The following is a 70,568-nucleotide window of genomic DNA, read 5'->3' as shown; positions in this document are numbered from 1 at the left end:
CGACGAGCCTCGGGAACACGTTCGGGAGATCCGCGACGAGGCGGCGTCGGGTTTGAAACCGGGGAAGAACGACGGATGGTTAGGTCGATACTTGCTTCGCGCAGACACCACGGCGTTTTCATATTGTTACCGGTTTATATTTTTTACCAAATAGCTTCCCTTTATACCGCCAGTGTGCTAGAAATCTCAAATTTTTGGAAAAAAGATTGATTTATTACCGAATTGGGGATGCTTGATTTTATTATTTCGTTGGATGCCGAAAACGGGTGTTTCATTGCCTTCAGCGTACAGGAATAAAATATAAACGTGTTCCCTCTTTTAGCGAAGGAATATCGAGTCTGCGCGATACCTGCCATTAATCTAGCATTAACCCTTTGCTTAACTCGAGAGGCGACTCTCAGTCGCCATTTAATCCAATTCTAAAGATCGTTGTTAATTAATATATCGAATTTAAAATTGCCCAACGACGCGTGGAATATCCAGGTAAAATCATTCTACGTCTTGTAATTAATTTGCAGTGCTTATTTACCTTTGATTTACTATGCCTCTGTAACGAAAAGATCGCCGAGTGCGAAGGGTTAATCCTAAATTTTTGGTTTCTCGAGGAATCGCAGTAATTTGTTGTTAATATTATTGTTATTTATTATTTTCGGCAATTTAATTTTCGCAAGCCAAGAAATGGACTTGGTTCACAATTATCCGCGTTCTCTCGCATCTTTCCTTACCGTTTGTCTCTATTGTAACGTCTAATATTGTAACGTCTAAACGTTTGTACATTCTTTATCCATTGCTGCTTTTCTTCTCTCTACACCTTTCAGCCATTTTACTATCCCCTCGTTCTCTCCACCCTCCTCTATTTGTTCCAATTCGTAAGCACATCTTTCAACCTTTTCGCAATCGTCTCGTAGTAATTTGTTCTTGCGTTCGGAAATTAGTAAAACGTTCGTTATTCGTAGCTTAATACGTGTACTCACGATTCGAAAATGGTTGGCAGACATTGTTTCGAGTAATTCGTGATGGGAAGAAAGTGTGACGAGTTTTAAAGTACTCGAGAGGTTTGGCTAACCTTTTGGAATTTCGAATAATTTGCGATGGAACGTGGTTTTCCATAAAATTTTACTCAGTCGTACTGAGATGGAGCACAAGCGACGAAGGTCCCGGGTGCAAAATCAATTTTTCCCCAGATTGTTCGCAATAAGACTGAACTAGTCCGGATCGGTACATCGTCTGAATCGATTTATTCGTAGCGGCATGGAGGGAAAATCGCTTTGTTAATGCCCCGATAATACGAACTGCATACGTTCAACACCCGCCATATATACATCTACTTATGTTTTTGCGAATTATCAGTTTTCAGTCAACATCATTGAATTGATAATACGTTGCTGGCGTAAATCTGGACTCGTTAGTGCAGCCAGCTACCCGTATAACCCAATGAAACATTAATGAACGTAGAAATATTCGTTTCCACGAACAAAGAGAAATCTCGTAATTATTAGCGCGCGGTTTCGCTTTATCCGCCCCTTCTCCAATCAATCTTACCCTTCGCCATAGTTTAACGTCGCCTCGAAAACCCGCGCTCTCCCTCTGCCCAACCACTCTCTTTCCATCGACCGTGCATCGTCGATCCCGTGTATCCCGAATTAAAGTTAAAATTAATCTAACGAATTAATCTAATCCACGGCTAATGGACACGGCTAATTAATCGACGGTTGTTCACGATTGTTTCAGGATATTCGGGACCGGTGGTGCTTGCGCAGGCTGCGGCAACGCGATACCTGCCACCGAGCTAGTAATGAGGGCGGGTGGATCGGTATTTCACCAGAAATGCTTCACCTGCAGCAAATGCGGCAATCAACTCGTTTCCGGCGATAGGTAAGACCTCGATCGGACTAATAAACCCCCGCCGCGCGTGTACCACCAACACGTCGGAACATTGACAACGCTCGCGTGTTCCACGGTTCTTCGGGGGACTAAGATAGGACGGGATCGGTGGTGGGTTCAAAGGGATATCGGGAGAAATCGGGAGAAATCGGAAGAAATCGGGAGAAATCGGTCGAGAGGGTTAGCATTGAAGCCAACTCTGCTAGGGAGCATAGATACGACCCGATGAGGAAACGCGGCAATTAAAGGGTTGGAAAAGAGGCGTGTCACGCGGGACTGTCGGTTAATTGGTGGGGATCGGAACCGGGGATTTTGTAATAAAGGAGGAGGGACACAATTATCGCGGCCCGGTAATGAAGCAATCTTGTTTATGAGCATCGATTTCGTCGATACTCTGTGTGCATGCCGTGCTGCTCCGCTTGATTGCCAGACGTTCGTTTCGAAGCGTGGTTTTTGTTCGTGTGAAACGATTGTCGGTGTTTTCCGTGCCATCGAGATTTTCCCCGGGTGTCGGTATCTTGGAACGTGATCGTCCTTACAACGCGATACACCACGCCCGATACACTTTGCTCCGTGTCTCCGAATTAAAATAAAAACCTGCTCCCCGTGGAAGCGCATCAGCGCCTAACCGCTGCCATTTCTCTGCCCAGGTACTACCTGCTGTCGGGGTCACCGGTCTGCGAGACGGATTGGCACAAAATCGTGAAATCGTCGAGCGTGGCTGCCGCAGCGGCGGCAGCAGCGGCCGGAAACGGTGGCGCACCGGTAAGAAAAGGTAAGGTCGGTCGGCCTCGAAGAAGTCGCGAATGAGGTGGCAACCCGGTCGGTCGCCCGAAGAAGGTACAAGCCTCTCCACAGCCGACGCCCGCCGTCGTACCGACTCAGGTCGATGTCGTGGACGTCGCCGTCGGAGGGGATCCCTATTCGCCGCCTCCGCCGGGTCATCAGCAGTACCACCATCATCACCACCACCATCACCATCATCATCAGATGGGACTCGTACATCCTGGACTGGCGGTACAGCAAACGCACCTGCAGGGGTCCACCTATCAGGACTGGTCTCCGTGGGCACAGGACACCTGCGACTGAACTACTACCCCCGTTCAAGCACCCTCGGGGCCAGCCCGTCTCCTGGCTGAACGAATCCTCGCCCTGGCTTCAGCACCGCCGCCGCCGCCGCCGTCGGTCTTCCTCTGTGTTCCGTCGTTGGGAAAAATCCAAGTACCACGCGAAGAGAACCACCACCACCAAGAGTGCTCGCGATCCCTCGTCCGAGAAGCCTTCGCGACGAACCGTGAACTGAACCGGTCGGGGAGCCATCTTCTCTTGCCGATTGAACGACACGCGGGGGTGATGGACTGTGAAGGTGAACGCGCGAACCCTGTGCGAGCGCAAGAGGAGACGAAGGATGATCCGGGTGGACGAGGATCGAGCCTGGAACACGGTGAACGAGGTTCTCGTTCTGCTTGTGACCGAACCATATGTCGCTAGGAAGAACTCCGCAAAACAATGGAGAAAAATATGTTTCTTGTTCGTCTTTCGACGTGTCCCGACCGATCGAACACGTCTTCGATTCGGTCTTTCGCCGCGTGACAGTTTGTGTGTGTGCGCGCGCACGCGCGGTCAACCACGGTCGCCGATCTCGATCTCCGCTCGAGGAGGATCCAGGCGAAGCTTTTCCAGCCGTGTCCCGTTGGATCGCTCGGTGAATCGCGCGCTCGGCCACGTGCGAGAACGCTGCACGCATCTTCTCAACTGGTCTCCCCCCTAATCGATAATCTTTGCTCAATCACGGAGAATCGAGAATAATCGAAGCGTCTCGGTGCACGGGCCGCGTTCTATCGTCGCCGACAGCAGCGTAACGCCAGCCTTCTTCGCTCCCGTCCGATTCTTCGGTGCTCTCGTCCCAGCTTAATCGAATCGGTAATCCTGTTAATCGCGCGTCAGGCAACCGGCAATCACTTTCGCGCTCGTGTTTCGCAGCGTCTCCTCTGGTAGTAAAGCGTTTGTATCCGCGCTGGATACTCTCTGCTCGCGTTTGCTTCCTAATGGTCTCGTTCGGTTCGGATCTCGTAAGCGTTGAACGCGATCTCTGCGAGTTTGCTGAAATTTCCACCTTTTAATTCGAGAATACCGCGTGTGTAGCATCGACTCGATTGGATGTTTATCTCCGTTTGACAACTCATTTCGCCCCGACGTGCAAGAGAAGAAGCGCCATTGAGGAATAGTCCGTTCGTTTATCGAGATCTCCAACCGATCGAACCTTTCGAACACGTGGTTCGTATTCCTTCCATTGTAGTTCACGAGGATCGGAGGATCCGACGCGGAGACCTCGAGATCCAAAGCTCGTCACGTATGTAGGAAGAAAATTCCATCGACCGGTGCTCGGATAATTCGGCGATTGAGAACGTCAGGTCCCGGCCCTTAGAAAATTATTTTTCTTTCAAAATCACCGACGCCCCCCATCTCCGTCCCCGAGACACGGCCTCTCCCTGTAAACTCATTAAGCGTTCCTTGTTCTCGCGATCGTTAATCGAGTCTCTCCTGCCGTCGAATAAAAGGCCACACCGAGGTGAAACCGTCGAACGGGCGAAATTATCATTCGAATTTTCCTTGTCAACGCCGCAGCTCCCTCGCGGTCGGGGAACTGGTGCTTTCTCCCTTCGCGAAATTCCCCGATCCAGCTTGTGTAATCAGAACGAATAAAACGGTTCGCGAGGCGTTACGCGACATTTATCGAACAAGAACGCGGATTTTATTTATCCAATGGCATGTTCACGTTTGTTATCGGCGACGTTGCAAATTTATCGATACTACACAGTACAGTTTCCGTTTTCATACGCCAATAACGATCGTGAAGCAAGAGACACTCGATCGGGAAGATCGATGGATCGTGAACCCTATGAAAAATCGAAACTTTTCATCGAAGATGCGAAATAAACGATGCTTCGTCGATTATTTTTCTGTTTAACGAGAAGATTTCAGGGTGCACGATTACGAACGATCGAGTTCTCTCCCGCAAAGGGGAACGGGGGGCTGTGAGACACTGTCGGTCGACGAGAACGCGAGCACCGATGCCCGAGGACGCTCTTGGCGAAGGATTGAAGCGTGTAACAATACTTTTTCTAAGTGGCGGGGTTTCGACATCCGCAATAAACATTTACGTAAATGTATAATCGTGAACACGTTACGATGTATCTACTATCGCCCGTGCCCGTTGTCGGGTTCCCCGTTCGAGCCCCCCTCGCGAGAAGTTGTACAAAGTGTTTCCTTTTCCATCAAGACGCGCTGCTTCCGCCGCGGAGCACGCGGCGATAGGCGAGGGGAACCGGAAACGACACGGGCCCGGGCACGTTCGAAGCTCAATGCGAAACTAAAGACACATGTTTTGGGTGTAAATCACGCGGAAACGGCTGGCTCGGTTCGCTTTATGGCGGTCACATTTTCTTGTCGATTTCTCATCCTCGAAATACACTCCTGTCGCGCTTCGTTTCGTTCCGAATCGCTCGCGGGATACGTCGAACGAACCTCCGGCACCGGGAAAGGCTCGGGAAAATTCGTGCATCGCGTAGATTTAGCCGTTAAATAATAGACACGAGAGAAATCGTTGGCAAACGATCGGCAATTTTCACGATGGTAAAACCCACGGTCCCCCCTCCCCATTCGAACGTCGTTCATATTTTGTTTGCGAAATAAAATACACCCAGTCGATATTCTTTCCCCGTTTCCTCGACAGTCTCTTCCCTCTTTTATTTCATTGGCTTTATTTTCCAACCGATCGACAAGAGCCACGCTCGAAATTCTATAAAGCGACCGAACGACCGGCTCCGCGCCGTGCAACTGATCGTTACTCGTTTACCCGTCTCGTTCTTAGCGAAACTTTCGTCTCTCGGAACGCCGCCGCGCGCTTACGCGAGGATTCGTGGCGAGAATGATGGAGCTAAAGAGAGAGAGAAAGTGAGAGAAAGAAGGAAGAAAGGAAAAAAAGCGGACCGGCGACGTTTTTCGACGCCCGATCGCCGCGACGGTGCTCGACGAGAGGGATCCAAGGGAGTGCGTTCCGTTCCCTTGCCGATTTCGCGCCGATTCCTCTTCGACCTGGCGCGCGTTCGCCACTCCGTCGACCCTTCGATCGAACGGCGCGCGTGCAAACGCGGCCGAAAATCGGGACTGCTCATCTGCAATCGAAGATGCTCGATCGGACGAAGGGAGTCGTTCGCTGACGGATCGTGTAATTTAATCTTGTACATAGGGTACATTTTGTATATTGTTAAAAGTTTGTGTGATATAAATGGTTATGTATTTACTATTAAATGCGGCGACGGGGCTCCGCACGTCCTTTAAACGGGCGATCGCGCGTACGATGGCTCGACGGCCATCGCCACTGGATGCACGCGCCGATCTCGATTCGCCTAAGTTCGATTCGCTGCTTTCGTTGCTTGTTCGAGCGAAGTAATCGCTTTCGTCGGTCGCGAGCTCGGCCTGTTGAACCGATTCTCGCGTTAACGAGTAACTTTTCTTCCCTTTCTATGGTTAGCCGTAATTCCGGTTTTGTTCCGTCTTTGTATCGCTTCTGGTTCGCGTCGGGACGCCATGATGGCCAATCGGAAGCGTTCCGATTGCCCGCGTTCCAACGGTTCCGAGGGTGCCTCGGCTTCTAGAGGGTCTGTCCGCGCGTTTCGGGAACGAGCCGCGAGATGGCGCTTGGTGTCGCTCGCGGTTATGGAACGGTCGGAGAAAAATGGAGAGAAAGAGAGAGAGCGGTTATTTTCCCTGCGTGTGTGGCTGGCATCCAGTGGCGCTGGTTTCGTCGCGAAACGTCGTCCTCGGTTGAGCGTACACGCGGTTGGATCAGCTCACGATCTTTCGCGTTTAGTTAATTTTGTTATTTGATTTATCTCGATCTTCTTATCCGGGACCCGACATCTCTGAATGGTTTCGCGGCCTCTTGTAAAATACAAAAAAAAAAAAAGAAATACACACGGACACACACACACAACATACAAGACACGTTTATTAATTAAATAAAAATCACAAGTTTTTAGAACGTCGTTCGTTCATGCGAATCACATGTCTCTTTTCATCGTGCTGCACGTCAACTCGACACGCGTGTGTACGAATATCGCATCCGTCCCAGTTCTTCCGCAGAGCGTATATACGTACACACTCGCGATTATTTCCTTGGCAGTCTCCTCCGCGAACAGACGCAGACGGGGAGCCCGAACGACTTCGAGGTAAGCGAACGTTACTGTCCAATTTAAGAAATTGAATCTCGCGAGATACCGTAGCCAGCGTGGCGAGATTAATGAGCGAGCTTTCCAAACTTTTCATGCCTCCACCTTCGCCAACTTATTGGCCGCGTTTTCGGAGACAGGGGAAAAGTTTCCCCGGGACGCGGAAGTTGTTTTGTCATCGAACAGAGAAAGAGAGAGAGAGAGAGAGAGAGAGAGAGAGAGCACGCGATGGCAATGCCGTATCTCCCGGCAGAAAAAAGAAAACGCAAGAGGGTCGAGAGAGTACTTTCCAAGGTCACCGAACGAACGGGAGCATCGTGCTGCGAGATCCGTTAGAATTTCCGAAAATTTTCGCGAATTTCCCCCATGATTTTCCGCGATATTCACCGGCGCAAATCGTCGGAATTATCGTCGAATTTTCCTCTCTCCCCGGTAACTGTCATAATCAACGAAGATGATCGCCGTTTACCGGTCCGCGCCTCATTTCGCGCTGTCTACCCGCTCGTGCCTCGCATTTTCCCATAACGCGCGAGTAAAATAAACAAACGTTTATCGCGAACGAGCGAGCAACGCTGCGAGCGGACAACCGAAAAGCGGCTATTGAATATCGAATTTCACGGTCGTGATTCCACGCGGTTGGGCGCAGGAATTTTGATAAAAGGGAAAAAAGAAATGGTGGAACTCGTATATAGGGTGTCTTTGTCGTGGTACGAAGAACGCGAGGGCACCGTGTCCGCTGCATCCACGTATCATCTTCTCGAGCAAATCCATTTGCAGTAACCCGTCGGCCGGGGTAACCGATTCCCCTAGCGCGCTAGTGACTTACGGCCGAAACTCCCGATAGCCCTAGCTAGTGATTCCAGCGCTAATGAGAGCCGCGTTGTAAACGCTACGAATATGTTTTTCGCGCACCAACAGCCGGCACTGATTCCTCGAACGATGGTTCTATTCAACGAATAATACTCTCTGTTCTATCATTAGATGCTAATCGCTGTTTAATAATAAGGGGATTCCCATGTTCCCTTTATATAAACCATACGCATGCGTGCAGCGAAACGTAGACATTCGAAGAAAGCTGCGCGAAATTTTCCAGGAATGATTTCGATGATCGGAGAATTTTCCTGAACTCCTGGTTCGATATTGAGAAAATATAGCGCGGATGACGATGGTAAAGGGAATAACCAAAGGGTTTTATAAAAGGATCGAGGACCGATCGATTTAGGTACGCGACGGGCGCGACATCTGTGGCAGGCTTGGACATTACGCGTCGTATATGTAGGTCTCTGTAAAAGAGGAGAGGAACGTAATTTCGTTTGGAGACGTTTTTATTTATTTTCGACGATTCTTCTCGGCCTCCTCGTGGCCAGACGAACGTAAAAGCATGGTTAAGTTTCGTACTTAAGAGATATTGTTAAAAAGGTTCTCGGTCGGAGGTTATGGTATCAGCAGGTGACTACTTTACCGACGGAAATATCATCGGTGAGTAACGTCTCTAGGTCACTGTATATTCCACGCAGGCCTATCGGGAGAATTTATATATCAATAAATCGACGAATAAGGAGAACGAATATTTAAATACGTACTTTGTAAGTGATTTTATAATCGACGTTATGAAACGACAAGAATTTACGAAATACTTTGTTCGGAATTGCGATGTCACGTTAAAATATAACCTATATCTCCTATATTCTAGAAATGTCACGTATGTATGTGTGTATGTGTAACATGTACATACCTTGTAACGCACGTTCAATCCCAACTAACGTTTGGTAACGACGACACGATCGAATAAAACACTCGCGACGAATTATTCAAGGACTCAGATAATTTCTTACGCTTCCACGCAAATACGCGGCTACGGTTTAACCGGGGTGATCCAGGATCGATTATAGATCACGGGATGGGAACGTCCCCGCAGCAGAGAACTCTCGTATTAAAGTTCCGTGGCTTTGGGCGATCGATTTTTCGGAAAATTCTGCTGCCCGCACCACGGCTGCGAAACGGGGGAATCGGTAAACGAACGGGCGCAATCAATTTTTCGTGTAATCGGATTTTATTGGAAGGTTGCTAATAAAATACAATGGAATCGAGCATAGTTCGAACTACGGTACACCGCGCTGTATTGTTTCCTGGGCGCACGATAAACGAAACTATTGTGCGACAATAACGCAATTTAAATACACGCAGTGCATAAGCGCCGGGGCCACTCGTGCCCGATCGAATTATTATACACGCAGGCCGCGGTAATTGGCAGCCATTGGTGCCTGCAAATTGAATTTAGCCCCTGTAAATTAACTTCAAAGGAACAAACCAATTCCATCTTTGTAACGCAACGGGAACAGGAAAGGGAAAAGGGAATAAAGAAAAGCCGGGCGCCATCCCTTGCATACGGAACGCGAGAAAAAAATCAAATAGGAGGAAATGGAACGAGGTGGTGCGGTGGTCATCGCTCGGCCGGAAAGAACCGGGTAGAGTGAGACAGAGTGAGAGAAAGAGGGAGAGAGAGAGAGAGAGAGAGAGAATAAAAAAGAAAAGAGGGAAAAAGGGGGAAAAGGAAGGGAAAAAGAAGGAAAATAGAGGCATGTATTAATTAAGGAATCCTTAATAACCCTGCCGGTGTGCAGGGTGCATGAATCACTCGGTGGACAAGCGCGGTGGACAAGGTGGAGGATCGCAAGTATGTAAAAGAAGAACAATGCATGGGGTCCCGCGGGGACCGTGGGCCGAAATAAAAGTTTAATAATAGCGTAAAAAGTGCACGGTTTAATGGGCGAGCAGACGGCCGTAATACATTATTTTCGAGCCGACACTCTTCTTGCGACGGAATCCCTTTGAGGACGCGCAACTGCTCCAGCTATCCGCGCTTTGTTCCAAGAGGAGATCGTAAAAAGAGCAAGCACGAGGGCTGGGACGGGGTTGCACGGGGTGTGTGGGGGTTTCGTGGGATGGGATTGGCAAGGGGCGAGGCGGAGGAGGCGGCAGGGCAGGAGAAGAAACGAAAACAATCGATACTGTCGGAACAGGAAAGCAAGGCCAATCGGCCCGTGCTCTATTCGCGGAGTGGCCAATCAAAATGCCTACTACGTCGCCGGCAGGCCCGCTAATTAGACGCCACGTAAATCAGTCCTGAAACTCAACGTTAATTAACACGGGTTTCCGTTGGAGTTGCTTACCCACCTATTTATCGAACGACACAAATGCAATATGGTCGAACACGTGCACGTCCGTTAAATGCCTCCTCCTCGGAACGGAGAATGCCAGATACTCGGTGTGTGCCGTGGCACAACGAGCGTCCCCCTTAACCCCGACGTGCACCTATTATATCCATAAGTTTATGCCACTTTAAATAAAAGTTGCCGTTATAAATAGAAGGCCGTGCGTTTGTCCGTGCCCTCGCGAAAAGCCGCGCGACGCCGCAGCGTGTTCCGCTCGTTAGAAGTGGAACTCGTCGCCCACCCACCCCTGCCACAGCCGAACCAACCGATCCGCTTTGTCTCATTCCCCCTAATGATCGCGCGATTTCTAATAATAGAGGGCCGGGATTTTTCTTAATTGACTGTCGCTAACTCGTTACCGAACCGCTTTAATTGCCACGAATGTTTGGCGGACGCCCCCGGACGCCTCTAAATATAATCTGCGGCCAGCCGCGACGATCCACCCGCGACCAGCCGTTCGATCAAGAGGGCCGTTATTCCCTCTCATTTATCCCGCCGACGGACGTGTTTTAATTTAGAAATTCGAACGATGGACACTTGCCCCGAGCTGTTGGCCAAGCAGCTCGAGACCCCTGTGTCGAACACGCTGATCCTCGTGGTGTCTCTCTGGCGAACGCCATTGCGTCCTCTCGTCGGTGCGTTCACTCATCCCTGAATTACATCTGGATCTGGAAAAAATGAAATAATCGGAGATTATTTTTCCACGATAATCGTCCGCAAGCGATCGTGGCCGAAAAGCGAGTTAAGCTCGTTTCTAGCTTAATTATGACTCGGTTGTTCGACGCCGAAGAGCGAGAGGTGGGAATAGAAGGAAAGGAAAAACGTTTACCGCCTCGATGACGAGTAATTATGGCTGTTTCGACGGGTAGCAGGGAACGACGGAGTGTTTGGAGACACGAGGCAATTGGACGGGGGGCACCGGTTTCTCGAACTTCAGCGGTAATTAACAATCGGTCGCGCATAACAAACTGAATTTAATTAATTGCATAACTGCACGGAGGTCCGTGCTTCTAATCGAACCGGGTACATATTGTTGCAGCCACCCTTCTACCCCTCATCAGCCACCGGCAATTAATTATAGCATTCCGGGTTAGCCGGGGAATTAATTACGTCCAGAAGTTGGACGTTGCCGGGGGATCGTTAGAAATCGTCCTTCGTTAGAGTTAAGCGAGCACCGGTTCCGCTAGTTATTGATGGTTTCTGGTTCCTCATCGGCCTGATACTGACAGGGCCGAGTGCCCGTCCGGCAATTCTGCATCCGTCTGCAATCAGACGCACTTTGCATTTTAATAAGAACGAACGTTATGGCATTTCTCTCGTTGCTGTCTTTATTTTCTCGTGTCTTCTCTTCCCCTTCAGTTAGCACGCGTCGTTGCCTTTTTCTCTCCCTGGCTCTGCGCTCCCGATCCTCCTTTTTCCCCTATCCTTTCACCTCTCCCCGGGATTACCGGTTTAATTTCTGGCCATGAAACGCTATCTAAATTCGCGTTAAAAACTGAAAATCGTCGCGATAGGTAAACAAGATTATTCTCGATTACGTTTAGCTTCGTTCCCAGGATGAACACAGGCACTCGTCCAATTCTCTGCCAACCTGCGTAATCTCCCGACTAACTCCTTATCTACGAACGTTGGAATTCTCCAACAGCAGTTCCCGAAATCTCGAATCCTGCTTCAGATACTTACCCTTGTAAGTTTCGGTATCTCGCTCGTCCCTCTCTCTCTCTCTCTCTCTCTCTCTCTCGTATTTCCATGTTCCTCCTGACGTCCGTCGTTACGTCTCGACTTGTCTTTGAAGATCCGTAAGTTTCGACAGAGAGAGTGGGAACTTTTTGACCGCTGTATCGAATTATTTCCGTAAAGAAATTAAATATTTTTAACATGGAATCGTTTCATCTGCCGAGAAAATAGCTAAATGTCTAATCTGAGAACGATCCACGATCGATGACCGATGATGAAGCGATTCTGGGTCGATCATAGTTGGCAGTAGACTCCATTCGATGTCACGGTTGACGTTGACAATTCGTCTCTTACGGTAGGCATCGCGGCACATTTTTAACATCAGGTTTGCGGACGTTATCTGTATACCTATTTCTAAGGACACCTGTCAAATTGACAGGTAAAGAAAACCAGGTGTCTTTTCTTTAACGATTAGTTTAATTTAAAAACAATTATATATTATATTAACAATCTTAACGCTTTGCATGCGGGCACGATTTTCCAAATTTTTGAACGTTTAGCGTGCAAATCTAGCTTCTTCGAGTACTAGTCAATTTGATAATTTACGAAATCGTGCGAATCCATTTTCAAAATAGGTGAAATGCAATAGAATAAAACACAAGTGAGAAGTGATAAAATTAAAAAATAGGATAAAGTAAAGCGCAAGTTCCTTCTGCAGTCACAGAATGCAGTTCATTGCAGTCTGTCACGCAACTGTGTGAGAGGGGTCTATTTGGATCGCGTCACCCTGCATCGGGATCTATGTTTCCTTGGAAGAACCATCGAGCCTATCAATTTTCGAAGCAGGACTGATTGTGAGTGACGCAGTGGGTCTTTGTAGGACCTATAAGAACCTGGCTGAAGGGTTCGGGGGGGCATTTTTGACAATCCACCGTCTGCATCTCAGAAGACTCAAGCCTTCGCGCATTTGTACCGCAAGAAAATAAAATAAAATCAAGGTTAAAAGTTCAATCTCTATAAATCCGATCATTACCACAACTGAGATTACAGTCTCCCGCTTTCGACGTTTCTTCTTTTTCGGACTGCGATCACAGTCTCCCGCCTGCAATGTGTTAATATAAGTAAACTAAATCTGTTAGCATCGTACAATTGGAGCAACCCTTCCGTCAAATTGACGGGTTCCGTGAATCTAGTGTCGAGGAAAATAATCGAGCATATATACGACTAGGTTGGTCACCCCATGATCCATTGAGGAATCGAAGCATTAAGAAGTACTCGTGTATCCAGCTGGCGTTGAACCTGAAAGAAGAAGAGTATGGTGGCTGGAGGGTCATAAAAATCTCACGTGTTCCGTCATAATCGGATATATAGGGGTGAAGATTGGCGTTGCGATGGAAAGCAAGAAAACTGGCAGCGGGGCCTGCAAGCGGAAGGCCAGTTTCATGCGCTAATTAACGATCCATTAAAAGCAGGAACAAACGAGATTACAAGTAGCCGGTTGTCCGATCGCGCGGACGTCTTGGAAGCGCGGCAGCCGCACGCTCCGCGTCTTTTTATCCTTTAACGATGCCCGTTTTCCGTTGCGTGCAATCCTGTGAAACGAGGGGGAGCGGAAAAATAAAAGGAATATATTAAGAGTGTCTCCGACGGCGTTCTGCCTGGCTCGCCGGCAGTCCGTTCGGTCTAATTTCTAATTATTCCGCCGGAGTGGTTCTAATTAGCGTAGCTACGTAGTTAGCTACGTACAACTGTTTCCCTCGTGTCTGGGGGTGTAGAGGCTAGGTAAATAAGCTCCTCGGTCCTCTCCTTCTTCCTACAGCCGCGCACACGCGCGCGCGACGGAGCGAGTGCTCGCGTGTGTACGCATGCATATACGCGGCGTTCACCGTCTACGGAAAGGATTTTATCGTGCACGCTGCACGCTCGCTGCCTTCGGCACAATAATTATTCCGCCTTCGAAACGATATCCGCCTGCAAAGGACAGCCGATCGAAACGCCACCGTCCCTTCGGACTCTTTTCCAGACTCGACGTACGTAACCTCCATTGCTGGACGCGCGTCCATCGATAATGGCGGCCGGATGCATTACGCTGCGTCTAGAGTTGGGTTATTGCTATTTTTATCGAGGATCTGAAATCGTAATAGACAACGATATCATTTGCTACGATAATGTAGGATTATTGTTAGATTAATCCTACGCGAACAGAGATCTGCGCGTGTAATAAACGACTCCTTTTTAACGCATTGAGTATGGGTGACGAGATATCTCGTCTTTAGCAAGCCGAACGTTGTGACCGAGTCACGAGATATCTCGTTTTCAGGTTTCTTCAATTCGATCGATGATTTAACCGTTTGAGTCCCAAGCAGCGCTCGAGGCTTTCGGAAGAACACGGTCGAAAAACCTGAACAGCGCGATAACGCTCATTTAGGTATGCCAAGGCGAGATATTCCATATGCACCGCGTAACAAATACTGTGCCCAAATTCAGGTACCCTATTGTAAATACTTGGGTGATTGAGATAACGAATTGGAAGCATCTTAGTAAAGAGTTTTCTTTCACTCCTATATTTATTATTGGTGGAATGATTTTACGAACGAGGCAAACATACAAGGAAGGTTTATGAAATCAGCTAACCCGTCAAATTGACGAGTTTCGTAGAGATAGATATACTACATACGAATTTCAATAATTAAGAAGCTTAGGAAAAAATAATTGTGTGTATAAATTCTTCGGATTAAATGATTAATTTACGATGCAAAATGGTTGAAATTAATGCTATGGTTTTTTGGGCATTTCATTTCGAAGTTTGAAATCAGTCAAATCGACGAGTCCCGTAAACCTAGTGTTAATCGAGTGCGTAGTCTAATCGGCGCGATAGCGCTTGTTTAATTTTATGTCGCAAATCCCAATCGTCGCGATAGCGCTTGTTGGTACTATGTGACGTACGTGCATCAGCAAAGTTGAGCGCGATAGCGCTGCTTGGGACTCAAACGGTTAATGACAGACAAAGTGTAGGATTATGGAAAAGCGTGCGAATTTTAGTTACCAATGAGGCGGCGAGTGACGAGCACTTAGCAGTGATAACCGGAGTCCCAAATCGAAGCAGCGATCCGTTTGATCAGCGATCAATGAACAAAGGAGGCCCATTCTTAAAATAGTAGGTCGAGAAGCGTATGGGAACAGTTCTTAGACAGTTCTTTGAGAGACAGTTTACGTGAGAGACGAGAGCGTGCGTACCTCATAGCGAAGAGAAGTATATCGAATCGGCCACCGAGAGTTAGACTTGTGACCTAGCCCTCACTTAGTAAACCCCTTGAAAAAGTAGATTTTCTTGTTACGTTATAAAATATACATAGTTCTTGGGGTCCCCCCTCACGGTCGTTGAAGTCGTGCTAGCGCTGGTATCCCTGTTGATAGTGAAGCTACAAGGGACGTGGCTTGGGCCTGCTAGTGGACTCATCAATAAGGCTTTCTTCTAGCAGGCCCTGCCTTAGACTGGGATAATATTGGCCTTGCGTTATAACCTCTTTAACACAAATCTTTGGTGAGGTGTGCATATCTGTCGTGAAATAGTATGAAGAACTTGTATTGTGAAAATATTCACAGGGAATAGGTTTACTTACAGGATACTTTTACAATTATTGATTTTAACCCTTTGCGCTCGACGATTTTTTGGCTAAGGAAGGGTACGAATTGATAAATTTTCTGTTATAAAGCTGATGATATCTTTTGAGCAGTAAATAACAAATCGTGTAGAATTATTTAATTTCGATTCTTTGCACACTGTTGCGTTGTTTTAAATTTCATGTATTAATTAATATCGAGCTTCGAAATTTTATCAAATCACGACTGAAGGGCGCCTGTCGAGTGCAAAGGGTTAACATAAGTACACTGTGCAATAAATTTTAATTTTTTCTCTCATCTGGAATATTTATTATAATAGATAATTCATGTGAAGCTAACTCGAAATTGCTCTATTAACTTCAGTTTCTGAAATTTTTCTAAAAAGACACAATTTTTGTTTGAAGTGAAGTATCGAAAACTGTTTCGCACTATTTGCACAGTTGGACTTTCGTCCCTTCTAGCACCACTGCCACATTGAGGATACCTGTCGCTATCGCCTTTGCTAGGGTCTTTCCCAGCTCGCAGTACCACTATAATACCATAATGAAAAGATTGTATAGATAGTTTTATTATTCTATAGATATTATAGAGTTTAAAGAACGCTGAGGAATTCGTACATACTTATGTCATCACTGTCAACTGCACGTATTCTAGGTTTCTTCGTTGCTCTTCTCGCGTCTTCTTACACGTCTGACATTTCTTCTTTTGGATTTTACAGTATCCTGTTATTCAGCTAGATCTCGGGTCAGGCCCATGACTGTGAACGTGGCGCAAGTCCTGTGTGCTTTGTTTCGCGATGTTAGAACTTCTGCGCTTGGAGAAACGAATAGAATTAAGTTTGACACGACTACACGCTCGAGCCAACGATTCTGCTCTCTGCTAGTTTGCAGTAGTAGTTCTCGCGCTGCTCGAAAGTAGACGAAATGAAGGAACGTACAAACGAAGTAGCCACATTCGTAATTACGTGGATATTTTGAGGAAGAAGTAACGCTGTGGGGGAAAAACAGTGTTGCGGATTGATCCGCAATGTCGGATTAAAATTTGCTGCAGTGAATGGAATGAATCTTCATACCTGGCGATTTTAATAAACGTTGGGAGAAAAAATCTTGTTTAATCCTTGCGTCTGGCAGGGAATGTTTGAATGAAAATCCTCCATTGCTGGAACTTTTACAGTCAATATTCGCAGCGCTCCCGGTATTCGTTCCGGAATCGCGCGGCGATACCTGTTGCAATTGCTTTAATAACACTCGCAGGATCACGGCGTTCGAAATAATTAAAAGTACAATATCGTATCGCGGGAGAAAGCAGCATGGTGACGGGGGGAGAGGAGCAGGGAGGAAAAAAGGAAACTGCGGGCGAAGGGGAGCAAGTTTCCCGGCGCAGAGGAATTCACAAAGGAATTTATTTCCACATATTTAATTGAAATGGTTGCTGAATAGTTCGCTAATATAATAAATCGTCCGTTTCATTCATGCATTAAGCTCGATGGAGTTAAATCCGCGGGCTGTGCCTTTCGATCGTTAAAATCTGCAACGGAGTTTGAGCAAAAATTCGTGACAATCTATCGTTCGTTTAAAATTATCAGCGAATCCTTTGACAGTATATAGAATTCTTGATTTTATATTATCTGCCTGACGAATAACGTCAGAGAAAATTTATCGTTTATTCGCAGCTATCGAGGATTATTTCGAAACAGATCAACGATAATCGTCAGATCGGCAAATGATTTAACTTGTTTATCGAGTCTAAAATAAGAATCGGAAGATTTCTAATTCCTTCTCCCACACGGGAGGTGTCACGTGCTTGTATTTTCCTCGAAAGCATCGCTCTAATCGGAAAAAGGGAGCAGGAGGATGACGGACAGGGATGAGACGTGGGCCTAGAGACGCGGACGGAAAGGGTGGCAAGAGCGAAAGCTGACATCGAGATGACAATTATTATTTCGAGTGGTTGGCGACGAGACGCCGGTGATATTTTATTTAAGATACAATCGCGTAATAGCTTGCTTCAAGAGGATAGATAACGCGCTGCCAGAGGCGACTGGTCCCAGGTTCGGATAAAGGTCGAAGGATGAAAGAAGAAAGGAAGACGAAGAAGGAGGAAACTGATGCTAGCTCGGAAAAGAGACGGGTACGGATAAAAAGGGGTGGAACGAGAAGGGAAGATGAAAGGCGAAGTTCGAGGGGGTGTGCAGCGCGAGGACGGATGATTCTACATTAGTAAATTACCTGACACCCGAGTCTCGCGGCCATCGTCCAAAATTGCAACTGTTTCCTCTAACGCGTAACTAACCGCGAATGAGTCGATCACTATGAGAGATGCAGTCTGACACTGGAAACGCGAGATTTAAGTCTAAAATAGGAGAGTTATGTCACGGTTTAAATTAGATCGACCATTTCGCAATCACAGGTTGCTTTAAAATTCGTTTGAAAGTCATCTAGGTCGTGTAATTGGGACTAAAAGTCACGAAAGGTCATCTAGGTCGTGTCGTTGGAAGTAGAAATCATTCGTATGTCACCGAACTTCACGATAGTCATTTAACGATTGCAGATGCACACTGAGACCGTCACACTTGCACCGATCGTTTGGACCACGTCGTTTCGTCAAGCTTATCGCGCGAATGTTTCGAAAGCACTGTTCAATCCGACGAATTTTGTCTCAAAGACGAATAAGATTGTTCCTCGTGAAACGATGGCGAACGATCATGGTATCGTTGGAGGTATCGTTGCCTGACGTCGTATCTCGTAGACGGAGCGCGCCTAATAGAAAATGGAAAAACTCAATCGCGTTGTTTGATGAGCGGTCTGGCACGGTTCGACGTGCGACACGGACCAAAGAGAGGATATCGCCAATCTTTTTTCCCCCTGTTCTTTCAGTGTCCATCGCGAAACTCCGCGTCGAAATGGCTAACGAGTTCGCGCGCCTCTTGTATCGCTGGCAGGACAACAACGGGTCCGGCGTTTCCTCCGTGACAGAGAGAGGACACGTTCGATTTTCTATGGGGGTACGTCGTCGACGTCGTCCCATAGGTGGCCGCTGGCGAACCGAGCAAATCGATGGGAAAAAGTTAGGACACGCGTACGAACGCGTTGATATGACGTTATCCAATTAAAAAAGCTGCCTTTGTGTAACCCGATCTGTCGTAGTCAGCAGCAGCAGCAGCAGCTACAGCCACAGCCTACGCCGTTACTCTTCCAATCTAAACCAACCCCCGTTGCTTCGTGGCAGCAGCCTGAAAGGCTGCATCCAATTAGTACATACCTTCCACTCTATTGTAGCCTCGCTACACGTACGCCAGTGATCGCTGCGACGAGCAGACGATATCTTTGCGAGCGGACTTTCCTTTCGCTGGGGAAGGAAAAAGAAAGAAATTAGGGGACGAGTTAGAGAAAAGAGAGGACTTAATGAACGGTACACTCGTGGAAACGAGCGCATCGCTCGATCGCGTCAGTCACACCGACTCACCTCTGTTCTCCGGGTAAGAACAGTCGCAAATAAAGCTCGAGCTTCGCTTGCTACTCCTCAGATGGTAGCGGTTCACAGCTCGGAATGGATCACGAAAAGATCACGAAAGGATGCGTGTCACGGAACGGCCCTGTGTTTTCCTCTATTCTTTCGTTTGCCGTGAACCCTCCGCGACTTCCATTATTAGCCACCATGTCTGCGTCCTCTGCAACATGGCACAATGAAAGCAACGATAAGAGCAACTGTGGAAATAGAAAAACTAAATGAATAAAAGCTAAATAATCGGATGTTAATGGACAAATGACACGCGTATCGGTGGCGCGACCACGTCGGTAATTAAATATTCAAACACCATAGTACTCCGAGAAGTACTTACGCCTATCGATTCTTAAACGCTTCCATGAACTAATTGCCAGCTAGCCCGCAAAGGTACCCGACCAAGGTAAAACCAAAATTATTTAATCCACTCGGACAGTCTATAAGCGGAACTGGCTTCGTTTAAGATGAATTTGCAAATGCTGGCGAAGCGATACTTCAGAGTGATCAAAATGTACGGACTCATGGTCGGCACGTGGCCCTACCAGAGTCAGTACTGGAAGTGGCTTCCTCGCGGTGTCTTTCTCATCGTAGCGATATCCGCGATAATTACCATGGTGCGTTCGACTCGTGGAAACGATCGCTGTTTCTTGAAAACGGCTGTTAAATTTTATGGACTTCGGCGAACTTTGTTCCCTTAATTATTTAGCAAATTATACGGTCTTGTGCCATAGTTTTACTTAGCTTCCGCGTTGCGTTCGAAGATAAATTAATCGATTCGATGGGTGACCGTAGATGAGCAATATCGTAGTGTCCTTCAGCATGCAGACGATAACCGACCAAATACCCATTTTGATGGTAGCCATGGCCATGTTCGTAAAGCATATCAATTTTATCATCAACGACAGCAAGGTAAAAATGACAGGCGAAAAATTGACGGATCGAGAAATTTAATTGGTTGTTTGCGTCTTGCATAGTTCAAGGATTTGTTCAACAATATGCTGAAGGACTGGCAAGCCGAGAAGACGCGGGAAGAACAGACGATTATGGAAATGTACGCTGAGAGGAGTGTATTCTTCATGTTCGTATATACACGTAAGCAGGCGATATGTTAATCAACTTTGCGTTACTTCGAGTTAAGCACATGGTACTTTGCGTGTTACGTTGAGTACAAACGAAATGCAAATGATTGGTTATCGTCGACAGAATTTTCAAAATTATCTCACGCTGTATTATCTTCCTTAACGTCGTATTCGCAATCATCGACTACTGAATCCAAGATAATTTCGAATTATTTTTCCAAAATTATACAGCCCCACATCCTGTGTCCCTTGACCCCCAAATTTTCGGGGTTGAAAATTAACTTTTCTTCTAATAATTATTTATAATAAAAAATATTTCGAAGAAATTACAAGTATATATAACGAACATTTAAAATGAAATTTCTTTTACTTCCAGCTTATTATACTCAGTATACCTGTGTATATATGTATGTTCCCGGGGATCGCAGATATTTTCTCCTAATCAATGCCAATAAATAAAATGAACGAATATATCTCGCAGACAGTTCTTTAATACGAAATTTCTTTTACCACGAGTTAATCCTTTGCACTCGACGACTTTTTCGTTACAGAAAAATGGTAATTCGAAGACTTTCAGTCATAGAGTCGAGGATATTTTTAAAATGGCAAATGAGAAATCATATGCAAATTAAGACGTAGAATTATTTTTCCTCGACATTCCATACATCGTTAGGTAATTTTAAATTTGATATATTAACCCTTTCGCTACCAGAGCCTCAGGAGAAAAACCACCACCACAGCCCAGACGTCTTATTATTTAAATATGGTACCAATTGTCATTTATTTTTGTGGGATGTACCTATAATGTTCTAAGTGAAATCAGCAATTTTACAAGCCGACACACATAAGTAACACTGGGCTATAGATAGATAATTCCTTTGGTAGTCCCGTCGTCACATATATGTGACACATTTGATTAAAAGGAAACGAATAAAATTAGAAAGGAGAAGCAAAATAAAACTCTACATATAACTCAGTTAATATACTTGCGGCACCACTTAGTGCAACCAATTAAAAAATATTGTAGAGACAGGGTGGTTGTTAAATAATATAAAACTATTTATTGATGATAAAATAATAATACAACGTGCGGTGAGGGTAAAGACTACGAATATAGATATATATAAACTCTTACAACTGCAACTAACAACACAATTACATCACTGACCCACCATAACTGTCTCTCAAGCACTGACTCTCAAGAATCCCCCGCTAACCATTTTCGTCTTCTTATATACATTTCCCAAAAGCCTGCCCCAACGTGACCAAGTATGGTCATGCTAAGGGCCCGACGCATCGCCGTGGTTTTCCCGACCGACCTGGCCCTCGAACCCTCGGCGACTTTCCAAACTAAAGTCACCTATACACGAAGTGGAAATTCTGCGATACTACAATATTGATAAAAAAACACGTAGCATAAATTTCTGATGCCATGATCTTTTTTAAAAAAGTAATTGTCGCCAGACCAATAACATCCTGTATCTATTTTATTGTTTTATAGCATAACCCGTCTGTGTGCGACACGATTTGGTGCAAACAATTATCATAAACTGATAATGAACACCTGTCACATATTTGTGACGCCGGGCTCAGATAAGGAAATCAGGTGGTCACAAATATGTGATGCTGGTAGTAAAACGGTTAATTAACGTCGATCTTTAGGATCTGAATAAATGGTGACCGAGAGTCACCTTTCGAGTGCAAAGGGTTAATATTTCGTGTATTTCTTCGTTTTCTTCCGTTTAGAATAGTATTTAAGTCTACTAGCATTCATAGCCATCTCTATGCCAATAAATAAGTCTATTCAATCAACCTATAGAACCTATATAATTTTACAGGATATTGAATAGATCAGCTATCGTTTAGAATAGTATTAAAACCTACTAGCATACACAGCCATCTGAATGCCAATAAATAAGTCATCAATAAATAAGCCATTGGCGAATAAAGTAGCTTAACACATCTTGCGCGGATGCTTTGCCGCCAAACTCTCACCGCGTAGCGAGCAATTTTTTACAATTCGACGTGACATCGCACATGGCCTGGTCCTTTCTTTTGCAAGCCTATTATCAGCCAAATGTCGAGTGCTGTTGCTAGCTTTCTAAAATCAATGGTTAAAGAATGCCTCGTGTCCGGTGACCCGAGGGAGATACAGAACAGTTTGCAAAGTAAGTAAAGATGCGATAATCCGTGCACAACGACTTTAGTTGCTACCCGCGCGAAATGTGTTAAGAACCCCTGTCTTACACGATCACGATCCACGTGTTATTACAGTGAACGCGTACTTTTGCTCGGTCGTGTTCCTGTTCCTCCCGTGCATGCCACGTCTGCTGGACGTTCTGGTACCCTTGAACGAGTCTCGGCCGTGGATTCAAATGTACCAGGCCTACTACTTCGTCGAGAACGAGGACGATTTCCTTGTCATTGCTAACGGCGATGTTCACGTTTATAGCACCAGCCACGACGCTGATCTACTTGGTACAACACGCCTGCGGACTCTTAGCTCTATCAGGGTGAGCTCCGTCATCTTGCGCGTCCATTTCGAATCGGCCAACTGACCGTTTATACGATATTTATACGATATTCCTGTTTGCAAACCTGACGTCGATGAAACTCACGAGGCAGACATCGTTTCAAGTACAGCCTGGACCAGTTGAACTCGAAAGCGGATTCGAGCGTGGACCGAGAGATTTACAGGAGGGTGTGCTACGCCATTGACACTCACAAACAGGCCTTTGCGTTAGTATAACCGATGCACGAAGGATCGATTGATCCTCGTTGTTCTTGTACCTTCTTGCATCCTGCTTGTACATGGCTGCTGTTGCTGGTGTTCGGGTTAAACTCGTGTATTCGGTCGTGTGATTTCGCAGCATGGCTTGCGTGGCTGTAAAGAGTATAGTGATTTGGTTGAGTCGAGATGGCAGGGGAAATTTGGAGAAAGATTCGCGCGTGTCCACTTTGCGTCCTTCGAACTTCTTTCTCTGGAATGTGATCCAGGGTGTGACAGTTTCTCACAGTTCTGTCTAAGATTCGCTGGCGTGTTTTGCTCGATCGCCATTATGGACTCTTGTTCGCTTGACTAAATCACTTTATTAAATAACCGACAGTTGAAAACCGAGCTTTGAAATTAGATATCTCAACGAAATCGAGAACGTTTATGCTCTGAACCTCTTCATACAAGTGGGTTTGGTTGTTTTGTCTTTCACCGTGACATTGTTGAAGGTGAGCGAATCACGATCTCCGCGATCTTCCAACAAATCGGTAGTCGTGTAAACAGATCATCCAAAAAGAACAAATAACAGGTAACTACGGTAACTTTGACCATGGAAACTTATCCGTATTATGGTTACGCGGTCGCTCAGGTGGTGCACGTCTTCTTCCTCACGATTCAAGGCCAATTCGTGATAGACGAGCACGACAGCGTTTATGCGAAGGGGTAAATATCCGAAACACGTTGCAATAATTCCGAAATTTAAGTTCCTTAATTTTTTTTAATTCAAATTCCTTTTATTTCTTCAATTAAAATTACTTTCGATCTTAATTTTACGATTATTTGAAACTTTCCAATTAAAATCACTCGAATTCCAAGTGCCCTTCTTTGCAATTATCATTGTATAATCGTTTAGAATTTCAAAAGATGATTTATACTATATAGCAAAAGTACTATACTTTTATACTATATAGCAAAAGTAATATGCTATACAGCAAAATCCATACTTTTGCTATATAGCAGCATTTCTGTGTTGCACTACGTACGAATTTGTGTAACAGGTTCGAAACAAAGTGGTATAACGTTCAATGCAAAACGCAAGCATTGTTCATTCTGATCATTCGACAGAATCTGACACCTCCGATGTTGACAGCCGGTGGACTGATACAATTAAATCTGGACTCATTTGCGGCGGTAAGCTGCTGGCTAACCAGTGATCGAGCTTCCTCTCGCTGGTATTAACGCCATGTTTGTTTCAGGTCGTGAAAACGTGTATCTCGTACTTCACTGTGCTAAAATCTGTCTGAATGCTATTGCCGACGTACATGTATACAGAATTTGCACGATAAATAAGAGGATCACAAACTTGTATTAAATATTTCGTAAATTAACGAGCATTCGTAATGGAAACAAAATTAATATTAAATCATTCATGTTTTTATTCCCTGCTACCTAAAAATTCCACGAAAATCATTACGAACATTCAACATGGCGTCTTAAGTCCCAATGAAATTTCTCCATAGTGCTTGATAACCGTTATTAGAGGCCATATCGGGATTCATACGATGCTAATCTTTTTAAATTACATTCGATATTTATAGGATCACGTTCCGTCGAGGCTGGAAATGAAATTTGTTGGAAACGATGTTTCACTGCAAGTTTTACGAGTGGTACGTATCATAAGCGATCGGGTTGAAAATCGTACTGAGAGGATTTACAGAATGTTATAGTATTTGAAAAATATTCCGATGAAAATAGTGTTAATTTGATGAACATTTTTTTCTTTATTATTAATTTAATTCCTGAAAGTATTTTAGGAAAAAAGGTAGGATATCTTTTTCGAATTTGGCGGTGATATACACTGCCATCTATGAAAGATAACCCCAAACTTCTAGCGAAATTTGTGGTATATCGGCTGTACTATAATTTCAGACAAAAATATGCAACTTATGCTGATTAATGCAAGAAATAATAAGTGTCGTACTGTTATTTCATCGCGTTAAGGTAGAAATCCTTGTATAATTATCGAATTATTTCAAATATTAAATTTTCAGAGAAATAGAATTACTTACAGGGTAATGCAGACGTCATAGTTCAGGCAACAACGAATGGATGGCGATACGTGTATAATCCCAAGCATTAAATTCGTATTATGATCAATATATACATATAAATCATTTTTACGATCATTTTTAATCATTCTCAAATAGATATTTATTCAATTTGATACTTATCGTATATTTCAAATAGAAATAGGATAAAAACAAGAAACTGGAACTGCATTCGTTCGTTATGGCACGCACTTTATCTATTACCCATTGCACCATACACATAAGTACATACATTTATTTGAACAGATTCCCCCATACAAAGCCATCGAAAAATACTGTTAGCTTGTTCCTCGGCCTACGTGAAACGATTCATATGTCGCGCGAAGCACTACCTGTAATGTAACGTGTACTCCAATCGTTAATTTTTCACATTCGTCATATCGGCTCACTTATCCATCTGTTGCATATGAATTATTCTTATCGCCTCAAAGTAGATGTAATATCAATTTTCGTACCTTTTTAATTCCTCTGTTAATCTCGCGCAGAAAAATTCAGGAACCACTACCGCGACTAATAACCGGTAGAAAGTGCTCCCACTTGTCGCATAAATTAAACAATCCCGAGCAGCTGTGTAAAATTACGGGTAACCGGATAAAACAATAAAACTATACAGTTATTATTTTCGTACCAGACGTCATAGGACTTAGTATCGTCGTTCCAGTTTCGCTGTTGACATGCACACCGTTGGTAAACGATTAAGAATCAAGACATAAATAAGAGAGATCAGTGATACTGAACCTAGCATGGTTCAAAGAGCCATTATTTAGTAAATAAGAGGAATTATCGATTCTGAAATTTATTATAAAAATTATTTGGTGCATTTTAACTTTCTTTCGTTCTCATTCAATATCAGAGCTATCGAACAGGTCAAGATTCTGGACATTTTGTGTTGGCAATTACCAAGTATTCAACTGCTCTTGGTAAAATTAATATTGACTCTCTACCTATTATATTTTCATCGTACCACTTTAATCAATGTTACCTGCGTGGGTGCTGTATTTAAGTATGTATTACAGGTCGGTAGTTCTAACGTTGAGGTTTTGATTAAAAATTTTGCACTTAAGGTTATCGCCTTTTCCATTCGATTTACCAATTCTTTTCTTTATAAACGTATAATCGATTTTCCAATAATTAAATATTTTTTTTTTATTTCGTTATTTCTAAAATTTGCTCACTATATATTTTATCAGCCTATCAACAATCTATCAGTTAGATAATTGTGATGGGATCAGTGTCAAGACTGACCATAATACTTGTACGTAATTTTATTTGATTCGTTATACTTCTGTTGTACCATTTAATTCCAGCTGGACGTTAATTCGATACTAATGTAACATAAAATTCTTGTTGGATGATATCACCGTACAATGTGACCATATGACCCATCATGGACTGGGAAGCAATCGAGTATCAATATTTAGGAGACAACAGATTCTTTGGTCGGCTCGTTGGAGTCTGGCCTAATCAAGAAAAATACCTGAAATATTTTTTACGATCGTTCGTACTTCTTACGATGATACTTTCTTTTACAACTCAGGTAACAATACTATGGTTAAACTAAAATAAGATACGTTTTTACTCTTTCACCGTCAGTTACGCACCTTCCCGTGTAAGCAAGTATTACATAGTAGTAGGAAAAAGAAACGAAACAGCATTTGGAAATGATCTGAAAATAATAAATACAGTAGAAGTTTGTAAAATTCGGATCAGTGAAGGGATTAAAGAAGTGTACGATTACTTTCTTTATTTTATTACTTTATAAAATTTTCCTAAATTAAGAATTAATAAATTTAATTTTGCATTAAATATTTTAATTTTAATTTATATTTTTATATCAATTAATAAGAATTATTTAATTAAACACTTGTAATGATCCTTTGAAATGATACACTTTTTACTCTCAGCTTTGCCTGATTTTCCCCAATAATTTGTACGTGGTGTCACTTCTGTCAAAGAACAAGTCACTATCGTGTGGAGTCATAAGTGTAGAAAATCGTCGCCCGGATGACAGTACTATTTGTGTGACTATGAATGTCGGGTATGTGATAGCCCTCAAGAATCCTATTGTCAAATCTAACGTCACCTATCTAAAAATCATCAACATGGTGCCAAGTTCTCACGCCATGGTCAAAAGCCAGATGTATAATCCTGAATAACTAACTTTACATATATAAATAATAACTAACCATAATTACATATGATTAATAACTAACTTCATAAACATCTTAACTTGTTCTCTTGCGCTAAACCCAAAAACTAGATGTATTAACTATAATATAACTTCGAAAATTAATTTTTCTCTGTCAATCATAATCATCCTTCCCCACTTTGCCGATCCACACTCCAAAATAGCATACTTTTAATAAATCACTTTTATATCTTTCAACTATGTTTATTCTGTTGCTACCTGTTGACGTTAGTCTCAGTCGTTGTCGAAATAATGCATTTTTAAGAAACTCATGAAGTAGAATTCACATTTCAGATAGCCCGGATTGTGAAGTTCTTTGATAGGAACGTTCTAACAGATCAAATGATGTATCTGACTATAGGAAGCACCCTTCTGATCAAACAGTACAACTACATTCTGAACGAGGACAAGGTGATAGACGATTCACGTCCTAAGATGATCACGATACTTAACCAGGTGAAAATCGTAGCTAAGGGAACTTCTACATAACATCGTGTCTGATCGACTGATGGACCGACCAGAAGACGAGGTAGCGATTTTGGAAATGTACGGCAAGAGAGCACAAGTCCTCTCATTCTTCTACAAAGGTGAAACAAAGGACACGCTCTGTCAGGTTACGAAATTTAAAATAATCTAACAACGAAAGCAATAAATTCTTCAAAATTCGATAAATACTATACGGATTGGTGGTAATGTTTATCAGTAATAATAATATAAAAATGTGAGAGTGGCGATAAAATTACGAATTATTTCTCGACGTACTGCACCGCTCAATGCGGTATTGCAATATTACTACTTCGTTTATTCCCTATTGTTTATCACGTTAGAAGCTGTCGAAAAGAGCATGCTGTCATGCAAATAGAAATTAATAAGGAAGATATTAATAATACTTGCTGAAACCGATGAACATTCGTCTAATTTAGCTTCGTTAACATGCAGAGACATATCGATAACTCTGCCCGAAAATAAATTAATTAATTCGATTAATTTAACCCCGTTAATATTTATGCCGAATTGTTGCTGGAAATCAGTCACGCTGATTGGCTGCGGGTCCATGTTCATCCTGATACCAGCCATACCATCTGTTCTGAACATCGTCGTGCCATTGAACGAGTCACGAAGCCGTGAACTGATCTACCCGTCTTACTATTTCGTTGACGAGCAACGGTATTACTACCCCAAACTGGTGCACATGGAGCTGGTGACGGTGATATTCATAACCATGTTCATTGCCTGCGATACGCATCTGATTCACATTGTGCATCATGGTTGTGCGTTGTCGTATATCAGTGGGTGAGTACTTTGTTAGATGACTAGTTTAGACGTGAAAGTTTGTAACGAAATGAAAGACTTACTTGGAATACAACTTCCGATCTGCTCATACACCCTCTTTTGTTATACTTTTACATTTCTTCCCTTTTCTTTCTTTCCTTTTCTTTTTTTTTGGGGGGGTATTTTCTCCCTCATTTGGAATTGTTACTCTAAGTGTCAATGCAGGTATCGTTTCAAGCATGCCTTGGATGACTTCGATCCTGTAAATCAAAATGCCGAGCTAATAGATAGAGCCTATGCGAAAGTGAGACGATCCATCGAGGCTCACAAGAGTGCTATTGAGTTAGTATCTGTAGGTTATAAGGAATTTACGTGTAGTTGGTTCGAGGACCGTACCATGCTTGGAAATTATAGAATATTTATTTATTTTGTCATATATTTAAATTTGTTTGCATGAATTTGCGTAAACTAAATTTGGGTAAGCAATAGTTGTAAATAATAATTACGTCGGGTAATTTAAGTATCGTTGGTCCGAATAATATTACCCGCTCGTAAATTGTCGAGTGTTTATCTGTTAGCTGCCAGTTTAAATTTGGGCAAATAAATTTGCATAAATGAAATTTGAATAGGACAGTGTTATACGTAATAATGGCGTTCAGAAATTTTCGTATATTTGGTTTGCACGATACAACGCGTTTGCCGATTATTGAATATTTATTTATTTATGGTAAATTAGTAAGTCGTTGAGCCACGCTAGAATGACGTTGAAGTCGCAGACATTCGAGTCAGACTTCATGGAAATAGTTTAAATTCCAAATATTCCCATTTCAAATATCTTGAATTTTTTATAAATTGTTGTCAAATATCGAAAATTATTATTTAAGAATTCGTAACGGTTGTAATTTCAGGTTCGATCGATATTACGTGCACGCGATACGTTCTTTGAACCAACTATGAACAAACTGTTATATACACGATTGTCGTCTTTGTCATTGTCATTTTCAATTCACGCATATGGTTTTTGTTACAACATTATGTCAGCTATGTGGATAAAATCGAAGCCTGTCACACGAATTACTTCCTCGTCATGATAGCATCGATAGTCACCGTATTCACGTTTACTTTTGTGATGGCAAGTCTACTTACGAACTGCGTTAGATCATATTAGATCTCGTGATTTAATGTACCTTATTGCTGTCCAAGATCAGTTGGCCACAATGGAATTTGAGGCTAGATTCTTCGTCTACTGCATTTCCGTTATGGGCCAAATTATTCATCTGTCGTTCTTATCAGTCCTGGGACAGTTCGTGATCAATACCAGCGATGAAACCTTCCTGACAATGTGAATAAATACTATACATCTATTTTCCTTTCGTTCATAGATATTTACAGAAGTATTCCTCAACCGAGGAAAATATTCTGATTAAATTTAAATGAATTTGCTTTATCGGAACGAAATTCGTATGAAATTCAAATGAAATTCGTGAAATTCACGTTTCGTTGTGTTCGTTGTATAGATGTGGAAGCTGTTGGTATAAGGGTGTACCGAAAACGCAATTGTTGTACGTGTTGGTGCTGAGGAAATGTTTGGATTCACCTAAATTGACATGCGGGAAAATGATTTACTTGAACGTGGGAACTTTTATACAGGTCAGCTGGACACCATCGTTTAATATTTGTACTTCGGTAAGAATCATTACATGATTATGAAATTCTTTCCAGGTCATGAAAGTATCGTTCTCGTACTATACAATGCTAAGGTCTACATAGGCTAAAAGAGTAATGATAGAAAATGAGAGGCTCGAAGAATTCGAAAAAATTATTCTTCGTCTTAATATTGACGATATTGTACTTGTTAGTCTGCACTTTGATTGATTCGATTAAATGACATTCAATAGAAGTGTAGTTTCAGACAAGGGGTATATTTTCTCGTCCTTACCTTTCATTTCGTCTATCACCCTCATCTCTGTGTCGTGTCAAAGTTCATAAAATCATGGGAAAATGGCAGTTGATTCTATCTGAACATTTTCAGGAAAAAAAAGAAAATGGAAAAATCGACTTTCAAAGGAAGAAATTTAAAAAGAAATTGCGACGTTGTGACATTAAGATAATAATTTTTGATCTTGATTAAAATTGATTATTAGAAAATGATGAATATTTTAACTCTCGAAAAATATTTGTCCCTGAATAAGGACTTAGGATATGATACAATTTTAACAATCGAATCTTGAACGTCTATTGATTAATTTGGTAGCTGCATATGTTCCATTCTAAGTAGTCTAAATTTTTGTGTGTATATCTAATAAAGCAAGGTTTCTAAACCTAAACTAGCGTTAAATTTTTAATCGCTCGTGAAATAAAATCGGTAGTCTTACAATTTTCTATAAATAAATGGAAATAACGAAAAATTAAATTAAAATATTTATTATAAATTAAAATTTGCCTGTAGGATTATTAATAAACATTACTGATCGTCTGCAGTAATTACTATCATTATTATAAACATTTTTCTATTAGAAAATCTTATTTAAAGTAATATATTTATATTATGTAATACGATATTTACGTTTTATTATAATATAATATTTTCACTTCTCTATTATATATTACTACACATACCAAATCCTTTCAAACAAGTTTGTTGAGTTGAAGAACCCTGTAATAGGATAATGACAATCGAATTATCTGTCAATTATTCGTGTAATTATTATCGGCTGTTTCGCGACCGTACACTCTTTTCCACGAATATTAACTCGGAATTAAAATTATGAAACAAAGTTCACATAAACGGGCACGAAGTGCAACACACTCTTTAGTAGCAACGTCTGCAAGCATCTTCCCGAAGCTATTGACTTGATCGAGACGACTAGATATTGTGGGGAAGAAGATGAACTGTGTAATGTACTTCGTGACATTTCCAAATGGAACATGATTACATAATTAGTCTTGTTCGCCGTATTATATTAAAGACTAGCATTTCAGCCACTGCCGATGCACGGTTAATAAAGTACTAGTCGTTTCGTGCATACACTTACGCACGATGTAGGCATTAAATTTTCTTATTGCTATTCCGTACATAAATGATTAAAGGGTCGTAGAATGGTTGGTACGTACGCGATTCCATTAGCGACATGTGGATGACAGCAATTTCAGTATGGAAGCATTTTGGCATGAATTTTTAACGCGTATCATAAAGCTACATTATCTTGCAGCGGTAATGGTATAGAGTATCATCGGAGCGATCAAGGAAATATCTGTGCTATCATTTTCATTAGTTCAATCCAGGCTTCGTCATGAATACTGCCACGGTGGAAGACAAGGTATTGAAGTTTACGAAAAAATTCGCAAAGTACAGCGGAATTTGGCCTGATCAAAATAAATTAGTCAAATACATTCTGTGGACCATGACGTACATTATCATCGTACCATCTCTCGTCGTGCAGGTTCTTGTTTAATAGTGTTTCCGTTATGTTTCGTTGACCTTTCGCAAAAATTTTAAAATTTATACAAGCTTTTTTAATAATATTTCACTTTGACCTCAGGTAGCAAGAGTGGTTCACTTTTTTAACATAACTGTCATAACAGAGCAGTTGGGGACCGCATCCGCGATGATTCTGGTGATAGTGAAACAGGGTAACTATATCGTGAACGCTACAAAGGTGAGAAGACGCTTGGCAAACGTAGCTGTTCCTTCAGATTATACAACCTTAACAAATATTGCAGTATAAGGCCCTTTTGACCGGCATCTACAAGGATTGGGCGGTCCAACGATCAAAAGAGGAAGTTGCCATTTTGTCGACGTACGCTGCGAGGGGATCATTTCTTACGTCGTTCTATCTTGGCGAGTCAATTTATTTTCATAATTACCGAACGCTAATCAATCGTAATTACGAGGAACTAACACAACGTAGACAATTAGGTTTACCAAATTATCTTACTTTTCAGACTTAATTAGCCCGTAATTAAAACAGCAATGATTTAATTCCAGTAAACGCGTTCACTTGCTCCTTCCTCTTCATAACAGTGCCCTGGACAGCACGATTATTATACACGTTTAGTCCTCAGAACGCTTCCCTACCCATGTTAAATGTTATACCAGGTTACTATTTCGTTGAGGACGACCATAAATATTATTATTACATTCAGCTACAAATGAGCATTGCAGTCATTACAGTGATTATCGTGTTTATCGGATGTGACACTAGTTACGCGGTCATCGTACAGCATGCTTGCGGACTGCTGTCTGTGGCTGGGTGAGTAATCCAGAAAATTCGTATATTAGCCTTTTTTCTGAAAATATACGAAATTTTCTCCAATGAGTATAAATGGATGTTCTCAGACATCGCTTCAAACACGCGATCAATGATCTTTCTAGTAATAGAAGCATCTCAGAGGAGAGCATAAAAAAGGCATACCAAAGGGTGCGTTTCTCTATACAGGGGCATGAACGAGCTATTACGTCAGTATCAGGTTTTCATTTCAAATTATTTCTTTTTATAGATATAAATGTATGTATATATTTGTTTTATTTAAATATTTTTATCGTTCTGGAAAAACGCCCTCCCCTGATCGTGATTATGGAACAGGTATCTAAAGGAAATTGAGAGTGCGCACATTATTTACCTTTTCATTTGCATGGGCTTAGTAACCGTATGCTTTGGTATCACGTTGCTAAAGGTGAGCTTCTTTAAATTATCTTCGCATTACCCAATATGGGATATCGATGCATCGATAGATTGTGTGAAATTAGGTCGTCACAATGGAATATTCTATGGACTTTTTGAAGTATGGTAGCTTTTTAATTGTCCAGTTGATGCACCTGTTCTACTTAATGGTTCAAGGACAGTTCGTCATAAATGCATCCGATGAAGTTTACGATACAATGTGAGTAAAAGTAAATGAGTGAATTTTATAGCGATCGTGCCGATAAAGAAACTAAAAAATTGTCTTATTTTAACCCCTTGCACTATTTTTCGAATTTGACTCGTGATGAAAATTTTAGGCCAAGATTGAATATCACGAGTCAGGCTCGTGGTTTATTTTCATGTCAAACGTGGATATCACGAGTCTGACTCGTGATCGATTTCGCGGACCAAACATGAATATCATGAGTCTGACTCGTGATCTCAATCTCGGGCCAAGTATGAATATCTAGAATGAGCTCGCGGCTATCTCGCACTCATTGTCAGCCGTAAGATGTGTCTCAAATTTCGACACTCCGGATCCGCCGTTCAGCTCCAACCCTAACTACTCATTCGTACGGGTTTGGTAGGGTTTTTTCCGAGTTTCAGCGTAATCCAAGGGGTTAATCAAATTTTAACTATGACAAAATTCTGAGCAGCGAAATGAATTAATAAAACTGTCATCTTAGTTTTCCTCCTTTTATAGAAAATTCCCATAATTGTCATTACGTTCTGGAAAGGAGAAATTTCGAATTTACGTATTCTTGTTTTAATCTAGTGGTTATTTGCGTCGCTTGACATTTTGAAATTCACAGATACGAAGCATCATGGTACAATTCTAATTCAAGAACGCAAGCATTATACATACTTGCATTGCGAAGAAGTCTATCTTTACCTCGTTTAACTGCTGGCCGCGTGATAGAATTGAACATGCAAACTTTTTCTGAAGTAATCTATTAATATTTTCGTCTCGAATAATGGCCATACATTCAGTAAAGCAACGTTGACGTTTCCAGGTGGTCAAATTATCCATATCGTATTACACAGTACTAAAATCAACATGATGGGCAAACGAGATTGACATTTATGTATAATTCACTATAACGCATTCGTCACTGAGAATAATTTTTCAACGATAACTTAGCGATTGATGTTTAAAATAATTGTATAAAATATATTTAACATTATCTGGATATAGAACAGATATATGAAAATACAAATATAATTATTCGAAAAAACTGGTTTCTTTTTATTTTCTTCGCATCTTGAAAGATTCGAGCATCACTTATTGCATATTAGATTAATTAAATTGAACTTAAATTTATCCGTGATTCAGCCTCACCTCTGCCTCGAATAACTTCATTAGTCACTGATTTTTCGGACAAATGGAAATAAATATCACTGTTGTTGTCACAAAAATTAGCATTATTAATCGTGGCAACAGTGTGAACTATTCACGCACGTATCATTGGGCGCTTATTAATCTCGTTGCAAAATATTAACCTGGAATCTGGACCGTGGGAGTATGTCAGCTTAAACGTGAACGAAGCTCGCGGCACTTTCTCACAGAGAGAACACAAACGAGGGACAAATATCTTTCGACTATTCATGGCCTGATGAAGAAGGTAGCGAGAAGAAAATCCGTCTAGATCTCTTCGATACTCGCTCTATGTTGACTTATATACCGTGCCATTTTTCATGCGAATGTTCTTAAAACCCAGCTGCATATTTTTCAGGTCTCCGAGCATAAAATTTATTTAAAATATTCAAAGCAATTACTCTTTTCTGACAAAGTAGGTAATGCGGCGATGGTTTTTTCATGAAAAATAATAAAAACCAGTCTAAAAGTATAATTTTTTATTAATCGTTAATATCCAATTGTCACTGAGTTACTTTTGTTACAGATACTTTAAAGCCGTACATTTCGCAAAGTGGAATAAATATATAATCTGTAGACTTTCGCTATACTATATAGCAGAGTACTATACTATACAGTAAAATCCATACCTTTGCTACTATGTAGAAAATGTATGGATTTCTGTATTGAACTACATACGAATCTGTGTAACAGGTCCTCGGTGTGAGGATCAACAGAATATTATAGTACCTAGAAAATATTTCAATGAAAATACTGTTAATTTGATGAACGTTTTTTTCTTTATTATTAATTTAATTCCTGAAAGTATTTTAGGAAAAAAGGTAGGATATCTTTATCGAATTTGGCGGTGATATACACTGCCATCTATGAAAGATAACCCCAAACTTCTAACGAAATTTGTGGTATATCGGCTGTACTATAATTTCTGACAAAAATATGCAACTTATGCTGATTAATGCAAGAAATAATAAGTGTCGTACTGTTATTTCATCGCGTTAAGGTAGAAATCCTTGTATAATTATCGAATTATTTCAAATATTAAATTTTCAGAGAAATAGAATTACTTACAGGGTAATGCAGACGTCATAGTTCAGGCAACAACGAATGGATGGCGATACGTGTATAATCCCAAGCATTAAATTCGTATTATGATCAATATATACATATAAATCATTTTTACGATCATTTTTAATCATTCTCAAATAGATATTTATTCAATTTGATACTTATCGTATATTTCAAATAGAAATAGGATAAAAGCAAGAAACTCGAACTGCATTCGTTCGTTATGGCACGCACTTTATCTGTTACCCATTGCACCATACACAAAAGTACATACATTTATTTGAACAGATTCACCCATACAAAGCCATCGAAAAATACTGTTATCTTGTTCCTCGCCCTACGTGAAACGATTCATATGTCGCGCGAAGCACTACCTGTAATGTAACGTGTACTCCAATCGTTAATTTTTCACATTCGTCATATCGGCTCACTTATCCATCTGTTGCATATGAATTATTCTTATCGCCTCAAAGTAGATGTAATATCAATTTTCGTACCTTTTTAATTCCTCTGTCAATCACGCGTAGAAAAATTCAGAAACCACTACCGCGACTAATAACCGGTAGAAAGTGCTCCCACTTGTCGCATAAATTAAACAATCCCGAGCAGCTGTGTAAAATTACGGGTAACCGGATAAAACAATAAAACTATACAGTTATTATTTTCGTACCAGACGTCATAGGACTTAGTATCGTCGTTCCAGTTTCGCTGTTGACATGCACACCGTTGGTAAACGATTAAGAATCAAGACATAAATAAGAGAGATCAGTGATACTGAACCTAGCATGGTTCAAAGAGCCATTCTTGAGTAAATAAGAGGAATTATCGATTCTGAAATTTATTATAAAAATTATTTGGTTCATTTTAACTTTCTTTCGTTCTCATTCAACATCAGAACTATCGAACAGTTCAAGATTGTGGACATTTTGTGTTTGCAATTACCAAGTATGCAACTGCTCTTGGTAAAATTAATATTGACCCTCTACATATCATATTTTCATCTAATCATCTTAATTAATGTTACCAAATATTTTGCAGTTGAGGTTATCGCCTTTTCCATTCGATTTCACAATTCTTTTCGTCAGAAACGTATAATCGATTTTACAAAATTTTTCTTTATTTCATTATTTTTAAAATTAGCGTATTATCAATTTTATCAACCTATCTATAATCAATCAGTTAAATAATTGTGGTAGGTTCAGTGTCAAGACTGACCATAATACTTGTACGTAATTTTATTTTATTCGTTATACTTCTGTTGTACTATTTAATTCCAGCTGGACGTTAATTCGATACTAATGTAACATAAAATTCTTGTTGGATGATATCACCGTACAATGTGACCATATGACCCATCATGGACTGGGAAGCAATCGAGTATCAATATTTAGGAGACAACAGATTCTTTGGTCGGCTCGTTGGAGTCTGGCCTAATCAAGAAAAATACCTGAAATATTTTTTACGATCGTTCGTACTTCTTACGATGATACTTTCTTTTACAACTCAGGTAACAATACTATGGTTAAACTAAAATAAGATACGTTTTTACTCTTTCACCGTCAGTTACGCACCTTCCCGTGTAAGCAAGTATTACATAGTAGTAGGAAAAAGAAACGAAACAGCATTTGGAAATGATCTGAAAATAATAAATACAGTAGAAGTTTGTAAAATTCGGATCAGTGAAGGAATTAAAGTAATGTGCGATTACTTTCTTTATTTTATTACTTTATTAAGTTTTCCTTAATTGAGAATTAATAAACTTAATTTTTCATTAAATATTTTAATTTTAATTTGTATTTCTATTTTGTAAGAATTATTTAATTAAACATTTTTAATGATGCTTTGAAATGATAGACCTTTTACTCTCATCTTTGCTGATTTTCCCCAATAATAAATGATAATAAATGTATAAAAGTGATTTTAATAAATGACTTTCATACCTTTCAACTACGTTTATTCTGTTACCATCTGTTGTCATTAGTCTGATAATCATTATCCAAATAATGTATTTTTAGGTAATTCATGAAATAAAATTCACATTGCAGATAGCCCGGATTGTGAAGTTCTTTGACAAGAACGTTCTAGCAGATCAAGTGATGTATCTGACTATAGGATGCGCCCTTCTGATCAAACAATACAACTACATCCTGAACGAGGACAAGGTAATAGACGATTCACGTCCTAAGATGATCACGATACTTAACCAGGTGAAAATCGTAGCTAAGGGAACTTCTACATAACATCGTGTCTGATCGACTGATGGACCGACCAGAAGACGAGGTAGCGATTTTGGAAATGTACGGCAAGAGAGCACTAGTCCTCTCATTCTTCTACAAAGGTGAAACAAAGGACACGCTCTGTCAGGTTACGAAATTTAAAATAATCTAACAACGAAAGCAATAAATTCTTCAAAATTCGATAAATACTATACGGATTGGTGGTAATGTTTATCAGTAATAATAATATAAAAATGTGAGAGTGGCGATAAAATTACGAATTATTTCTCGACGTACTGCACCGCTCAATGCGGTATTGCAATATTACTACTTCGTTTATTCCCTATTGTTTATCACGTTAGAAGCTGTCGAAAAGAGCATGCTGTCATGCAAATAGAAATTAATAAGGAAGATATTAATAATACTTGCTGAAACCGATGAACATTCGTCTAATTTAGCTTCGTTAACATGCAGAGACATATCGATAACTCTGCCCGAAAATAAATTAATTAATTCGATTAATTTAACCCCGTTAATATTTATGCCGAATTGTTGCTGGAAATCAGTCACGCTGATTGGCTGCGGGTCCATGTTCATCCTGATACCAGCCATACCATCTGTTCTGAACATCGTCGTGCCATTGAACGAGTCACGAAGCCGTGAACTGATCTACCCGTCTTACTATTTCGTTGACGAGCAACGGTATTACTACCCCAAACTGGTGCACATGGAGCTGGTGACGGTGATATTCATAACCATGTTCATTGCCTGCGATACGCATCTGATTCACATTGTGCATCATGGTTGTGCGTTGTCGTATATCAGTGGGTGAGTACTTTGTTAGATGACTGGTTTACACCTGTAAGTTTGTAACGAAATGAAAGACTTACTTAGAGTACAACTTCCGATCTTCTCATGCCGATATTCTCTTTTGTTATACTTTTACATTTCTTCCCATTTCTTTCTTTTCTTTTTTTTTTTTTTTTTTTGGTATTTTACCCCTCATTCGGAATTGTTACTCTAAATGTCAATGCAGGTATCGTTTCAAGCATGCCTTGGATGACTTCGATCCGGCAAATCAAAATGCCGAGCGAATAGATAGAGCCTATGCGAAAGTGAGGCGATCCGTTGAGGCTCACAAGAGTGCTGTTGAGTTAGTATTTGTAAGTTATAAGGAATTTACGTGTAGTTGGTTCGAGGACCGTACCATGCTTGGAAATTATAGAGTATTTATTTATTTTGTCATATATTTAAATTTGTTTGCACGAATTTGCGTAAACTAAATTTGAGTAAGCAATAGTTGTAAATAATAATTACGTCGGGTAATTTAAGTATCGTTGGTCCGAATAATATTACCCGCTCGTAAATTGTCGAGTGTTTATCTGTTAGCTGCCAGTTTAAATTTGGGCAAATAAATTTGCATAAATGAAATTTGAATAGGGCAGTGTTATACGTAATAATGGCGTTCAGAAATTTTCGTATATTTGGTTTGCACGATACAACGCGTTTGCCGATTATTAAATATTTATTTATTTATGGTAAATTAGTAAGTCATTAAGCCACGCTAGAATGACGTTGAAGTCGTAGACATTCGAGTCAGACTTCTTGGAAATAATTCAAATTCCAAATATTCCCATTTAAAATATCTTGAATTTTTTATAAATTGTTGTCAAATATCGAAAATTATTATTTAAGAATTCGTAACGCTTGTAATTTCAGGTTCGATCGATATTACGTGCACGCGATACGTTCTTTGAACCAACTATGAACCAACTGTTATATACACGATTGTTGTTATTGTCATTGTCATTTTCAATTCACGCATATGGTTTCTGTTACAACATTATGTCAGCTATGTGGATAAAATCGAAGCCTGTCACACGAATTACTTCCTCATCATGATAGCATCGATAGTCACTGTGTTCACACTTACTTTTGTGATGGCAAGTTACCATTTCTCGAACCACGTGATCTACTTACGAACTACTTTAGATCATGTTAGATCTCGTGATTTAATGTACGATGTTGCTGTCCAAGATCAGGTGGCGACAATGGAATTTGGGCCTAGATTCTTCATCTACTGCATTTGCATTATGGGTCAAATGATTCATCTTTTGTTCTTAACAATCCTGGGGCAGTTCGTGATCAATACCAACGATGAAACCTTCCTGACAATGTGAATAAATACTATACATCTATTTTCCTTTCGTTCAAAGGTATTTACAGAAATATTCCTCAACCGAGGAAAATATTCTGATTAAATTTGAGTGAATTTGCTTTATCGAAACGAAATTCGTATAAAATTGAAATGAAATTCGTGAAATTCACGTTTCGTTGTATTCGTTGTATAGATGTGAAAACTGTTGGTATAAGGGTGTACCGAGAACGCGATTGTTGTACGTGCTGGTGCTGAGGAAATGTTTGGACCCACCTATATTGACAGGCGGGAAAATGGTCTACTTGAATTTGGAAACTTTTGTACAGGTCAGCTAGTCACCTTCGTTTAATATTTTTACTTCGATAAGAATCATTACATAATTGTGAAATTCTATCCAGGTCATGAAAGTATCATTCTCGTACTATACAATGCTAAGGTCTACATAGGCTAAAGAAGTGATGATAGAAAATGAGAGGCTCGAAGAATTAATCTTCGCGTTAATATTGACAATATTGTACTTGTTAGTTTGCACTTCGATTGGTCCGATTAAATGCTATTCAGTAAACATTGTAGTTTCAAACAAATTAAATATGAAAATAGTGTTAATTTGATGAACGTTTTTTTCTTTATTATTAATTTAATTCCTGAAAGTATTTTAGGAAAAAAGGTAGGATATCTTTTTCGAATTTGGCGGTGATATACACTGCCATCTATGAAAGATAACCCCAAACTTCTAACGAAATTTGTGGTATATCGGCTGTACTATAATTTCAGACAAAAATATGCAACTTATGCTGATTAATGCAAGAAATAATAAGTGTCGTACTGTTATTTCATCGCGTTAAGGTAGAAATCCTTGTATAATTATCGAATTATTTCAAATATTAAATTTTCAGAGAAATAGAATTACTTACAGGGTAATGCAGACGTCATAGTTCAGGCAACAACGAATGGATGGCGATACGTGTATAATCCCAAGCATTAAATTCGTATTATGATCAATATATACATATAAATCATTTTTACGATCATTTTTAATCATTCTCAAATAGATATTTATTCAATTTGATACTTATCGTATATTTCAAATAGAAATAGGATAAAAACAAGAAACTGGAACTGCATTCGTTCGTTATGGCACGCACTTTATCTATTACCCATTGCACCATACACATAAGTACATACATTTATTTGAACAGATTCCCCCATACAAAGCCATCGAAAAATACTGTTAGCTTGTTCCTCGGCCTACGTGAAACGATTCATATGTCGCGCGAAGCACTACCTGTAATGTAACGTGTACTCCAATCGTTAATTTTTCATATTCGTCATATCGGCTCACTTATCCATCTGTTGCATATGAATTATTCTTATCGCCTCAAAGTAGATGTAATATCAATTTTCGTACCTTTTTAATTCCTCTGTTAATCTCGCGCAGAAAAATTCAGGAACCACTACCGCGACTAATAACCGGTAGAAAGTGCTCCCACTTGTCGCATAAATTAAACAATCCCGAGCAGCTGTGTAAAATTACGGGTAACCGGATAAAACAATAAAACTATACAGTTATTATTTTCGTACCAGACGTCATAGGACTTAGTATCGTCGTTCCAGTTTCGCTGTTGACATGCACACCGTTGGTAAACGATTAAGAATCAAGACATAAATAAGAGAGATCAGTGATACTGAACCTAGCATGGTTCAAAGAGCCATTATTTAGTAAATAAGAGGAATTATCGATTCTGAAATTTATTATAAAAATTATTTGGTGCATTTTAACTTTCTTTCGTTCTCATTCAATATCAGAGCTATCGAACAGGTCAAGATTCTGGACATTTTGTGTTGGCAATTACCAAGTATTCAACTGCTCTTGGTAAAATTAATATTGACTCTCTACCTATTATATTTTCATCGTACCACTTTAATCAATGTTACCTGCGTGGGTGCTGTATTTAAGTATGTATTACAGGTCGGTAGTTCTAACGTTGAGGTTTTGATTAAAAATTTTGCACTTAAGGTTATCGCCTTTTCCATTCGATTTACCAATTCTTTTCTTTATAAACGTATAATCGATTTTCCAATAATTAAATATTTTTTTTTTATTTCGTTATTTCTAAAATTTGCTCACTATATATTTTATCAGCCTATCAACAATCTATCAGTTAGATAATTGTGATGGGATCAGTGTCAAGACTGACCATAATACTTGTACGTAATTTTATTTGATTCGTTATACTTCTGTTGTACTATTTAATTCCAGCTGGACGTTAATTCGATACTAATGTAACATAAAATTCTTGTTGGATGATATCACCGTACAATGTGACCATATGACCCATCATGGACTGGGAAGCAATCGAGTATCAATATTTAGGAGACAACAGATTCTTTGGTCGGCTCGTTGGAGTCTGGCCTAATCAAGAAAAATACCTGAAATATTTTTTACGATCGTTCGTACTTCTTACGATGATACTTTCTTTTACAACTCAGGTAACAATACTATGGTTAAACTAAAATAAGATACGTTTTTACTCTTTCACCGTCAGTTACGCACCTTCCCGTGTAAGCAAGTATTACATAGTAGTAGGAAAAAGAAACGAAACAGCATTTGGAAATGATCTGAAAATAATAAATACAGTAGAAGTTTGTAAAATTCGGATCAGTAGAGGAATTAAAGTAATGTGCGATTACTTTCTTTATTTTATTACTTTATTAAGTTTTCCTTAATTGAGAATTAATAAACTTAATTTTTCATTAAATATTTTAATTTTAATTTGTATTTCTATTTTGTAAGAATTATTTAATTAAACATTTTTAATGATGCTTTGAAATGATAGACCTTTTACTCTCATCTTTGCTGATTTTCCCCAATAATAAATGATAATAAATGTATAAAAGTGATTTTAATAAATGACTTTTATACCTTTCAACTACGTTTATTCTGTTACCATCTGTTGTCATTAGTCTGATAATCATTATCCAAATAATGTATTTTTAGGTAATTCATGAAATAAAATTCACATTGCAGATAGCCCGGATTGTGAAGTTCTTTGACAAGAACGTTCTAGCAGATCAAGTGATGTATCTGACTATAGGATGCGCCCTTCTGATCAAACAATACAACTACATCCTGAACGAGGACAAGGTAATAGACGATTCACGTCCTAAGATGATCACGATACTTAACCAGGTGAAAATCGTAGCTAAGGGAACTTCTACATAACATCGTGTCTGATCGACTGATGGACCGACCAGAAGACGAGGTAGCGATTTTGGAAATGTACGGCAAGAGAGCACTAGTCCTCTCATTCTTCTACAAAGGTGAAACAAAGGACACGCTCTGTCAGGTTACGAAATTTAAAATAATCTAACAACGAAAGCAATAAATTCTTCAAAATTCGATAAATACTATACGGATTGGTGGTAATGTTTATCAGTAATAATAATATAAAAATGTGAGAGTGGCGATAAAATTACGAATTATTTCTCGACGTACTGCACCGCTCAATGCGGTATTGCAATATTACTACTTCGTTTATTCCCTATTGTTTATCACGTTAAAAGCTGTCGAAAAGAGCCAGCAGTCATGCAAATAGAAATTAATAACGAAGATATTAATAATTCTTGCCGAAACCGATGCACATTCGTCTAATTTAGCTTCGTTAGCATTCAGAGACATATCGATAACTCTTCCCGAAAGTAAATTAATTAATTCATCTAATTTAACCCCGTTAATATTTATGCCGAATTGTTGCTGGAAATCAGTCACGCTGATTGGCTGCGGGTCCATGTTCATCCTGATACCAGCCATACCATCTGTTCTGAACATCGTCGTGCCATTGAACGAGTCACGAAGCCGTGAACTGATCTACCCGTCTTACTATTTCGTTGACGAGCAACGGTATTACTACCCCAAACTGGTGCACATGGAGCTGGTGACGGTGATATTCATAACCATGTTCATTGCCTGCGATACGCATCTGATTCACATTGTGCATCATGGTTGTGCGTTGTCGTATATCAGTGGGTGAGTACTTTGTTAGATGACTGGTTTACACCTGTAAGTTTGTAACGAAATGAAAGACTTACTTAGATTACAACTTCCGATCTTCTCATGCCGATCTTCTCTTTTGTTATACTTTTACATTTCTTCCCATTTCTTTCTTTTCTTTTTTTTTTTTTTTTTTTTTTTTTTTTTTTTGGTATTTTACCCCTCATTCGGAATTGTTACTCTAAATGTCAATGCAGGTATCGTTTCAAGCATGCCTTGGATGACTTCGATCCGGCAAATCAAAATGCCGAGCGAATAGATAGAGCCTATGCGAAAGTGAGGCGATCCGTTGAGGCTCACAAGAGTGCTGTTGAGTTAGTATTTGTAAGTTATAAGGAATTTACGTGTAGTTGGTTCGAGGACCGTACCATGCTTGGAAATTATAGAGTATTTATTTATTTTGTCATATATTTAAATTTGTTTGCACGAATTTGCGTAAACTAAATTTGAGTAAGCAATAGTTGTAAATAATAATTACGTCGGGTAATTTAAGTATCGTTGGTCCGAATAATATTACCCGCTCGTAAATTGTCGAGTGTTTATCTGTTAGCTGCCAGTTTAAATTTGGGCAAATAAATTTGCATAAATGAAATTTGAATAGGACAGTGTTATACGTAATAATGGCGTTCAGAAATTTTCGTATATTTGGTTTGCACGATACAACGCGTTTGCCGATTATTAAATATTTATTTATTTATGGTAAATTAGTAAGTCATTAAGCCACGCTAGAATGACGTTGAAGTCGTAGACATTCGAGTCAGACTTCTTGGAAATAATTCAAATTCCAAATATTCCCATTTCAAATATCTTGAATTTTTTATAAATTGTTGTCAAATATCGAAAATTATTATTTAAGAATTCGTAACGCTTGTAATTTCAGGTTCGATCGATATTACGTGCACGCGATACGTTCTTTGAACCAACTATGAACCAACTGTTATATACACGATTGTTGTTATTGTCATTGTCATTTTCAATTCACGCATATGGTTTCTGTTACAACATTATGTCAGCTATGTGGATAAAATCGAAGCCTGTCACACGAATTACTTCCTCATCATGATAGCATCGATAGTCACTGTGTTCACACTTACTTTTGTGATGGCAAGTTACCATTTCTCGAACCACGTGATCTACTTACGAACTACTTTAGATCATGTTAGATCTCGTGATTTAATGTACGATGTTGCTGTCCAAGATCAGGTGGCGACAATGGAATTTGGGCCTAGATTCTTCATCTACTGCATTTGCATTATGGGTCAAATGATTCATCTTTTGTTCTTAACAATCCTGGGGCAGTTCGTGATCAATACCAACGATGAAACCTTCCTGACAATGTGAATAAATACTATACATCTATTTTCCTTTCGTTCAAAGGTATTTACAGAAATATTCCTCAACCGAGGAAAATATTCTGATTAAATTTGAGTGAATTTGCTTTATCGAAACGAAATTCGTATAAAATTGAAATGAAATTCGTGAAATTCACGTTTCGTTGTATTCGTTGTATAGATGTGAAAACTGTTGGTATAAGGGTGTACCGAGAACGCGATTGTTGTACGTGCTGGTGCTGAGGAAATGTTTGGACCCACCTATATTGACAGGCGGGAAAATGGTCTACTTGAATTTGGAAACTTTTGTACAGGTCAGCTAGTCACCTTCGTTTAATATTTTTACTTCGATAAGAATCATTACATAATTGTGAAATTCTATCCAGGTCATGAAAGTATCATTCTCGTACTATACAATGCTAAGGTCTACATAGGCTAAAGAAGTGATGATAGAAAATGAGAGGCTCGAAGAATTAATCTTCGCGTTAATATTGACAATATTGTACTTGTTAGTTTGCACTTCGATTGGTCCGATTAAATGCTATTCAGTAAACATTGTAGTTTCAAACAAATTAAAGAAAATTAAGAAACTCTTTGACATGTTTCGTAAAAAATAAAATTATTAACATCAATAATTAAAAAAATTGAGAATATTCAATTACGTTTTATCGATATTGCTTGTATAAGCGCAAAATTTGTATATATTTTTAGTTTTTAGGACATTTGGTTACTCATAAGGTAATATAGAGGACGTAGTTGCGATTATTATTCTAAGGGACTACATTGTCTGAATTTTGTGGCGAGCCATTCGTCTATAGTGCCGAAAACCGCTGGTGTCGACATCTGGCAAACATCTCTAGAAAGGTCGACATGAAATTGCTTCCATTTTCAGAGTACAGCCGGATAGTTGATTTTTGCAGGTCAACGCAAAATTTAGGTCGAAGGAAATCAAAACAATCAATAAAAAACGATCAAGAGATAAAATAGATAAGCAAACACATAGGAAACGTCTGGCAAAAGTAGCGGATAAAATTTTTGAGTACACCAACAGTGGATACGTCATAGCAACAGAAATAAGATCTTGCATGAAAACCAGCCCTATCAAACAAATATTGGATGCCTTAGAGATGATCTCGTCATTGTTTGCTCTAGAAACTAAAGCAGCAATAGAAAAATTACAGAAGTGTTTAGTCACCATACTCAATCTTGCTCCAGGGTATCTGGAAATGCACAAATATATTCTTCCCATAGAAAGTTTGGATCATGAAAATAAGACGATAGTACAAATGAACTTTGAGGAACTTTTGTAACTAAAAGAAGTGTAACATTCGTGCCAAATTCAATTTCCCGTGGTGGGGAGAAGCTGTGGTGGGACAGCCGCACATAGCGTCGTATATATCCGGTAGCGACATCTGGCGAATCTCTCCAGAAAGATCCACACAAGCCAGTGTGGGACGAAAGCTCTTACTGTGATTACTCGTTTTTAAAACAAGTATTAAAATAAAGTTCCTTTTCCTATAAATTGTGAATTATTTATTCTTCACAACAAATAGTTAATCAAGAGACGAGTACCCTTATAATTTAGTATACAATCTAGTAGTATATTCTCGATAATACCTGCAAAATCAAATGATTGACCATTGTTGATACCACCGAAAGTCCAAGTAACTAGAAACATAAATATGATAAGATCAATTCTTTTAAACCTCACATTTACAAATAATATGACACACCTTTTACACAGCAACTATTATAATTAAGCTATTTCGAATTGAACGAATTTAAATAAAAATTTAATTAATAGCACCTTTGAATTAATTTTTGGCATAGGTAAATTGATTTTAAAAATAAATATCGTAATTAACGTTTGTTTTTAGCCTCGGTAAATGTTCGACATATTTTATTAACTTGTTAATTTGATATTACTTTTATTAACAAATTCTAATATATTATAAAAATTCCTCTTTCTATAGTTTATAGTAAATGTATGTTAAAACTTTTTCTTTACACGATGACTGTATTACGATAATTACACCATATTTACACGATTTTTACACGATATAGACACTATAATTTCATTCGCATCGTCGTATTTATTCCATGTGTTAAATTTGTAAAAGAAAACACAGATGGTCGGAAATTGCTTTCCATTTTCCGTTCAAAACATAATAATTCAAACTTATCACTTTTTACACATATTCGATATTTAATAACACTGTGAAAAGTCACCAACGATATCAGAACTTCTCACTCAAGAAGAGGAAAAGAAGATCTCGCTCATTTCTTCCGCCACGTTAACTTAATTTCTTCCTCGACATACGATTCCTACGTCAGAAAGGAAAAAGAAAACCAGGAAAATATAGTTCCTTGACCAAATGATTCTTACAATTATATTATTGCAAATTGCAAAGTATTACGCAGCTGACCAAAACGAGTACATCTTTATCTGATCAGGCTTGCGACCAAGACCAAATGTCGTTCATCGTGGAACCAATATGAATAGGTACAGTTCCCGTCATTATTCTTTCACCTTCTATACGTAGGGGACCTTAGGTTCTATTAATAACCGTCAGCGTATGAATTATTTCCATTCTTTCAGAGTACTCTTCCATTATACCGAGTTGATAATATGAAAACATTTTCACATTCGTTAATAGTAATGCAATATCAATTTAAAAGGGAAATGAGGAAAATGGCAATCGTAATTCTATTAGTTAAAATAAATTATTCTGTTTTCATATGTGTGATAATTAATCGAAGGTATCAAAAGGTATTGCTATCGTTTCTTTTTCTTAAGGATCGCAGTTCCGTGATGGAAATGAACATGTTTGAGGAAGAATTTCTGAGCATAATTAATAAAACGGGACAAGTATAGCCTTACCTAACAAGGAAGAGGATACATATTCAACGATTCATAATGTTTATCGTGATTTCATCGTTTCTAGTGTCACTATTCACTCGATCATACTACTCACGTCTTGTGGTAGATGAAATTTTGCAACGAAACAAATTTTCTCGTGGGCCTTGGGATGACAAGGTAATAAAGATTGGTATCCAGCAAGCCAGCAATTAACTGTCAATTTTTCATGCAATCCTGCCATTTTCACATCAGTATAGTTAGTTCTCATTACGTCGAAGATTACTGTTCAGTTTTCAGACAAGTATAATGACGCTTTCCTTATGCAATTTTGTATAAAAAGGCACTGTTTCGATGTACGAAAGAATAAATAAATAATCGTGGATTGACATGTCGATATGATTCTGGTTACGACTACGATGCTAGAGGCTTGTAGCTGTCGAGGAAATGATTTAATATGAGACTACACGATGGGAAGGAAACCTATAAGATAACCGATAATAGACAATGGACAATTGATCCGACAATTGGGCCGACAATAGTTCTGGCAGTAGTCGTCTTCTTTCAGTTCACCATTTCGCTCTGACTATGGACCCGAATACAGTAGAGAAACGATTTTTGAAAGTTAACAGAGCATTTGGCATAATAACCGGTGTGTGGCCGTATCAAAGTGCTCGATCTAAATTAATGGGACGAATCATGACTGTTACTGTAATATCTACTTCTATTCTTACCCAGGTATGACTATAAATCATGTTCATCATTGACTAATTAATAACGCGAGAAACTAGATCATTAAATAGAACAATTTCTGTCATTCATTATTATTCATATTTATTTTAGTCGAATATCAAGGATAGGATTGGGTACTATCTTCGTGTCATACATGTACTCTCGCAGAATGAAGATACTGTATATCTGTATAAATAATTTATTAATTTATTAATAGGAAAGCTAATATTGGAGTCCAGACTATATTTTCTAGGTCGTGATCAAATAAAGTCTGTGTTTGATTTATTTCTAGACAGGCATCGGGGTCTAAGATTCGAAGGATTAGAGATTACTCAGACGTTGAAAGCGATTTTTATAATTACAGACCGCGTTTCTTATATCGTTCCCAAGTCTGGATGGTGCAATAATGAGCATGCCTTATTACATCTTGGTGCTTGGATCGCTCGTGAAAATGGGTAACTACTTTCTGGACGAAATGAAGGTAAGTAGCTAACACGCTATGCATAAATAATAGCTTAAATATGCATAATTGCTTGATTAAATTTACAATTAAAATTCAAATTTAAATTAAAACGTAGACCGATTTTCTTGCAATGTTACACGAATGATGGTTTATTCAGTGCGCGTCGTAATTATGTCACGTGTTAAAATTTTTCATTTGTAAAAGCCCTAATTACAGCTAACATCGTTGATAAACAACATATTCGATGACTGGGCTGCGATAAAGTCGAAAGAGGAGTACGACATCATGGTCACATATTCGCAAAGAGGGCTGTACATCACGATAAGCTACTTCCGTGAGATAAATTTCATTTTATTCCCGATGCAACCGGATTATGTTTAATATTATTTTTAACAAGCGTATAATCGGTATTTTATCTCTCTCTTGCACAGTGCATGTTTTGGCTACTGGTAGCTTAATGATTTCTTGGCCATTCGTATCGACCATCTTGGATCTCGTTAAGCCTTTAAACGAGTCGCGAGGACATATGTTAATTTATCCAGCCTATTATTGGCTAGATGATGAAAAATACTACGTGCTTATATTAGGACATATGATTATTATCTTGTTCATGCTCGGTTGCATATACTGTGCTTGTGATACCAATTATGTATACGCTGTGCAACACGCTTGCGGCTTGCTGGCCATCGCCAAGTAAATAATTATTTGTCAAAAGAATTCAATTTTTTTTAATGAAAATCCTTATATAAATGATATTTATATTTATTTAAAACATCGTATAGACATCGGTTCACAACCGTAAATAAAAATTTGCCCGATTCTTACCAGAAGAATAATTCGAGATTATTGGAGAAAGTGAGGTATGAAAACGTATGTAATTCGATCAAGGCACATCAACACGCTATGAAGTTAGTATTATTATTTATGAATTGCCAAATATGTCATTTAACTAGAATAGTACCTTTCATTGCGAATCCCGAAGGCGTTTAAAAGGACTCAGGTACCTTCTTAAGAAACGTCCTCAATTATAATTAAAATACCACGAAGTTTCACTGAAATTTGCTTCATCTAAAACATCATTTCTCTCTGTTCTTATACTCTTTAATACGATGATATATATTTAATGCCAGGAAAAAAGTGGATATAGTTTTACCGACATTTTGACAGGCTAATTTACACCTTTTAAAATAGATATCTGTTGTTAATCGAAAAAAATCATCATACTTACATGTTCGTTACTATGGGAATGCTGATTATAATTATAAGCGTGTCGTTGTTACAGGTACGATATTTTTCCTTCACGGTATTCTTATACTTTTCTATGTCGTTAACTGTACGCTACTTGAATTCAGGTGGCCAATCATCGTGGAACACAGTGGTTAGTGCAATACATCTTTCTATTTGCGCAGTTGTTTCACGCATTTATTTTAACCGTCCAGGGACAGTTTGTGATTAACGAGTTACAGGACGTTTATAATTCTATGTGAGTAAACGTAAATATTAAATCACTAATTTACATTAATCTTTTTTTTCCTTTTATTCATTAAAATATCGAATTACTCACGTTTAGTAACATTGCGTTGTTACATCAATAATATACATTAACGTCACAAAATTTTGCATTATAGTACCAATTAAGTGTTACACTTTGATCGGAGAATTTGATTGTTTGAACCACTTTCCAAGTGTAACACATTCGTTCTAATTAGCCTGATTTCCTCTTTAATGCAAGAAAATTATTCTTTGCAGATACGAATCGCCATGGTATATTCTCTCACCTGAAACACAAGCATTATACATATTGTCGTTAAGAAGTTGCCTAAATCCACCCCTTTTAACAGCAGGCGGTCTAATAGTCCTGAATTTGCGATCATTCGCAGAGGTAGCATAAATAGTCTAATATTAAATGCATTTTTCAAGACCTTAAAGTTATCTATATCAACGAAACTCGCATTTTCAGCTCATCAAAGCGTCTGTTTCTTACTATACTGTAATGCAAACAACGTAACAGTGATATATGTATCGTCTATATACCTTCAAATGAAACAATAGATTACATACTTCATACCAGATACATTAATATGGCTACAATGAAACACTTGTACGAATTGATAAAAATAAAAGTTTTGACACGATACTAGTTAATTAAAACACATGTTAGAGAAAATTGCTGGTAAATCATGGTAAAATAAAATTTATGTATTACACATGAATCAAGCCAGACGTGGCTCTGTGTATATCCAATAAATCAGCGTTTCTAAATCCGTGGTCGCGTTAAATTTTTAATCGCTCGTGAAATGAAATCGGTAGCCTCACAATTTTCTAGAAATAAATGGAAATAATGAAAAATTAAATTAAAATCGTTATTATAAAATAAAATTTACTAGTAGGATTAACACTAAATATTATTAATCACCTGCAGGAAGTAATATCATTATTATAAACATTTTTGTATTATACAAGCTTACTTTATATAATATTTTTAGATAATATAATACGATATTTACATTCTATTATAATATAATATTTGCATTTCTTTTTATATAATACTGCACATACCAAATCATTTCAAACATGTATGTTGGGTTGAGGAACACTGTAATAGGATAATAACAATCGAATTAACTGTCAATTATTCGTGTATTTATTATCGGATAATTCACTACCGTATACACTTTTTCACGAATATTTCGGCGGAATTTAAATTATGAAACAGAGTTCACATAAATGCGCACCAACTGCAGCACACTCTATATTAAAACAACGTGTGTAAGTATCTTCCTGAAACTACTGACTTAATCGAGACGACTAGATATTGCGTGAAAAATGGTGTACTGTGTAATGTACTTCGTGACATTTCCAAATGGAACATAATTAAATAATTAGTCTTGTTCGCCGTATTATATTAAAGACTAGCATTTCAGCCACTGCCGATACACGGTTAATAAAGTACTAGTCGTTTCGTGCATACACTTACGCACGATGTAGGCATCAAATTTTCTTACTGCTATTCCATACATAAATGATTAAAGGGTCGTAGAATGGTTGGTACGTACGCAATTCCATTAGCGACATTTGGATGACAGCAACTTCAGTATGGAAGCATTTTGGGGTGAATTTTTAACGCGTATCATAAAGCTACATTATCTTGCAGCGGTAATGGTATAGAGTATCATCGGAGCGATCAAGGAAATATCTGTGCTATCATTTTCATTAGTTCAATCCAGGCTTCGTCATGAATACTGCCACGGTGGAAGACAAGGTATTGAAGTTTACGAAAAAATTCGCAAAGTACAGCGGAATTTGGCCTGATCAAAATAAATTAGTCAAATACATACTGTGGACCATGACGTACATTATCATCGTACCATCTCTCGTCGTGCAGGTTCTTGATTAATAGTGTTTCCGTTATGTTTCGTTGACCTTCCGCAAAAATTTTAAAATTTATACAAGCTTTTTTAATAATACTTCACTTTGACCTCAGGTAGCAAGAATGGTTCACTTTTTTAACATAACTGTCATAACAGAGCAGTTGGGGACCGCATCCGCGATGATTCTGGTGATAGTGAAACAGGGTAACTATATCGTGAACGCTACAAAGGTGAGAAGACGCTTGGCAAACGTAGCTGTTCCTTCAGATTATACAACCTTAACAAATATTGCAGTATAAGGCCCTTTTGACCGGCATCTACAAGGATTGGGCGGTCCAACGATCAAAAGAGGAAGTTGCCATTTTGTCGACGTACGCTGCGAGGGGATCATTTCTTACGTCGTTCTATCTTGGCGAGTCAATTTATTTTCATAATTACCGAACGCTAATCAATCGTAATTACGAGGAACTAACACAACGTAGACAATTAGGTTTACCAAATTATCTTACTTTTCAGACTTAATTAGCCCGTAATTAAAACAGCAATGATTTAATTCCAGTAAACGCGTTCACTTGCTCCTTCCTCTTCATAACAGTGCCCTGGACAGCACGATTATTATACACGTTTAGTCCTCAGAACGCTTCCCTACCCATGTTAAATGTTATACCAGGTTACTATTTCGTTGAGGACGACCGTAAATATTATTATTACATTCAGCTACAAATGAGCATTGCAGTAATTACAGTGGTTATCGTGTTTATCGGTTGTGACACTAGTTACGTGGTCATCGTACAGCATGCTTGCGGACTGCTGTCTGTGGCTGGGTGAGTAAGATAAAAAATTCGTGTATTAGCCATTTTTCTAAAAATATACGAAATTTTCTTCAATGAGCATAAATGGATGTTCTCAGACATCGCTTCAAACACGCGATCAATGATCTTTCTAGTAATAGAAGCATCTCAGAGGAGAGCATAAAAAAGGCATACCAAAGGGTGCGTTTCTCTATACAGGGGCATGAACGAGCTATTACGTCAGTATCAGGTTTTCATTTCAAATTATTTCTTTTTATAGATATAAATGTATGTATATATTTGTTTTATCTAAAAATTTTTATTGTTATTGAGAAACACCTTCCCTTGATTGTGATTTTGGAACAGGTATTTAAAGGAAATTGAGAGTGCGCACATTATTTACCTTTTTATTTGCATGTGCTTAATAACCGTATGCTTTGGTATCACGCTGCTAAAGGTGAGCTCTTTAAATTGTTTTCGCATTACCCAATATGGGATATCGATGCACCAATAGATTGTGTGAAATTAGGTCGTGACGATGGACTACTCTTCGGACTTTTTGAAGTATAGTAGCTTTTTAATTGTTCAGATGATGCACCTGTCCTACTTAATGATTCAAGGACAGTTCGTTATAAATGCATCCGATGAGGTTTACGATTCAATGTGAGTAAAAGTATATGAGTGAATTTTATAGCGATTATGCTCATAAAGAAATTAAAAAATTGTCTTATTTTAACCCCTTGCACTATTTTTACGAATTTGACTCATGATGACAATTTTAGGCCAAACTTGGATATCACGAGTCAGGCTCGTTGTTTAATTTTATGCCAAACGTGGATATCACGAGTCTGATTCGTGATCGATTTTTCGGGCCAAACATCAATATCACGAGTGTGACTCGTAATCGACTTTTCGGGCGAAACATCAATATCTCGAGTTTGACTCGTGGTATTAATCTCGGGTCAAGTATGAATATCTCGAAAGGTATCGCGGTTATCTCGCTCCTTCGGCTCCTTCCCGACTACTCGGGCGCTTGGTTTGGTACGGCTTTTTCCGAGTTTCAGCGTAATCCAAGGGGTTAATCGAATTTTAACTATGACAAAATTCTGAGCAGCGAAATGAATTAATAAAACTGTCATCTTAGTTTTCCTCCTTTTATAGAAAATTCCCATAATTGTCATTACGTTCTGGAAAGGAGAAATTTCGAATTTACGTATTCTTGTTTTAATCTAGTGGTTATTTGCGTCGCTTGACATTTTGAAATTCACAGATACGAAGCATTATGGTACAATTCTAATTCAAGAACGCAAGCATTATACATACTTGCATTGCGAAGAAGTCTATCTTTACCTCGTTTAACTGCTGGCCGCGTGATAGAATTGAACATGCAAACTTTTTCTGAAGTAATCTATTAATATTTTCGTCTCGAATAATGGCCATACATTCAGTAAAGCAACGTTGACGTTTCCAGGTGGTCAAATTATCCATATCGTATTACACAGTACTAAAATCAACATGATGGGCAAACGAGATTGACATTTATGTATAATTCACTATAACGCATTCGTCACTGAGAATAATTTTTCAACGATAACTTAGCGATTGATGTTTAAAATAATTGTATAAAATATATTTAACATTATCTGGATATAGAACAGATATATGAAAATACAAATATAATTATTCGAAAAAACTGGTTTCTTTTTATTTTCTTCGCATCTTGAAAGATTCGAGCATCACTTATTGCATATTAGATTAATTAAATTGAACTTAAATTTATCCGTGATTCAGCCTCACCTCTGCCTCGAATAACTTCATTAGTCACTGATTTTTCGGACAAATGGAAATAAATATCACTGTTGTTGTCACAAAAATTAGCATTATTAATCGTGGCAACAGTGTGAACTATTCACGCACGTATCATTGGGCGCTTATTAATCTCGTTGCAAAATATTAACCTGGAATCTGGACCGTGGGAGTATGTCAGCTTAAACGTGAACGAAGCTCGCGGCACTTTCTCACAGAGAGAACACAAACGAGGGACAAATATCTTTCGACTATTCATGGCCTGATGAAGAAGGTAGCGAGAAGAAAATCCGTCTAGATCTCTTCGATACTCGCTCTATGTTGACTTATATACCGTGCCATTTTTCATGCGAATGTTCTTAAAACCCAGCTGCATATTTTTCAGGTCTCCGAGCATAAAATTTATTTAAAATATTCAAAGCAATTACTCTTTTCTGACAAAGTAGGTAATGCGTCGATGGTTTTTTCATGAAAAATAGTAGAAACTACTCTAAAAGGCATGTATAATTTTGTATTAATTGTTAATATCCAATTGACCGTGTCATTGAGTTACTTTTGTTGCAGATACTTTAAAGCCATTCATTTAACAAGGTGGAATAAATATATAATCAGCACTCTTTCGCGAAGGTAGCAGTGACAGTAAGTACATAGCGCGTCGTTCGAATAAATGCAGGAAACTGTAGAGCCAATATCAGTCAACAAATTTTCCTGCTATCCTTCGCGTGTAAACCCTACGTGCAGCAACATAATCTCCAGATCACTGTCGATTTTATCATGGACAGGTTCATGGTGGAGAACAAGTACATGAAATTGATCAAGATATTGAGCAGATTCATCGGAATTTGGCCCAGCCAGAGTGCTGTTTCGAAATTTGCATTGGGAGCGTGTGTCTTGATCATCTGTATTACGTGTCTTATTACACAGGTATCCAAGTGTAAATCTATTATATTTTGCATGACTGAGGAAGCATCGTGAGCTTTTCGAAGAGTTTGTCATGGAATCAGGGATCGTCTAGTAACGTTGAAAGAAAGAAATTTTTACTCGTTATAGTTTCCCATTGTAACTTGGAAATCAAAGATTAGTATCTGCTATAAATGAGGAATTTTGAGAGATAAATAAATAAAATATAAATTAAGAAATATAAGTATTCAAAAGCATGTAACGTAACCCTATAAAATGTTTTCATTTATTTTCTCCGAAAGGAAGGGGTGGAGTACTTGATCGGTTAATAACGTTTTTAAAGCCACTTTAATCGATACATCAGATTTTTCTCCAATTTTTTAATGGCTACGTCCATTATGCCGACCATGGTAGTCAAAAGACGTTATAGCAGAGGGTTAATTATGCAACGAGTGACATGCCGTTATAGGAGTAGTTAAGAATTTCTTCTTCACGATTAATCGATGTTAATTGCAGATATCGTACATCGTGTACTACTATACCATAGATACCCTAATACAACAGTTGCGTTTCTTATCAGTGATAATCTTGATATTGGTGAAGCACGGAAACTATACTATTAACAACATGCGCGTAAGAGGATTTCTCATCTTAGGTTTAACTTTCTGTTACCTGTTGTTCTTCTGTTTACTCGAGATTGATAAAATTGCAGTACAACGCTTTACTTGGCGTCTTGTGGAAAGATTGGTCACTCGACAGACCCAAAGAGGAACTTGACATCATGATCACTTACGCCGAGAAAGGAGCCTTGTTTTGTCGAATATACCTTCGTAAGATCACTTCGAATATCGATAATGTTATTTCACGATTTGATTCACGGATCGATTTATGACATGATCGATTCGTTTTGTTATAGTGATCGCAACTGTATGCTTCGTGTGTTTTACTCAAGCTTTGGTAACGCCGTATATTTTGGACATTGTTTCAACGAAGAACGTAACGCGTAATATAGGATACTTATATCCAGCTTATTATTTTATCGACGAAGATAAGTATCGTACAGTGATAGTCCTGCATATGGTGTTAATGCTTATGCTGTCGTGTGACGTGTACGTTAGCTGCGACATGAGTTATATGTACATCGTGCAACACGCCTGTGGGCAGTTAGCAGTGACTGGGTAAAAAGTTGAATGGAATAATTTTAGTTGCATAAATAACATTTGCGTGTGGTATTTGAGACTGAAACGATCATATTCGTTCGCAGATATCGTTTCAAGCATGCTATCCTAGACCTGTCTAATACTCAAGAATTAAGCGTTTCGCAGGATAAATTTTATCTAAGGGTGCGTCATTCGATTCAGGCACACCAGCATGCTACAAAGTTGGTAAAATTTATGTCTTTTTGTTTATTCTATAATTTTTAATTTTTGACAGCATAATATATTTATAAATGTATTATAAGTATATTTATATTTATGCAATGTTTAATCCTTTTTTAATTAACGCGTTGTACGATTTAACACTTTGACTGCCACGTTGGTCGTATATGACCGGCCACGGTTTCTCCTGTGACTCCATGATGGTCATTGGTGACCAAAGAGCTCGAGGTATTTGCATAGTGCAATTGCAAAAATTGAATGAAAATTAACAGTTAGTATATTTCGAATATAACCACTAATTAGAAGACACTTTGAAATAGGGAGTGCAACATTGAACAATTAAAAATTTTTATTAGAATATTAAACAAAAATATATTAGAACAAATCTTGCATCTAACGGTGCACTCCCGTGACATCCTGAGGGAAACATGCGATTTCGGCGTGGCAGTCAAAGAGTTAACCTAATTCTAAGTCGTGAACATTTGGAAGCTTTTAGCCATCCAGCGATCGAACTCATAGGAGAGGAGTTCTAAGTGCAATCTGTAACAAATTTTCACTATTTTAATCGATTGATTTTTAAAACTAAAATTCTCAAGCGTTATAAAGAATAGTTTAGAAATATTTAAGAGGACATATTATACTTTTACTTGCATATTTCATGTCATTAAACGCGTCGTTGATGATGGCTCATTCATCCTGTTCCAATGATCTCAAAGCAGCTATTTAAGAATTATCGAAACCAGCTACAAAACGTATAGTTTTATCATCATCGGTGTAATAATGATGAGCTTCGTCGTGACGTTGGCGAAGGTAAGATCTTCAACCTGCAAACTGGTATTGTTCCGAAAGAATCATTGTGCAAACGACTGCTTAAAAACAGATATCACAGTCAGGATATTCTAAAGAGATGATCAAGGATTACACTTTCTCTGTAGTTCAATTGATGCATATGCTTTTCATGACACTGCAGGGTCAGTCTGTAGTGAACTCAAACGATGCTGTCATCGAATCAGTGTGGGTAACGAATACACAAGAAATAATACATTTCAAGATCCCTTATTATATTGAAAAACATAATAAGAAATTTTGATACACTATGGTTTCTAGCAACATATTTCGTGAATTAAATTTAAATCTATTAACGAACCATCTGATAAATTATTATTATTAAATTATTATTATTTACAGATACGAGGCGTTGTGGTATAATGTTAATAAGAAGACACGATTGTTGCTTGTACTTGCATTAAGAAATTGCATAAGTCCTCCTACTCTGTCAGCAGGCGGAATGTTTATCCTGAATTTGGAAAGTTTCTCAAATGTAATAGTTTACCGATAATTATTCTTTGAATATTTACTGGAAATCATTCGAGAATAATTATATCTTTCAGATTATGAAAGCTTCTCTTTCATATTTTACGGTATTGAGGTCATCATAAACTAGAAAATTCTTCTGAAAAGGACAATAGAAAAGAATTAGGAAACGAAGGAATATCAGCGAATAGATGCACCAATTAGCACATCATTCGAGTTTGTTTTATTTAGAACTTTTTAATTTTTAATAAAATACGTGTAGCTATGTTCAGTACAACAGAGACATGAAAATATCAGTAGTGAAAACTGAAGCAAACTATATATTTTTTATTTATTTACACATTGGTATACATCGAACAATTCTATTTTCCCGTAAATTGATGCATGTTTGAATTATCTAACATTTGGCAGGATTCAATTTTTTTTAGCTGTATGTTACAGGTTGCCAGAGTTGAAATAATTCGTTTGCATCCAATCCTCAACGTTTCGTTCCCACTTCTTTGCCGCCTCAAAGAAATTTGAACTCTAAGATGGGAGGTCAAGTGGCTTTCTTGGAGATCTTGATATCTAAATCTGGTCTCCATCAGATTATATCTATCATCTATTCCTTTTCATACCGTTATTGTACAGAAACGATGCATCATCGTGCATTGACACTGACACCACAATCGCGACACCACGGTTAGTATTTAACCAACGTAACGACCTATGACCTATCCCGTTTAACAAGCAGAAGAGGGTTATTTTTACATTTATTTGCATTCATTGGCAACATCGACTTTGGTAATTATACCTCAGTGTAAATGTGAGTATTGATATAAATATGAGTGGGAGTGTAAGGGCTATGATTTCTAAAAATAATTCATATAAAAAAATTTACCGTTTTCAAATTATCGTTAAAAGATAAAGAACGGGACCATCTTAATCCCTGAACACAAATACGAGAATCATTGACTTCTTCTACTATTTAACTGCTCTACATAGTACCTACTAATTCTCCTTGAATCATCTCCTCGAAGCATTTCTATAAATATAAATTCCAAGCTCGTTTTAAAAATACTCCAAGAACCTTTGATTTCTTCTACCATCTTGCATCATCACGTCCCACTAATACTCCACGAAGTGTCATTAATTTCCAGTAATCCTCTGTGAAGCGTGACACAAGGAGTATAATTTCCTTAGAATATAAATTTCTCAGTCCCAGTTTCTGAACCCGATATAAATTTCAAATCACCTTTAAAAATACACAAAAATCCCAGTTCCTCGGCCAAAATATCCAAGTACCCTTGCTTCCTCTTACCATCTAGGGTCACCGGTTCCCCTAATCCATCACTTCGCGCAGACTGATACAAAAAGCAAAACTTCCTGTCGATATAAATTTCAAATCACGTCTAGAACCACGGGAAAATCTCAATTCCTGCTAGTCAGGAAACCTTGGTTTCACCGAGCATTTTGCATCAGCATGTAACTACGAATATGGCTCCACTCGTCGTGTATCCACGCTGATCGGGACCACATTTCTAAATCAACGTGAATAACGATTTCAATTACCAGCGTCGTTTCCCCTCCCGTGTGCCTGAGCGAGTTCTCGTTGCACGCTCGCGGAAGCGGGTTTCGTGTGCTGTCCGGGCCTTATTACTCTCGTTACAAGCACCCGCGCTGATTCAAGGCCGTGGGATCGGGCCAGATCTTAGCTACGCCGACCTTGCGGCACATTCGAGCCTAGTAACCGCGATTGAACGCGACTATGAATCGTTCCAGGCTGCCGAACCTCGTAGGAAGAACAGAGGTGAGCGTGGGGTAGGAAGACGCGCGAAAGAGGATGAGAACAAGTGGAAACAGGGATACCAAGGCGTCGTGACGGGGCTTCCTCGCGATGTCGCCAAGGGATCGGTGAAATGGCTGAGGCGACCTGGAACTCGCGCGGTCGCGCAGGAATTCGTCTTCGAGTGAGCGTCTAGGAGCGAGCTGGTAAGCGGTTGCATTACGCTCGGCGCAGCCCGCTTGTGAACCGGGTCAACGATGACTCAGTTCTGACAGCGCACGATAGTTTTATTAACAGACAATAGGATATTCGTTTGATCTACGACGCGTTTTGCATACGGCGTGATACCGTCATCTACGGCCGGGAGGAAGTAGTTGGGAGCCAGAGTGTGACTCGGGAATTACGTACAGCGTGTCTGGATAAATTAGAAAGGTAAGCAGGGGTGACGGAGGAATATTTTCAGAGATTCGAAATGGGATTAACACATCTGCGTTTCTGAATTATTTATTCAGATCATTTCGGGCACGTGATTGTACATTCGGGGATGTTTAAACGCGTCAAGCCGTTGGAATTAATCGTTTCGATTTAAAAGCACCCTTGGCAACATTCGTTGGAGGAAAATGAATTGGTTGCTATTAAACACGTGACACTTTGGTGCATGGGCGCCCCATTTAATCTGCCTGTCTGGTCCGGCGTCACGCAGCAGTGTGCCCCCTGTATTGTCACCGCCCTTTTGTTACACGAGACCAAGGTTGCGGCTGTTGGAAACGGGGCTTAAACCACCCAGGTCTTCGCCCTCAACGATCCATTCTCTAGGATTCGTTCCAATGGAACTGTTTAGACCCCTCGATGAGTACTTTCGAGTTATTATCGTCTCGCTAGACCAGACTAGACATCTTCCTCAGGTGAGACACGTTTTTGTCGTTCCTGTTTCGCGACACGTATATTTGGACTTTGCCTATCTACCACGTAAAACTGTAGCGATTTCGAAACACGCAGCTGCGTGGCTACCGCGGGGTTTCTCAATGCAACGTTTCTGGACTGAGAAACGGAAGAAAAACTCGGGGATCACGCAGGTGTCGCGGATATGAATTCGAATACCTGGTTAATCGGCCGGCTCGATTCGTTGGAAATTATGCCACGATCTTGCGCGCACGCGCACTCGCACGCGCGGCTCGTGGACTCGGGGCACGGGGCTTCTCGCGAAAGTAAAGAATCTAGAGTAATTGGCCGCGTCGGGACAAGGAGAGCGAGTTTTTCTTTCTTTCAACGGATATCTATCGCCGGTCGACGTCGTTAATCCCTCCGCTTACGGGACAATAACGGTTCTATGAGTAATTTTCAAACGACAGCACCGGCTTTGCAGCGCCGCAAATTATCCCGCTGCTGCGCACGCGCGTCCACAGCAATCGGTTTAATTAATGGGCATAATAAAAGCTACGTGACTATTAAAAATTCTGCGATTATTATATCAGACATTTTATCGCTATGCTACGATAAGCCGATATTAACGAAATACCGATCGTTCCAGGTCGTCGATATATCAGAGGCCTGTTACATCACGGAAACTTTCCTGCCATAGCGAGAAGAGGGATCGTGAGATAAATTGCATCCCATTATCTCTTTCGAACCTTCTACTTTTTGTTACACAATACTTAGCGATATTAGACCCGTAGGAATCGATACTTGGCTTATTCCTAACGGGCCGACTCCTTCTTCGCTCCATTTAACACGTTACACTGGTTCAAGAAAAATTCGAAACCATCGGCGAAGATAACGTAAAGCCAGTGATTTTTCACGGGCAAAGACACGCGAAGGAACTATTCCTCACTGAGTAACGACTACGAATCATCGGCCAGCATTTTCCAACGCCACGTCATTTGCCAATGAACAGACTCGAAGAGGCATTATGTATGGGACACCGGAGGCCAGTCGAAGCGACCGCGGACGTTCACCGATCGAAACGAATCGAAATTGCACAATTTTCAATCGACGATTCGCGTCGCGTTTCCCGTTGGAATACGCGAGAGCATCGGGCCCGTTCGCCACGCTCGTTGCTGCATGTCCCGGGGCCATCTATTAACACGATCCTTATTGAAAAGTCTCGATGAGACGAGTCGTTAGGGGCGATCGTTGCCCGAGCGAGTTCGTCGATCGCGAGTCACGACTTTTACCTTTAAGCGGCTCTCTTATACGCTCGAAATTCACGCCGTGAATCCGTCCTGTTGGATTTTATCGCACACCGACCTCCAGTTCCATGTTTATACTTCTCTTTTGTTTCTCGTCGAACGCGAAACTCGAAATCCTAGTATTTCGAATGAACACGCGAACGTGTGCATCGCTGATTTTTCGACTCGATTGTTCGATGAGCAATCATGGAACGGATGTGATCCCATTGGCAGCCGGAATATCGCGGGATTGATTGTCTCGTTGGAATAACCTGGCGCCGGATCGGATTAAGGGTAGGTGAAAAATGGCGTCTCGCTGACGCGGGAAAAAGAATACTCTCGAGCAGCTGCTATCGAATATATATGGTTGAACAGACCGTGAAAAAATTGCAAATTATTTAGAAATTAGAAATTAAAAGAAGGTTAAGAGAAAGAATCGTGGTACAGAGCGAAGAACTTTTCCGCAAAATAATATGGTGCATATTAACGTAGAGGGCTAACAGTTTTCTATATACGTTCTGTGTAACACGTTCCTATTTCGGTGATGTCTCGATGAGTTAACACGACTACACGCGAATTCATAGCAAACATTGTGTTCAATTTGTCACACGAGGACCCCAGGAACCCTATTCGCGTGATGCCACGTATAATCCATCATGTCGAATAGACAAAGATCCCCTTTATCGTTGCACGACAGATGCGAGAGGTATGAAGTTTCAGCTGAAATTTATTAACAGCTTCGAGCTGTTAAAATCTTCTGTCTAGGAAGTCTGATCGAATTTATCGCAATTTCTGTCTAAGATTATTTTTCTGTTCCTATTGTTGAGGTAAGCGAGACCTGTTTCTTATTCAGTGGCCATTTTCGTGGTAACGAGAATAAACTGCAGGATTATTGCTCATTGTACTCAAAGAAATGAATGGAAGTGATAACATTGAGACGTAATAAAGTGTGTTGAGAGAAAGACCGAAGTTGCTCGAGTATTCGGCGTAACGACTACAGTTGCAAGGAAGAACGAAGCAACTGAGTTTGCTGGAAGGGGGTAACTGCGGTCGTAAATCCTGAAACCTCTAAATCCGTGAAATGAAAAATATCTGCCACTGGTTACGACCAGGTTATCGTCCGATCGTGCTCCTTATTTGTTATCCAACTTGTCCATTACATTTACTACGGCGCAATGTTTCAGGAGCCACACTCCCTTCGACTATGAGCATTATTCAATTACGTATATTCCTCGGTTAATTCATAAAATACCTGTCAATTCGTCGCGGCACATTAAAGATACGTTGATCCTGGATAGCTAATTCGAATCGTTGGTTTAGGATTCGTCGATGATCGACGAGGAAACGAGTTTCATGTAGCTCTGCGGTTGAAGGATCGAGTCATTAGATTTGACGAACTACGATTACGCCATCGAAACGATCCTTGCATAAAATATCCTCTTCGTGGAACTCGAGAATTTCCCATCATTCTAACTCTGGAACACCTGCCTCTTTATATCATACTGCTCCATCACGAATCTCTAATTACCATCGAAGAGAAAATAATTATACAGTGAAATATCAGTTGTGAGGGCTAAAATACGACACAGAGGTTCGAATAATCAAATTATTTGGATAATCGAATATTGGGATTATGGGTAAAAGGAAATAACTGTCGGTCCTAAGTACTGCAACTCGCATGATGGGAGTTTTGGGGGTTGTGAGGTCCGTTTACGCGGATGCGAAAATGATACTGGGATGCGGCCTACTCTAAATTAATAGAGCTAGACTTGGTTACGGTTGAACTAAGAGTTTTATGGAAAGAATAATCCCGCACCTTCCAGAATATTCGGGCAAATAACAATCGCGACTGTTCGCTATAAAAAGAGGGTGTCTTCCACCGAAGTTCAGCTAGTTCAGTTGTCAGCGTTCATTAAGGTTAACACTTTGACTACCACGTTGGTCATATGACCAGCCACGGTTTCTCCTGTGACGCCACGGTGGTCATTGGTGACTGGAGCGCTTGAACTACTTGAACTACATTGAACTACATTGAATTAAAATTGACAGTCGGTGCATTTTAACTATAACCATTAATTAGAAGATACTTTGAAATAAAAAGTGCCGCATTGAACAATTAAAAATTTTTATTAGAACAAATCTTGCATCTAGCGTCCTGAAGGAAACATGTGATTTCGGCGTGGCAGTCAAAGAGTTAACCTAATTCTACGTCGTGAACATTTGGAAACTTTAGTCATCCAGCGATCGAACTCATAGAAGAGGAGTTCTAAGTGCGATCTGTAACAATATGTAAATTATATAGAAAACACGAGATCAATGTACAGTTACATATACAGGATCTACGATATTAATTCCGGCTGAATTTTTAACCAATCGCGTATTGTAAAGTTTCCATCATTCCTAATAAGATATTATCGTTGCCATAAATCGGTGAGCGAACTCTAAGGCGAGATTGGAGCGGTCTGTTGCAGCTACTACCCGCATGAACGTGGAAGAAACACAGCCACCGAATCCCGCGGCTGCATCGAGGCGCATCCGGTTCCGCGCGCGCGCGAAATTACGGGACGCGGGAATCCTCGCAACCATAATTTACGCGCGGCAAAACACGGGTCTATCTTTGTCCTGAATATCGGCACCTATCGCGATCGAGCGCCGCGTTCTCGAAATATACAATCGGCCAGGCTTTTCACTCCGCTTTCACGCGCGGCGAAAAATTCGAACGCGGAGGAACGGGGAAACGAAAAGCGTCTTCTTCCACGATGGCTTCCGCGTGTTCCTGATGGCACAACACACCGACGCTCTGAACCGCTCGATTTCACGGACAGTCGAACATGGATGACGACGGTGATAGCGAAACGCGGCTCGGCACGATAAAGGAAAAGCGTGGCGGTTCGTTTCGAGCCATATACGGTTTAGCCTAATTTCTGCCTCCTCTCGCGAGCCACCTCGTGGAATTCCTCGTCGCTCTTGCGACAGACTGGTCGCTTATACGTGCATTTATCTTCTGGCCAGCGATTCTGCGAGTTCCGTGGAACTGCGCGGCTCAAGTGGGCCATTGGCTCGCCTATGGTCGACGCACTTTGCCTCGCGAGAGTCGTTAATGATACACGGGCCCCGTCGATCGTCGCTGTTCCTAGATAATAACAGGGTGGTGGAAGGATGATCGATGTCAGACGAATCTCGTCGCTCGTCGATTCGCTTCGCTGGTAGGAATCGAAGTGCGAAATGAGAAATTTCGGGTGTGCATATTCGAGGGAGTGCCGTTTGAGTGACGAGCGATCGACTCGAAAATCGTGATTTACATCGAATCGTCGAGTGGAGATTAAAATTCGCGCAGTGAAAGTGTTGAAAATAAAAAGAATCGCAGCTTTCTCTAATAAACCAAATACATACTAAATACTACCCCTAGGAACAAATTTTCGACCAAGGATGATGATATAAAATTATTTGAAATTATCTTCTTGGATGCAGAATGATATTTATTTATTTATTTATTTGGTAGCAAGAAAAATAATAATATAGTACAGAGTTATCTAAAGTTGTTATTGACTGATAAAAGATACAATATACTATGCTTAAAATGAGTGGGTGAACAGGAAAAATTTAAGGATTGTGAGAAACCATTAACATTGATAAAAATTTTATTGAAACAATTGTAGTGACCATAAAGATACTTGTGTTGCTCCTGTTTCAAAAAATTAAACGTACATAAAATTTGGGAACAGTTAATGCTGCCATTAAGTACCTTATACACAAACATAAGGTCGTACATAAATCGACGATCTTCAAAAGATAATACAATAATTGAAGTACAACTGGTTGTTAAATCGTTTTCACTTTCAAAAAATACATTTTTTCTTTATTTTCCCTTTATTATTTGTGTCTATATAAAAATATTTACAAATATTTGTATAATGGTGAATAGCGTTTGACTTGCGTTTCTTTAAACGACAAGTACTACAATTAACTTGGTGACATACATATGAGAGATGTTATGATTCAAGTACGTAAAAAATAAATTAAATCTCCATTTGTTATCGAGGAGAAAGTAGTTGAGTTCGACCAAAAACTGGTTTACCAGGGGTAATATTGCAAAATATAAATCATATTTCGTCCGTCGAATATGATCGAATCGATGGTGGGCGATTTTCCTCCTAAATCAAACCTCATTCTTTGCTTTCCGGGCACGTCTACTCTGCGAAGGTCGTAACTCATTGAAATCGAGTCTCGATAGCGAAACGAAAGGGAAGGTAGTCCCTTTTTAGAATTTCTCCACGTGCACGACGCCTTGCTCTTTAGCCTCGTACCCTTTTCTTTGAGCCGCCCCACGGTCGGGGTCGTGGAAAGGAAGGACGTCTCGGGGGATGGGTGAAATAGGAAGGGCACGTCGTCAGTTTTGCGGAACTGTGTAGGATTTCAACGTCCTGGAACTTTCTCATATTGATCCAGGCGAGTCCGTGAATGGCTCGACGTCTGCGTCTAAGATGTCTCTGCGTAGGTGTAAGTGGTCCCCGCCCTACCTCTGGAATGATGCATTGCGGCAGCCTAGACGCCTCTTCGAACGAACTAGATCGCCGACGACGGCCCGTCAGATAGAGATCTTCGGCTGAATCTACGAAAGCCAGCCAGTGCGTTTCCATAAACGCTTCGCTCGAAATTGATTCCTCGATTGCACGGATCCGCGTGGGCTTCGCGAAGTCCGGCGACGTTTCAATTTAGAGTGTCGTAAGAATTTTTTGTCCACACACTCCACGAGAGCGGAGGGTCTCTGGATGGATATGGGAAGAACCAGTTGTTGGTCGTAGTCGCGTGTCCCATGGTACTTGGTGCGTATATGAGATCTCGAGACAGGACGATGTTGTACTCCGCGGTTGAAAACGGAGAGAATAAAGATGGAATAGGAAAATGGTTGAAATTGAAACGGCATTCGTTCCGGCGTGACACGCAAGTGTATAGAACGCTGCAGGTAAGAGCAAGGTTCCCGCGAGGCGCACGAGGATTAAGAGATTAATGTCGTCAAAACAGAATGGAATGAATCGGAGAAAACCTTGAGCCTTTACAGCCGACGGAATACATAAATGAATCATACTTCTCGATAGTATATTTCAGCTCTCGAGAGGCTGTCACGTCATCGCGTATTACGATGCCTCGTCTCTCTGATGCGAATTCTTTGACTTTTATTACGCAACCAGACATCGCCCCGATATATTTCCCGAAGTACTGATCCCGAACACTCGCCACTTTCCATTTGCATATCGATATCGCTTTCCGTTCACCGAAGAGATCGACACTTGGAACATCGAAAGTAAGCTTCGAGTCCGAATATTCAAGTATCCTTCATTCGGACTTTTCCCCGGCTTCGATCGAAGTTGATCCCTCGAGAGGGGCCCTTATCACGAGCGAGACCTTCGATACGAGTATGAAAGGAGAAGGTATACGAACGCGTTCCTTAACCTCGATACGTTTCGAACACACGAGAGGAACGTGTTTCGCGAAGATAAAAGATCAATGAAGCCGCAAAGTAAAGTCGACGATCTAAACAGCAAGAAACTTTCGTCTCCTCTCTACTCCTTCGACGAGGCTCCTTTTTAAGCAACGTTCTCGTGATTCGTGGTAAAGTCACGAGGGCGGTAAAGGCTGATAAAGGGCGAGCCGTTCGTTAAGCGATCTTCGCGGGCAAGTGCGCAGCCATATTTACGCGGCCATATTTATTTGCTTCGTAAAAGTCCCTTTACGAGGCAACGCGCTTTACGACAGCCAACACGTGACGTTCCCTTCGCCATGGCTGCCTTAAAATCGTCGATTTCGTTGCAAGTCTAGGGTCGTATCGTTCGCGTAAATTCTCCTCAAGCCTCGTCACCTATTCCTCTGCCGGATTTTCCTGTGAGAGGTGCGTTCTTAGAACATATACAAAGGCGGTTGCCTTTGACCATGTTTCCAGCCGGCTAACATTTTTGCTCGGCTGTTATTTTTATCGAGACTCGTAAAAGAATCTCGCCACTAGGGCTTGTCCTGTCTGGCGAAAGAATTCCCATAAAAACGTCCGGCCTGTCAAAGGTTAGCTGTAACGATCGATTTTGGATAACGATCGTATGTTCTGGTTCGCATAAGTGTCGCGGGTGGGTCCTCTAAAATTTTATTCAATGACAAGTTGATTTTTTATTTATTTTTAGTTTAGTTTACGTCATTCTGTGAATTTTTAATTAATTCTTCGAAGAAAATTCTTGGCTACTCAAACTGTGGGTCGATAAATTATCACGGATATATACTCCGGGTTGGGAGAACAAATTCTAGAGGAAGGTAGAAGACAGAAGATGTAAACTCTGCACTAGTATTAATAGGGCAGGATACGGAATAGATGAAATAATTATTGGTAGGCCGAACAGAGAAATTATAGAATGGTTGCGACTCGTGGACAAAGAACTAAAACAGAGTCAGGCACAGGGAAGTGTAAAATAAACATGTAATTAGTAGTTAGATTATCGATTAGGTTAACGATTTGTGGATGTAGAGATGAGTGTGTCAACAAAATTTGTAAGACCAAGTTCCCAATATAAAATAAAGTTTATATATATGCTCCATATTGTTTAACTCGATGATAAAAATAATGTTTGACCGGAGAAAGAAATGTTATTTCGTCTTATACTAATTGCTGACACGAGAAGGTTCAAGGTTGAGATTTTCTTGGTCGAAGAATCCACGGGCGCGAGGCGTTCGCCGAATCGGCGTTCCAGGATGGGCCGGGTTGCGTCTCGGGTAGTCAGACAAGTTTTAAAAATACTTTACCAAACCTGTGCCGTCCTGTCGGGGACTTTTTGCATGATTTGGCGCCAGTTACCGATTCGCACTGGCGAATCTGGACTCGATCCCACCGCACCACGTAGGTGCAATGAACTTCGTGTTGCTTTAACTAACCACGCTCCCTGCTAATGTGCGAACAATTTGAGTCGTAACGTAATCGACGAATTAGTTACCAAACAGCTTTTAGCGATTCGGAATTAAAATGCTCGAGAGAAACGCGTTACGTAAAGAACGTTAGCTCGTTAATCAGCCAATTTGTTTAGATTTTCTCTCTCGAGAAGCCTAGGATGATCTGGGTTAACCGGTGTCATCCAAGGCCACCTCACCAGGTGACATAACGTTCTGAAGTCACAGTCGAGAGGTGTAATAATAGGATATTCTTGGAAGATCGAGAATAAGCAGGATGCTTGTATCCAAGTTGAAGGACATCCTCTCTAGGTGTGGCTCCTGGTAATAAATGTACACTCGTCCATGAAGAATCTTCAGTCCTTTCCCTTTCCCACCTCGTCGTTAAAACAGTAACAAAACGCTCAGCGAATATTCACGAGTTACACAAGCTATTTAACACATAGCAGACTGCAGAGGACGAGCAGATCGACGTTGCTTTTGTCATAAAATCCATCAAAATCGAAGCAGAGGAATCCGTGGAAGTAAAAAGACCGCATTTTAAACGCGAAACACGCGTTCGCCGGAAGAGGTGCCGACGACGTTTCAATCCTCGAATATATTAATACGAAACTACGAAGTGCTTCTTCCCCTGCTAGACGTATTCTTCGCGGCTGTGGTATGCGGACCGCGTGCCGCGATTTTTTTCTCGTTCGTTCGCGAACGTGTGACAGGAC

General features: G+C 39.9%; 9 protein-coding genes across 11 annotated transcripts in view; all 9 read left to right on the top strand.

Moving 5' to 3' along the window:
- The window catches only part of LOC108546041 (LIM/homeobox protein Lhx2), a 225,822-nt gene extending 218,946 nt beyond the window's left edge, over positions 1-6,876 (top strand). For 2 of the 3 annotated variants that reach the window (XM_017897959.1, XM_017897960.1), the window contains exons 4-5: positions 1,732-1,875; positions 2,535-2,788. In XM_017897959.1, the coding sequence (XP_017753448.1) occupies positions 1,732-1,875; positions 2,535-2,694 (304 nt within the window). In that variant the 3' untranslated portion in view covers positions 2,695-2,788. Of the gene's footprint in view, positions 1-1,731; positions 1,876-2,534 lie in introns of all 3 variants that reach the window. The other variant, XM_017897961.1, reaches the window with a different exon arrangement.
- A 12,726-nt stretch (positions 6,877-19,602) lies between these two features.
- Positions 19,603-25,020, top strand: LOC108546015 (uncharacterized). Its single transcript, XM_017897921.1, is given in 10 exon segments — positions 19,603-19,752; positions 19,931-20,047; positions 20,113-20,230; positions 22,492-22,633; positions 22,635-22,730; positions 22,843-22,956; positions 23,349-23,439; positions 23,520-23,653; positions 23,989-24,121; positions 24,982-25,020. Coding segments are annotated over 10 exon segments (1,134 nt in total).
- Positions 25,021-26,425: 1,405 nt separating this feature from the next.
- Positions 26,426-30,268, top strand: LOC108546013 (uncharacterized). The gene is made up of 8 exons (XM_017897920.1): positions 26,426-26,575; positions 27,521-27,637; positions 27,696-27,813; positions 28,258-28,519; positions 28,724-28,890; positions 29,702-29,840; positions 30,016-30,148; positions 30,221-30,268. Exons 1-8 carry the CDS (start codon positions 26,426-26,428, stop codon positions 30,266-30,268), a joined length of 1,134 nt encoding a protein of 377 aa, XP_017753409.1.
- Positions 30,269-31,791: 1,523 nt separating this feature from the next.
- Positions 31,792-34,244, top strand: LOC108546031 (odorant receptor 13a-like). Its single transcript, XM_017897944.1, has 9 exons — positions 31,792-31,941; positions 32,041-32,157; positions 32,222-32,339; positions 32,487-32,751; positions 32,838-32,957; positions 33,085-33,175; positions 33,249-33,382; positions 33,996-34,128; positions 34,197-34,244. Exons 1-9 carry the CDS (start codon positions 31,792-31,794, stop codon positions 34,242-34,244), a joined length of 1,176 nt encoding a protein of 391 aa, XP_017753433.1.
- A 2,736-nt stretch (positions 34,245-36,980) lies between these two features.
- LOC108546012 (odorant receptor 13a-like) lies at positions 36,981-40,443 on the top strand. Its single transcript, XM_017897919.1, has 9 exons — positions 36,981-37,130; positions 37,669-37,785; positions 37,844-37,961; positions 38,406-38,667; positions 38,876-38,992; positions 39,692-39,782; positions 39,882-40,015; positions 40,191-40,323; positions 40,396-40,443. Exons 1-9 carry the CDS (start codon positions 36,981-36,983, stop codon positions 40,441-40,443), a joined length of 1,170 nt encoding a protein of 389 aa, XP_017753408.1.
- Positions 40,444-42,337: 1,894 nt separating this feature from the next.
- LOC108546030 (odorant receptor 13a-like) lies at positions 42,338-45,813 on the top strand. The gene is made up of 9 exons (XM_017897943.1): positions 42,338-42,487; positions 43,026-43,142; positions 43,201-43,318; positions 43,763-44,024; positions 44,246-44,362; positions 45,062-45,152; positions 45,252-45,385; positions 45,561-45,693; positions 45,766-45,813. Exons 1-9 carry the CDS (start codon positions 42,338-42,340, stop codon positions 45,811-45,813), a joined length of 1,170 nt encoding a protein of 389 aa, XP_017753432.1.
- A 3,011-nt stretch (positions 45,814-48,824) lies between these two features.
- LOC108546011 (uncharacterized) lies at positions 48,825-50,421 on the top strand. Its single transcript, XM_017897918.1, has 5 exons — positions 48,825-48,974; positions 49,333-49,449; positions 49,648-49,765; positions 49,863-50,124; positions 50,214-50,421. The coding sequence occupies exons 1-5, from the start codon at positions 48,825-48,827 to the stop codon at positions 50,419-50,421; spliced, it is 855 nt and encodes a 284-aa protein (XP_017753407.1).
- Positions 50,422-52,666: 2,245 nt separating this feature from the next.
- LOC108546032 (odorant receptor 13a-like) lies at positions 52,667-55,112 on the top strand. Its single transcript, XM_017897946.1, has 9 exons — positions 52,667-52,816; positions 52,916-53,032; positions 53,097-53,214; positions 53,362-53,626; positions 53,713-53,832; positions 53,960-54,050; positions 54,123-54,256; positions 54,864-54,996; positions 55,065-55,112. Exons 1-9 carry the CDS (start codon positions 52,667-52,669, stop codon positions 55,110-55,112), a joined length of 1,176 nt encoding a protein of 391 aa, XP_017753435.1.
- A 3,346-nt stretch (positions 55,113-58,458) lies between these two features.
- Positions 58,459-59,117, top strand: LOC108546033 (uncharacterized). Its single transcript, XM_017897947.1, has 4 exons — positions 58,459-58,488; positions 58,559-58,692; positions 58,867-58,999; positions 59,070-59,117. Exons 1-4 carry the CDS (start codon positions 58,459-58,461, stop codon positions 59,115-59,117), a joined length of 345 nt encoding a protein of 114 aa, XP_017753436.1.
- Positions 59,118-70,568: the final 11,451 nt, after the last annotated feature.

Source organism: Eufriesea mexicana, unplaced genomic scaffold (assembly GCF_001483705.2).
Source record: "Eufriesea mexicana isolate 0111107269 unplaced genomic scaffold, ASM148370v2 scaffold596, whole genome shotgun sequence".
Taxonomy (NCBI): Eukaryota; Metazoa; Arthropoda; class Insecta; order Hymenoptera; family Apidae; genus Eufriesea; species Eufriesea mexicana.
This window is presented reverse-complemented; position numbering and strand designations above follow the sequence as displayed.

Excerpts from the sequence above, each read along its gene's own strand:
- LOC108546033 (XM_017897947.1), top strand. The coding sequence starts at position 58,459 with ATGATGAGCTTCGTCGTGACGTTGGCGAAG. Across the intron at positions 58,489-58,558 it reads TCGTCGTGACGTTGGCGAAG|ATATCACAGTCAGGATATTC; the intron begins GTAAGATCTTCA and ends GCTTAAAAACAG. Across the intron at positions 58,693-58,866 it reads GATGCTGTCATCGAATCAGT|ATACGAGGCGTTGTGGTATA; the intron begins GTGGGTAACGAA and ends TATTATTTACAG.
- LOC108546013 (XM_017897920.1), top strand. The coding sequence starts at position 26,426 with ATGGACTGGGAAGCAATCGAGTATCAATATTTAGGAGACAACAGATTC. Across the intron at positions 27,638-27,695 it reads ACATTCTGAACGAGGACAAG|CTAAGGGAACTTCTACATAA; the intron begins GTGATAGACGAT and ends TGAAAATCGTAG. Across the intron at positions 27,814-28,257 it reads CCTCTCATTCTTCTACAAAG|TCACGCTGATTGGCTGCGGG; the intron begins GTGAAACAAAGG and ends GCTGGAAATCAG.
- LOC108546011 (XM_017897918.1), top strand. The coding sequence starts at position 48,825 with ATGGACCCGAATACAGTAGAGAAACGATTTTTGAAAGTTAACAGAGCA. Across the intron at positions 48,975-49,332 it reads CTACTTCTATTCTTACCCAG|ACCGCGTTTCTTATATCGTT; the intron begins GTATGACTATAA and ends TTATAATTACAG. Across the intron at positions 49,766-49,862 it reads CATCACGATAAGCTACTTCC|TGCATGTTTTGGCTACTGGT; the intron begins GTGAGATAAATT and ends TCTCTTGCACAG.
- LOC108546030 (XM_017897943.1), top strand. The coding sequence starts at position 42,338 with ATGGACTGGGAAGCAATCGAGTATCAATATTTAGGAGACAACAGATTC. Across the intron at positions 42,488-43,025 it reads TACTTTCTTTTACAACTCAG|ATAGCCCGGATTGTGAAGTT; the intron begins GTAACAATACTA and ends TTCACATTGCAG. Across the intron at positions 44,363-45,061 it reads GCTCACAAGAGTGCTGTTGA|CTATGTGGATAAAATCGAAG; the intron begins GTTAGTATTTGT and ends ACATTATGTCAG.
- LOC108546031 (XM_017897944.1), top strand. The coding sequence starts at position 31,792 with ATGAATACTGCCACGGTGGAAGACAAGGTATTGAAGTTTACGAAAAAA. Across the intron at positions 31,942-32,040 it reads TACCATCTCTCGTCGTGCAG|GTAGCAAGAGTGGTTCACTT; the intron begins GTTCTTGTTTAA and ends CTTTGACCTCAG. Across the intron at positions 33,176-33,248 it reads TTGGTATCACGTTGCTAAAG|GTCGTCACAATGGAATATTC; the intron begins GTGAGCTTCTTT and ends GTGTGAAATTAG.
- LOC108546012 (XM_017897919.1), top strand. The coding sequence starts at position 36,981 with ATGGACTGGGAAGCAATCGAGTATCAATATTTAGGAGACAACAGATTC. Across the intron at positions 37,131-37,668 it reads TACTTTCTTTTACAACTCAG|ATAGCCCGGATTGTGAAGTT; the intron begins GTAACAATACTA and ends TTCACATTGCAG. Across the intron at positions 40,324-40,395 it reads ATTTGGAAACTTTTGTACAG|GTCATGAAAGTATCATTCTC; the intron begins GTCAGCTAGTCA and ends AATTCTATCCAG.
- LOC108546032 (XM_017897946.1), top strand. The coding sequence starts at position 52,667 with ATGAATACTGCCACGGTGGAAGACAAGGTATTGAAGTTTACGAAAAAA. Across the intron at positions 52,817-52,915 it reads TACCATCTCTCGTCGTGCAG|GTAGCAAGAATGGTTCACTT; the intron begins GTTCTTGATTAA and ends CTTTGACCTCAG. Across the intron at positions 54,997-55,064 it reads ACATGCAAACTTTTTCTGAA|GTGGTCAAATTATCCATATC; the intron begins GTAATCTATTAA and ends TGACGTTTCCAG.